Source organism: Urocitellus parryii, chromosome 2, assembly GCF_045843805.1.
Source record: "Urocitellus parryii isolate mUroPar1 chromosome 2, mUroPar1.hap1, whole genome shotgun sequence".
Classification (NCBI taxonomy): Eukaryota; Metazoa; Chordata; class Mammalia; order Rodentia; family Sciuridae; genus Urocitellus; species Urocitellus parryii.
Window position 1 is genome coordinate 44,514,377 of NC_135532.1, and position 72,089 is coordinate 44,586,465.

The window sequence follows — 72,089 nt, forward strand, 5'->3', positions numbered from 1 at the left end:
TTTATGAAAGAAAACATATAATACTTATCTTTCTGAGTGGTTTATTTGATTTAGCATGATGATCTCCAGTTCCACTCATTCCCCTGCAAATGACATAATTTCTTTCTTCTTTATGCATCAATAAAACTCCATTGTGTATATATGCCACATTTTCTTTTTTAAAATTCATCTGTTGATGGACACCTAGATTGATTCCATAACTTGGCTATTGTGAATCGTGTCATGATAGCTACAAATATGCAGGTATTAATTAAAGAATTAATTATTTCAGGTAGATACTGAAGAATGGTATAGCTGGACCACCTGATAGTTCTATTTTTAGTTTTTTGAGGAAACTTCATATACGTAACTTGGTCTTGATAGAAGCAGCTTTATTAGCAGAATAATCCAAAATTCATGTCTTTTTTTCAGGTGAAAAGTTTGTTTTGAACTGGGTAGAATTATTCAACCCTAGATGGCAGCAGGATGTAGTTGTTAAGTGTTTGAAACCTAGAGCCATTTGGGGACAAATCTTGGTTATAGTAACTTACTGGGTTGCAGGGACTCTACATATGACTTAAATTTCTGGACTTCAATTTCATTATCTATAAAATGGGGACAAATGATTGTTTTGTAAGATTTTTATGATAGATTCATAAGTGAATACATAAGAAGCATGTTATTAGTACCCAGAACCTAGTAATTGTCACAGTTAATGTCAGCTGTTACTATTTCAGTGTGTGCTCTTCTCTGAAGAAAGGGCACAGAACATTGTTGGTTATGTTACGAACTCCATCTCAAACTGGTTTCCCTTTGTTTGCTTTTTCTTTCTTTTCAGAACATGTTGGAAATTATAAGCAAACATGCAAGTGATGTATGTATATTTAGTTTCACATGCAACCTCGTTGTTATTTCCTGGCGTTCTTCCAAGATATCTTACAAGTTATCAATCTCGCCAGCACAGAGTGTGTTTTCTGACCACTTCCCCTTTGCAATTAAGGACTGTGACCACTCGCTTACGCACAGACTCAGACCAGCAGCCTTAACCCCAAAGGAGGTCAGAAACTCCCAGCTTTCCCTGCCGAGGGGGCTAGCTGAGAACCCGATACCATGTGTTTTAAAGCTGTGGCTAAGGCTGCGACCATAGGAACTGGGAACACCCACCAACACCCTGTCCCCCCAGCCCCACTTCCTTGGCTTCAACGCCATCAAGCATGGTTGCAGGACGTTTGTCAATGTTTTCAGTGGATTTCGGTTTCTGGTGTTTATTTTTGAATTGCTAAAGATTTGGAGAGAAGACAAGCAAATAGCCAAACAGACAGGCAAAAGAAACAGATGGCAAACACTCCTGGACAGACCAGCACTATGAACAGAAATGCTTAGGATGATCTGGGGTCATGGTGATCTCCAGGTCCAGAACCCTAGGATTGGATCAGTTGCTCTACACATAAAACCTGCCCCAGACACAGCCAGGAGGCTTTATTTGCATAGGAAACCGGCCAGTCTGGCTTCAAAGATAGTAGGTCACAGTTGGTGTGATGAGTTTTCCTGTTTACTGAGTACCTTCATGGAAGCATCTAGGTGGGGGCTGAAGGTGGTTGGGTAGAGGCATCTTTCCTTTTTCATTAAATCCAGTGCTGTGCCTCTGTGGTTGCTTGCTGCATTGATTCTTCCCAATGGAAAGTTTAGAGAGGCAAGGCAAACTTACAGATATTTCTCTTCTGAAGGTGTGGGAGGACTTAGGAGCAAGGCTGGCTGGGCTGATAACAGAAAGGGCAGACTGCATTGTGAGGTTCACAGGCTTTCCCAGCTGGGCAGGAAGACATCCCCTTCTGACTTCATGGGGATGCCTTCATACTATTTACACACACTCAACCACATGAACTAAAGTCCACATGGGTGGATGGAAGCTCTGTCCATGATATTTGCCACTGTCCGCCCAACATTCATCATAGTACCAGGTACAAATGGAACTCCTACTTCCAATTTGTTGAATGAGAAAATAACATCTATAAGTAGAGTCACTATATATCAATTGGGATGACCTTATTTAAAAATATAATATGTTGCATTGTCTTCATACATACATCTGTGTTTTCCAGAACAATTATGCTAGTTTTAGTCCTAATCAATACAGACATTGCATCTATTATCCCTTTTCTATCATTAAAGCAAGGACAGCAACTCTCCAAGACCTGGAGAGAACATACATATGAGGGAGCATGTGCAACCTGTGTGCAATTTCCTGGAACAAGGGACTCCAAAGGCTCTTTCATCCAGTTTGAAGAATCTTGTAGTTTGCAGGCTTTTCTATTCAAGACTGATTGTAATTCCTTGAGAGCTTGGAGTCTTATCTCTCCTTGGAGAGAAGCTTAAAAGTTTAAAGGAACTGAAGTGTTGAATCTGGTGAGGAGCAGGTTGAATGGTAAACTTAAAGATTATGAAAGACTATGCTCTTTTGGAGACCGTGTTGGCTGCAAGAGTATAAATTATAGCTTAACATAGGAATCAAGGGCCTTACTATTTTACCTTTCTATCTAGTAATTCTTCTGGGAAGAGAGTCTAAGAATCAAATATTAGCAAAATATCCATACCCCGTAAAGTGCATCACATCATTTTGAGAACCAAAAATTGGAAACAATTTGAATGTCCAGCAATAGTCAAAGGCTAAGTAAATTATGGGGAGCTGCTATTAAAGTGGTAAGCATGACATTTATTTGCGGTTGCTTTGATACCATGGTTAATTTTTGTCCCTAAAGAACAAACCACTGAATTTCTAAGTTGAAAATTTAAAAAAAGTGAAGTGTTTAATACTTACCTGTCCCTAGAACCCTTATTCTTCCTTCCTTCGACTTTAATTTCAAGGAGTTTTAATGATTAAGTGGTTCTAGAAATAGGATAAGGCTATTTGATGTGTAAATAATTTATTATTTAAAACCGAAAGCTTGGTGATTTATTTTTAGTGTCATCAAACAGCTGTGGATATTAAAATAAACATGATGATAAAAAATAGCACCAAACCTTTATCTATGAAGGTTTTGTTTATAAAAGGTAGTTACTGATATACATATGCTGAATTATTTACATTTATTTTCACCAGTGAGTGATTATGAATAATTGTTTTCTTCTGGATGTTTATCTTTTTATAGAGATATGTACTGAGTTTATATTGAATTAAATTTACATTAAGTATAATTTATGTTAAAATTATAAAAGCTAATTAAAATCATAGTGTGATAGAGCTGGGTCAGCTACAAAGAATTTAATTGATGGGAATTGTTTTTTTTAAATGCTTGAAGTGAGCTCCTTGGGTCAAATTAATGACACTTTCCTCCCAAGAGCTACCGGAAAAGAAGCTGGCGGGAATTTTCTCCCCGAAGGGTTAGTGGACCTGAGGAATGGGAAATTTTGGGCCACTGAATACCCTTTGTGTTCTAAATATCTTAAATTATGGAGTCAGAGGAAGGACAGTTTAGGGCTGCAGCAAGAAATGGGTCACCTTATTGCTTGGCCACAGTGTTTTTTCCTGGTACGTGCTTTGCCAGTGAAGTGGCTCAACTTCCTGTCCCTGGGCATTTGTAATAATGCCTTCTCTTAATAGCTGAACTGTGTTTCACCATCTCTCCTCACCCAAGGCCCCTCTCAGTATGCCCCGATTAGAGATCTAGTTCTGTCTGAGGTGATTTAGATCTCTGGTAGCTTTCCATGCATGATATAATACTAGACATCTAAATCATGCTGATGGATTATTTGACAGTTTTAGATAGTCACCGAAGCAAAATCTTTTTGTGCCTTGGTGTTTGTTCTGATCCCTATTCTTAATCCCCAAGGCTCAGTAGTCTCGGAGAGATAGATCCAGCCTAAGGCAGGCATTGGGATAGAGTAGAAGAGTGTTCTATGGTTGGAAGTAGCCTTTGGGGGTTCTCAAGATATGGTTAACTATAGGAGTAATAATATGGCAATCTAGACTAGCAAAAGGAATCAATCACATACTTGTGGATGAGCAATACAATAAAGACAACTTTTGAATAAAATTAAAGGCAATTTATCATTCAATTCACGAATAGTCTTTTTAAAAATTTTTTGTTGTAGTTGTAAATGGACAAAATGCCTTTATTTGTTTATTTTTATGTGATGCTGAGGATCAAACCCAGTGCCTCACACATGCTAGGCAAGTGCTCTGCCACTGAGCTACAGCCCTAACCCTTATTAATAGTTTTTTCAAAGACCTGACAAGAACAACTAGGGGGGGAGAAGTTTTTGTGAAGGCTTGTGCTTTCAGAGAACTCAGTCCATAGATGGCCGGCTCCTTTCTTTGGGTCCTGAGGTGAGTTAGAACATCATGGGGGAGGAGTGTGGTGGTGGAAAGCAGCGAAGAATATTTCACCAGGAAACAGAGAAAGAGAGAGAGAGTTCTCACCACGGATAACATGTAAACCTGAAAGTCACGCCCCAGTCACCCACCTCCTCCTGCCACACCCCACTTACCTACACTTTTCACTCAATTAATCCATTGAAGTGGATTAATGCATTGGTTAGATTAAGGTTCTCAAAATCCTATCACTTCATCTTTAAACTTTCCTATATTGTCTCACACTTGAGCTTTTGGGAGATACCTTGTATCCAAACCATAACAGGGGTGGTACACAGAAGAAAGTATTTTATAGAGCAGATATTTTATTCCCATAGACCAAATAATTCTTGGACCAGAAGCATCATTTTTTTTTTTTTCATAGCAACCTGCATTTTCCTGGAGCCAAGCTTGGAAGAATTGGCGAGGGCTCTGGGAACCACTCAGGGCTCCTCTGGCTTCTCTGGAGGAAAGTTGGATCCTGGGGCTCTAAAGACTAGTTTATTCTGGACAATAGGAGAGAAAGAGGCAAAGAGAGAGAGGTATCAACTAAATTTCTACATTTTGAATGAAATTGTCCATGGAGGAAAAATAGTACCAATCTGGGGGCAGGGAGTGCCCTGGGGTTTCTTCTCGCTCTGTGCTCAAGATAAGGAAGAAGGACACCAGGCAAAGGGATCCTCTCTCCACTGAGTACCACAGATCAGGTGCCTTAAACAACAGAAATTTATCTTCCCACAATGGAGACTAGAAGTCCAAGATCAAATTGTCATCAGGGCTCAGGGGAGAACCTGTTCCATGTTTTTTTCCATGCCTTGTCCATGGCTGTCTCCCTACGTCATCTTCCTGTCTTTATAACCTCTTCCCTCTGTATGTGTTTGTTTCTATATTTCTTCTTATAAGTACTGTTAGGTCAGATTAGGGTCCATCCAATGAACTCCATTTAAATTAATCTCCTCTATTATAACGCTTCTTCCAAATACAGTCACATTCTGAGGTATTTGGGGTTAGAAATTCAGCACACGAGTTTTGGGACAACACAATGAAGTACTGAATTTCAGCCTGCAACAAAACCTGTTTATTTATTTCTGACTATGGTAAACCCTGGCAAAGGAAGATTCCCTAAGCTTTAGTATTGATAGGTCTGGGCTCCTTACCTTTTTCACCAGTGGAGGAAGTGGTAGAGAAACACAGCCAGCAAAATTGACATGCAACAAAACAGTGAAAAGCAGGTCTTCTGTTTAGCAGCGGGTACTGAATGAACCACCTACTCATCCCAGCCTGGATGGGACCTGCTTTCCCAAATGAAGCTGTGAAAGAGAAAGCAAAGTCCTAAGGTGAAGCCAAACAGTCTGAAATTATGAAGATGGGCAGTTTGGCTGTGTGGTTGAGCCCATTAATTATAGTGTGTCCTGATCATGTTTATTTGTCTAAACTCTTCTTGGTGTTGCAAAACAACCCCCCTTGGACATAAAACACCAAAATGCAAGAGCTCACGGAGCTGCTGTCTTCTTCCCATCCTCTGTGGCTGCAGGTCTGTGGTGGGGAGGCTCATCCAGACTGACAGGAAGATCCGAATACAGGGAGATATGCTGTGTCACACTGGGGTAGGTGCCTGCAAGATGTGGGTTCAACTGGGTCACATGGAAAGACACCTCCGAGAACAGTTATGGGGTAAATGAATGGAGAGGTCCCCAAGATCATCTGCCACCTCCTCTATCATCTGTCAAAAGTTTTGCAGGTTAAACTGATGAATTGGGAGACAGGGGGATGGTGGGAAAGAAAGAGAAAGACTCTCAACTCATTTCCTAAATTACTTTTTCCCTACCCCAGACTGTGGTAAAGTAGAGCGGGGACCAGCTGGCTAGCTTTGTTTGTTTAAGTTGTTGACTAATCTCTGAGTTCATGTGCTGAGTTGGTTCATGAAGTTCCTGAACTTTTATTATCCTTGTACTTCTGGCACAGTGAAAATGAAATAAGAGACTGGTATTATGTTTAAAAGAAGCCTATGGTATACCTTTGGAGAAAGAAGTTCAAGGGATTAAAGAAAAATGTATACAATATTCATTGAAGGCTACTCGGTGCCAGCCTCTGTAATAGGCTCTAAGAAAAAATGAAATTTAATTTCCTCTGAGTTCTAATTTCCTCTTAGACTCTCTCCAGAATGGTTGAATCATTGATCTTCAATGTATCTGAAATGTAATACTTTGAATGCAAGATATTAATCAGCAGATGTTAATCAGAGATTTTAAAAAGCCAGTATAGATATGTCCTCTCCAACTTCAGGCCATGAATGGTGAGGAACTGGGGAAATTTAGCACTTTGGTTTTACTTGTCAAATGTCCAATATCCTCAGGCATATGTATCTAAAGGCTCTCATATTTAGCAGCACAGATATAGAGCACCTTGTCATTGCAGAATGTTCTACTGGATACAGATAATGAATAGCCAGACTGATAGGAAGATCTGAATAGGACCTCTTTTTGATTTTTTAAAAATTTTTTGTTGTTGATGGACCTTTATTTTACTCCTTTATTTGTATGTGGTGCTGAGAATCGAACCCAGTGCTTCACACACACAAAGCAAGTGCTCTACCATTGAGTCACAACCCCAGCTCCTGAATAGGACCTCTTAAGAATATTTTTCATACCACTATGGTAGCAAACACCTATAATCACAGCTAGTCTGAAGGCTGAGGCAGGTGGATCATGTTCAAGATCAGCCTGGGCAATTTAGCAAGACTCAGACTCAAAATAAAAAATAAAAAGTACTACAGATGTAACTCAGTGGTAGAGCACCTTGGGTTGAATCCCTGAATTTTTTTTCCATTTTAAAACGTTTTTCAAACTTCAGTCAATGACACCTTTGAAGGGCTATTAAGATGGGCAGTTTGTTTGTCTGGACTGGATACAACCTCACAGATTACCCAGATTAACTGCCCATCTGATGACTAACCCACTCTACACCATTTCCATGCAGCCTCTGTCCATGATGGGTTTTAATTCCAACAATAGACATTGCCTTTCAAGGCAGTTTGGTTTTTATCAGGGAACCCCTTATAGTCCCAAAAAGGTTGAAATAATTCAGTACAGAGTTCTGAGAAATGCTCGTTTTTTTAAAATATGAAGGAATTCCATAGTCTTACAAATAGATGAGTCACACGATTTCCATCAAAATCACATATAAAAAGAGTAAATGTTAAATGTGAATGCAAATGTCAAAAATAAAGTGAGGTTTTGCGGTCGTCTGCCCACTTGTCCTGAGGTTTCCTCTCATATGCTGATAAGAGTGAAAAAATAAGTTCTGATATGCTAACATAGCTGAACAGTTGGCTGATTATTAATATTGATCTATGTCTTTCTCAAAGATTTTACAATTTTTATTTCAAAAATAATTTATAATTGAAAAATGAATTTTCTAAAAACAAAAAATTAAACTTTTGTGTCTTGAGAATTCCGTTCAGTCATGATATAAACATCCTTATAGACTGTCTGTGCTAGAGAAAGTAAGTGTACTGATGTATTCCAAGGTCTGGCACTGTCAGTTTTATGCACTAGGTCTCAGCATTATCCAACTGTGACATACTGGCTTGTGACCCAGTCACCATTCTCTGTTTTCCTTACTTCCCTTGATAACTCTCCTGGCTCCTCCTCTGTTTCCCCTACCATTTCTAACTGCCGTTGGTACATAACCTTTACTACTGGGAGGTCCATCTCCTGGCTTCAACTGTTCTCTCTTCATACACACTGGTTTTATTTTCAAAGACAAGAAGCTGAATAACTCTTCTACTTAGACTTGTAATTACTCTCACTAAGTAAAGTGCATAGACTTTGTGATAGCGTCTTTCCTCAGTGTCGTCAGTACTGACTGATGTTAGCACAGGGGTGCACACTAGTTGTCCCAGCTATTTGAGAGGCTGAGGTGGGAGGATTCCTTGAGCCGAGGAGTTTAAGACCAGCCTGGGAAATAGGGAGACTCCACCTCCTTTAAAAAAAATCTGACTAAGGAGTTCATATATATTAACTTATATTAAACTCATAACAACCTCTTGAGTTTCATCCGACCACTGAAACGCACTGGCTGCATGAAAGAAAACATTGCATAGAGTCCACCCAGCCAACAGAGTCCAACATAGCCTGGATTTGATCACAGAACATGTGGCCTCAGTGTCCCCATTTTTAACCTCTTTGTTTTAGGGCAGATTTCCAAATTTTTCATTCTGTAGTAGAGCTTGAATATTCACATGCTTAAAACAATCCCTTTTTTTTTTCTATTCTCTCTTTTGCACAGGGACCTCCAGTACAGCCTGTGTGCTGTTTCATGAAAGGCAGTTGTAATTGCAGAAAGAATATAGGATCTGTAGTCAGCACTAAGAGGGCCTCTCCTCAGGCAACCAATGCAACTTATATGAACAAAGTTCCATTAGAATATCTCAATTTTGGTCTTTTCTTCTACCTTTCCCAGAAGGCTAACAGTGCCTTGTTTGCATGTGTGTACCTGATACCTGTTTGTTGTGATAATATCTGCCATACTGGTTATTTCTAAAATGTGTTTACTCAGAAATATCTCATGAGTATTTTGATATATGCATTGCAGCTTCAGTATTTTAAAATTCAGAAGGATCCACTTCATTCAACAACATTGATTTAAGTACCTACTATGTGTCCAGAATTTGCTAAGCATTGAAGGTACAAATAGTGAATAATATAGATTCCATATCTTAATGACTCTTATCCAAGTCTGCTGGGGAAGATGACTATATAAATAAAGTCACTGTTAGGAAGAAAGTGATAGGGTAAAGGTGAGGAAAGGACAAAGAGAGAGGGCTCTTGGGAAACTCTAGGGATTTGGGGAAAGCCAGAAGGAGGTAGAACCTGGGCAAAGACCAGGTTGAACAGGAAGTGATTCAGTCAACAGAAGGAGGAGACTTCATGGGATTCTCTCACCTGCAAATGTGAGGTGGAGCTCATCCAGGCTGCTCTTCTTCCTGGTTCTCATACAGGGACTGGCAGCAATCCGTGGGCCATCTTTGATTCCTTGTTGTTCCCCACCTTCCCATTGCCAGCCTGTCACCAAACCCAATGGGATTCTGTACCAGAGTGACTCTGAGATCCATCACAGCTCTCTACCCCTTTTGCCTACCATATGTTCCAAGCCCGATTTGGCAGTGACCTATAACTGACTCTCTACTCCAGGCTTGCTCTGTCCATCTTTTACCCTCCCCTGATCCATTCTCCACACTGCAGCCTAAGCATGTTCTAAGTTGCAAACCAAAACATGCTGTTTTCCTGAGGGGAAAGGGTACTTTCAATGACTCTCCATTGCTCTTTGAATAAAATGCAAATTTTTCTCATAAGAGACAAAGACTTTATATGACTTGATCCCTGCTTATTTTTCTGGTCATGTCTTCTCCTCTTCCTTCCTCACCCTCAGTTGAGTTATATTAAATTTTCAGTTCCTTAAAAACACCCTGTTTTGTTCCTTGTCCTTGATATGTGTGTTTTCCCACTTTGCTTGGGTAACTATTACTCATCCCACAAGTCTCATTTTAAATATGGCTTCCTCCAAGAAGTCTCTTCTGGACTCCCGAGTCTTTAGGTCTAGGTTAAGAATTTTTTCTCTCATGTGCTCCCAAGACACATCTCACTGATTATACTGTATGGTAAGTGGCTGTTTGCTTGTGTAACAGCATGTTAAAGTGGGAACCAAAGACTAGGTGGTAAAAGCTTCCATATTTCAGGGAGAGATGCTTGCACAGAAGGAAGCCAGAAGTGAAGTTAAAGATGTACATGATTGAACTTGAAGTAATCAGGAAATAACTTGAGAGGGGCTTTAAGGTAAGCGGTTGGAAGTTGGAATTTGTTGTGAAGTTCAAGGTGACAGAGTGGAATTCGTTCCATGTCTAAGAAGTCTAAAAGTACTTGGTTGTGGCTGGAGCTGCCTGTTTGGTGGCCGAGCTAAGATGAAGCTTCACACAACGAAAACAAACTATGTTTTCATTGACAACAGGGCTGAAATGTGTACCAGGGACATGATGTGGGCAGCCAGGGAGGGGACAGTCTGAGGGACTGGATCCAAGAAGGCTTCTTGTGAGGCAGGCTGTGTCCAGAAAGAAAAAAAAATGAGTTGTACTAGTAGTTTCAGAAATTGAGGAGTAGGGAAGGAATTGTAGGAGTTGGCCAGGGAGAGGGAGCTTTAGCCAGATGTTTCTAGAGGGAAAAGCTTCAAGGAAAGCATGAAAGTGCCCTTTTAAAGAGTTAACTCTGAACACTTCACCAAGCCCAGGGAGCCTTGGGTCAGATTATAACTTTATCAGTCAAGTAAAACCCCATTTGTATGAAGACTTGGATTAGGTATCAACATACTTTATATACAAAAGAGATACAAAAATTGTGGTATATTTGCATATTAAGAATTGTAATGCAAGAAAACAACAACAAAGTACATGTATAAAGGCATAAATTGGTGTGAACATACTTTTTATATTCAGAGATATGAAAAATTGTGGCCTATATGTGTAATAAGAATTATAATGCTTTCCACTGCTGTCGTGTGGAAAAAAAAAAGAATCCTGCACACAGAAAACATAATAAATGTTGGTTGTGCGAATAAAAAATAATTAAATTAAATTAAATTAAAAAAATAAAACCCCATTTGTTCTTTGTTATTCCTTACCCCAACCTGTCCAAAGCAGCCCCTCTCATCATCAAAACTTTTCTAAGACTGATAATTCTGAACTGTGGCAGGGAAGAACATTTAACTTTAAATGGAATAATGTTTTTATTATTAAACTGGATCCCTTTTTTGAATTATTGAACTGAATGTGTTTTCAAAATTAAAAGTGTTCAGAGCATTTCTTCAGTGTGAAAAAGAAATTATGAGACCTGCTTGAGATTTCCAGCCAAAGAAACAGAAAAATTAAGATTGTTGAGTAGTTCTAAGGTCTTGGTCTTTGGATTTTGGCAGTTTGATTAACATGCACCTAAGTGGGATCACTGTTTGTGGTGCTGACAATCAAACCCAGTGCCTCACATGTGCCAGGCCAGTGTGCTACCGCTGAGCCCCAGCCCCAGCCCACATCATGGATTATCTTAATAGGTCCTATGCCATCACAAGTCTTCAATTGAGAGGAGATAGTAGAGTGAAAGAGAGATGTCTGGACAGAAACTGAGGTCACAGATTGGAGCAATAAGCTTTGAAGAGGAAGGAGTTTGCAAGCAAAGGAATATAGATGGTTTATAGAACCTGGAAAAGGGAGCAGAAACTCCCCTCGGGACTCCAAAACAACAACAACAACAACAGCCCCAAAGAGCAGCCCTGCAGACACACTTTAGACTTCTAACCTCCAAAACTGTAAGATAATATATTTGTTTTCTTTTAATTCACTAAATTTGTGATCATTTGTTACAGCACCAACAAGAAGCTAATAGATACTCTGGTGCAAAGGGATAAGGAGAGAGGAAGGTGTTACCAGAGCCTAGACAAAGCTTTATCTGTAGAGGAGGAAAAGCCAGGTGTAGCCATGACTAAAATCTTAATGAGGCTAGGGTCTGGGATGGGAGAGAATCAGGACGTTGGTTTCTCTCTTCTTGTGCCTTTATCAGTAGATCACTACCCATGCCTCCCACTGGAGTTTGCTGGGTCACAGATCAGGAGAGCTCAGGTGATGCAGGCAATGAAGGTCAGCCTTCTAGGCACAGAGAAAAACAGAGGGCAGAGCATAAGTCAGTGAGGAGAGAGGAGCTGAGGAATGGAGAATAAAGAGAAAAGCAAGGTTCTTGAAATATGCCATCCTTGTCATTATAGTAATCCTTATTAAGATATCATATGGGAAAATTTGTATCATAATATATTTCTACCCATTTATTAGAGTTTGGGATATCATTGTATTTTTTTTTCTTTTTCTTCTTTAACCAGAAATTACTACTGTAGTATCAACAAAATAAAAAAAAAATAGATATACCCAGAAGTCATCATTTTGAATGGTGTGATCACATAATTGTTTCTAGAGTAACAAACACATCCCACAATCAGTTTTTTTGGAGGCCTTCACCAACTTCTAGTTGTCACAGAATTCTAAGCCTGGGTATCACTCTCATAAAATGTAATATGTAACCAAAAAGTTAGATAATATGATTTAAATATTATGTCACAAATGTTAAATTTGAAGATACTGAATCTAAATTGAAAGTATCTCACAGAAGCCTTTTCCATAAAGATGTGAATAGTAATGGTAAATGTATTATGGAAATATTGACAACGTGAATTTTCAGAATTAGAAGTTGGAAAAAAATTGCCAGGTGCTGTGGCAACGGCAATCCCAATGGCTCAAGAGGCTGAGGCAGGAGGATCACAAGTTCTAAGCCAGACTCAGCAACTAGGTGAGGTCCTAAGGAATTTAATGAGACCCTGCTTAAAAAATTGGCGATGTGGCCAATTCGTTAAGTGCCCCTGGGTTTAATACCCGGTACCAAAAGTTAAAGGACTATTATCTTTTCAATGAAGATAAGACTCAGAATCCAAGTTTATCCTGAACATCTTCAGAGGAAAGTAAAGTGGCAAGATATGGGAAGCTAAATCTGGATTTCTAGTAGGATATAATGATAGGAAAATCCTTGTAATCCAGCCCAAAACTCCACCTCTGAAGAAGAAAAGTTGCTCTTAAATCAACTGAATGGGTAGAAATATAGAAAGGGAAGATTGTAAAGTAATGACCAAATAGTTATGGAGCATTTTGTTTAAATTGACTATTAGAATATCATGAATGATGGACTTTTTATATCACCAGATTAAGACTACAAAAGATTTATTTACTCTTTTCTCTAAAGAAAGAATGATGGTTAATTTTATGTGTCAAGAGGGCTGGGCTGGGGGTACCCAGTATTTGACTAAACATTTTTTTCTGGGTGTGTCTGTGAGGGTATTTCTAGAAGACAGTAGCCTTTGAATTGGGGGAACAGAGAAAAGCAGAACCTCCCCAATGTGAGTAGACCTCATCCAACCGATTGAGGGCTTGGATATACCCAAAAGGTTGAGGAAGGGAAATTCATTCTCTGCTTGACTGTTTGAGCTGGGACATCTGTCTTCTCCTGTCCTTGGTGCTCCCAGTTCTCAGGCCTTCGGATGGGAATCTGTATACCTCTGTGGCTCTTAGACCTTCAAACTATATACCACTAGCTCTCGTAGGTCTCCAACCTGCAGACAGCAGATCATGGAATTTGTTAGCCTCCATAATCATGTGAGCCAAAGACTTATAATCTCTCTTTCTCTCTGTCTCCATGTATATTCGTGTTTGTATAAAATATTTGTTTACTCTTTATTGCAAAAATAGCATGCGTGCTCATTCAAATGATGCAAGGTAAAGATGGAATATCAAAGACTTATAAAACCGAGGAAACCTGTGGAAGTGGTGAGATGAATGGATTGTATAGAAGTAAGTCGACATTTGAAATGATAAAGTGTGATCTTTCATGAATGACTTCATCCTGTTAGCATTACCAAACCTTTCTGTGCTTTTGTCTTGATTTATGGTGTCATAATCCAACTAGCCACCCAAATCAAAAGTCTAAGTGTTAACTCTCCCACCTGCTACCTTTCTTGCCCACCCATCAAATTCTACCTACTTAAAAAAATTATAACCGCTAATATTATCAACTCTCTGCTAGGCACTATTCAAAGAACTTTATCTAAATCAACTGTTAGTTCTTACTATAACCCTATGATGTGGATAATGCTGACCCCATCTCTGTTATATCAGTGAGGGCTCAGAGAGTAAACTGTCCCTGATTGGGTAGATAAGGATAGTGGAACTACATTTCAAGCCTGAACAGACTGGGTTTAGTTGTTAGGTTTAACATTGCATTTGACTGTCTTTCCTCAGGCTGTGGGCCATTTAATAGGGTCCTTCCCTCTGTGTCTCAATTAATATCATCCCTTAGTAGAGGCCTACTCCTACGTCTAGCAGGACTACCTGCCTTCAGGAAATCACCTCTCAAATCCAACCTCAACTCAGCCCCCAGAATGATATATTTAAATTATCTATCCAATACAACTTTCATACTTAAAACTCAACAGCAGCTTCTTATTTCAACTTGTCTTTAGTTTTGGTGTTGCTAGAAATATTATGCTTGTTTATTTTGGTCACAGAAACTTTTCTTCATATGAAAGCTTAATAAGTAGCACAACATATAAAAGATGGAATTTGGCTGGCTCAGATTGAATCAGAGGTATAAATAGCAACCTTATTCTTGTGATAGTCCCATGGTTGAAGAAGGAATGGACTCTGATGAATTCCTTAGTGGAGAACTAAAAGTAGTGTAAGTGGTATATGAGACAGTTAGGCCACTAGTCTTGGCATCAGCTAGACAGGTGGGAAGTCATACTGGAGGCCTAAGGGGATGATTGACACAACTGATTGCTAAAGAAAGTGGTGCTACTCCAGCAGAGGCCCATTGCTTGGTGTTTCTTAACTCAAATGTCTTCCTTTCCCCTTTGCCCATTTCCTTTCTGAAAGATAGAAATTTCTTTCTTGCTTCAGATACCTAGATTTTAATGACTCCAAGAACTTTTTTGACTGTGTATTTACCATATGTACTAAAACAAGTCTGTACTATGCACAGCTTTTTATTAAACTATGTCTCCGTCTAATAGATCAATGGTTTTCCAAGTGTGGTCCTCACACCCTTAGGATCCTTGAGACCCATTCAGAGATCCCAAGATCAAAGCTATCTTTATAATATCAAGATCAGGATTAGTTTTATTTTTAAAACTATGTAGAGATTTGTACTGATGATAAAACACTGCAATCGTATCACAAATCAAACATAGCCGACATGAAAACTATCTTTATAATCACTGTGTTCATAACTGGTACATACTTCATGCTTCAAAATGAAAAGACCAGTTTCACCTAAGGATGTCCTTGGTGGAGCAGGGAAAATTATTTTTGTTATACTTTGACATTCAAATACACATTTAAACAATATTCTGTGGGGGCACAATAGGAAGTATGCATTAAAGCACTTCTGCCACATGATTGTGATGTGTCATGTGGAAACCCTTGTGATTGAGTTGCAAACTGAAAAAAAAAAAAGACAGATAAACTATGCTTTTTAGGTTTGGTTACTCAGAAGACACTATCAGGAAAATGAACATAATGAGGCTTTCAACTTAAGAAAGACAACTGACAAGATTGGTTGCCAGTAATACAATTCTAGCTTTCAAGGAAAAATAAGAACTTTTGGAAATTTTTACCTCTTGTGAACTTGGCTTCCCTATACTGAAAATTTTCTGATGAAGTCAGTGATGATATAAGTGGACTCAGATATCTGATTGTGTTTAATGTAACATATCAGCATTTAGAAGATCTGTGGAACTCAATGAATCAATATTTTCTGAGTGACCAATGCCTAAAGTTCAAAATCATCCCTGGATAAAAGATTAAATCAAAGAGGCAAGAGAAAACAATGGATACTGTTAGCACAGAGTAGGAAAATATCACTAATGATTTTAGATTTTATGGTGCAACTAATAGTTATTAAATGATACTGTTGAGTTTTGATGTAGTAGAAAAGACAATAATTATTCCTTTCTTTTCTAACTATGTATATTATGTGAGGCTATATTTTCATCATATACTTCAAGAAAAACAATGAATCACAATAGATTGAGTATAGAAGTAGATGGCTGAACAGTAGATTGAGTATAGAAGTAGATGGCTGAACAGTGTCCCCCTATTAAAGGGGTTTGCAAAACAGACAATGTGATCTTTTCACTAATGCTTTTTTGTTTTTCAAAATATAACTATTTTTCATAAAATATATTATACATTATGTCAAATAAAAAAATTCTGTTTGAACTTCTTTTTTTTAAATATTTATTTATTTTTTTAGTTCTTGGCGGACACAACATCTTTGTTTGTATGTGGTGCTGAGGATCAAACCCGGGCCGCATGCATGCCAGGAGAGCACACTACCGCTTGAGCCACATCCCCAGCCCCTGTTTGAATTTCTAAAATGGAAAATACTGATAGATACAACCATATTTTACAAGCTTTTAGGGATTGCCACTTTCTGAACATTTTAATTCTAAGACTAAAAAGTTGGAAAACTGCTGCAATCCGTAATTACATAAAATCTGAAAGTCACTCAAGTTCATGTTTTCTTAAGTTTTATAGCCTGGCATTAAAATTCTACAAAACTGGCATAAAAATATATGTATTCATTTCTCCTTATTATCTAGACAAGGGTATATTATACCTGTAAGTTTGCTGTATGCTTTCCTCCTTAAGTTAGGCTATTATTATATTTGGAGAGTGATATTATATATTGGCACTCGAACTTTGTCTTTTTCCCAGTCCAGCCATCTGATTGGAATGCTAGGAAATTTCATAAAATTTTAACTTGTTCATTCATTTTACCAAAACTCACAAAGCACTGGTTAATGCAGTAGTAGTACAAAGATAATGACCGCCTGTGTTAGGTATCTATTACTGTGACAAAATTCCTGAGGAAAATCAATTTAAAGGAGGAAAAGTTTATTTTGGCCCTGGTTTCAGTCCATGGTTGGTTGGTTCCATTGCTTTGGTGTCTGTGGTGAGGCAGAACATCATAGTAGACCCACATGGTGGAGTAAATCTGCTCGTGGGAGCTGGGAAGTGAAAAAAAAGAAAAAGAGAAGAGAATGGTGTCCAGATATTCCTGTCACAGGCTTATCCTCCCCCATGACCTACCTTCCTCTCACCAGGTTCCACCTCCTAAAGTTCTACCACATCCCCAATAGCGCCACACACTGGGCACAAAGTGTTAAACACATGAGCCTTCGGAAAACATGTAAGCTCTGTCTCAAAGAGCTTAGAGTCTAGTAGGTGAGACAGATAAATAAGTTAAAGAAGATAAAATAAGGCTTTAGAGATATGATAAACACATGTACATAGTGTAGTAAAGAATCATAGAAAAGTGATACTCAACCTAGGAAAAAGGGTATCAAGAAAAGCTTCTTAAAAGATAAAAGGCCTAACCGAATGCAATACTTTATTCTAATACTTTAGAATGGATTTCAAATGCTTTTCTCCAATTTTTCAGTCTTCACCATTCTCCATGTGCCTTGCCTCTCCTTTTCTGTATGCCTCCTGACCACTGATAATTATACTGATACTTAGACCATTTGTGTTGTACTGTCCATTCATGTCCAACAGGTCTCTGTCATTTAGGTTCTTCTTTTTTATCCAAATTGTGTTCCTTAAACCCTTGATGTGTGAAGAAAAAGTATTAAAAGATTTTTAGAATTCTGAACACTAAATCCTTTTTCCAAAAAAAATTACAATATACATTTGGACATTAATGCCACTGATAAGGTTTCTGTGGGAATGAGGACCTTTGGGAATTGGAATAGAGGCCATTGGTGTTATATTCTGGCAGAGAACCTGGATAGATTTTATGCACGTCTTGAGACTCGGTGTGAGGCTGAATTTAAAAGTGTTAGGGAATAGACAAATGAGGATAGTGAGAACACGAGGTTAAGAGAATAATTCTATAAAATGGGCCCACTGTGCTGACTCTCACATGCTTTCTTTTCCAAGAAGCGATTTACCTGCAGCCCTGCCTCTGTGGCCAGGATATGTCATATTCCTCAGCAAACTCCCTGTTCACTGCAGGAGAAATGCAGGCCCAAAATAATGCTGATAAGAGAAACCCAAGTTACTCTGAAGGAGACTTTTGTGACCAGATCCTGAAACTCTGGAAGATAAGGATATGCCGCAGGCCAGCTGCAGCAAAATAGCCGGGGGGTGACGAATAACTTCTGTAGATTGATGCAGCAGGAATAGGAGCCATTTATTGTAGGGCAACAGAGCTATTTATACATTTTGCACAGCTTATCTTAATTAGCATAAACTAGATACATCAATCAACCAATAAGGAATCTCCACACTTAATGGCTCACTTTTGTTACTTCTCAAACCACTCCCTCTGACATTTTGCCAGGCACCATCCAGACTTGTTTACGAACTCTAACATTTCTCTGGCAAAATACCAGGTGTTATTTTTGACTTATTTACAGACCTTAACAAGGATAGTTCCTCCTAACCATAAAATCTATAAGAATGTACAGTTAAGAATCCAACTAGAACTAGTTAGCCTGGGCCAATGTGATCTAGAGTTGTTGTGAGTGTGGGAACTTGAAAGTCTGATGTCACCTTGCTGTCAGTAAAAAGCCATGAGGTGGACCTGGGTGGGCCTCTAGAAACTTCTCTGGAACCCTCCCCCCCAATAAAACTGGAGTACAGGAGAGGCACATTGTGTCTCTCCTCTCTGACAGACACACTCTCTCTTGAAAGTATCCCTTTCTCCTTTCCTGTTACTCTGAGCAACATATCCGAAATCTTTCTGACTTGATCCCAAGAATTGGGGCTTGAAGAAAGGGTCTTCATGTTGCCTCAGTTTCTCAGAAGGCCCCAGCTTGGTAAGAGATGGACTAATTAATCTGGCAAAGAAAACTTCCAGGCAGTATGGCATTCAGTCAGTGACATGGCTGGCAGCTTTTAGCCAGGTTTTCTTTGAGAAACAGGAATAGAAATAGAGCCAAAGGATTTTAAAAAGCTGCAGTTTGGCCAAAAAAGTACATGTAAAGCTGGGGTAAGGAAATTGTGCTCTTTGAAGAGATTATAGTCCCTAAAGAGATGTTAAGCACTTTGCACAGAGTCAATGAGAAAGATGGTATGAGGGCATCTTAGGAATTTGTAAGATCACTGCAGGGTCCAATATATAGAAGGGAAAATTTTTTGAGAAGAGATCATGGGGCACCTTGCTTACATATCTCATATCCAAACCATAACATGGGGCCTAAAAAGTTGTTTCACTACGCTCAGTCATGCAGGCACTCAGAGACCTCAGCAGCTGTGATCACAGGGAGCCCAAGTATTGCACAACTCAGTTATGGCAGCAAGCCTTAGTGTCCTCTGTGTGGTGCTGGTTCTGCAGGACTTCAGGATGCTTGAGTTAAGGGGATGGAGGCTTCCATTGAGATTTCAAAGGAGGGTCTGGGAGGCCATGCAAAGTGCAGCAGGATTGGAGTCCTTGCCTGTTGATCCTGGGAGGGTGATATATGAAGCCTTGAAGGTCAAGCCAAAGCTGGAATGGAGATCCAAAGAATTAAGAGATGCCAGTAATATGGATGGTCTACTGAGAAAATTTGTTGGTTTCAGAGAGAAACAGGTGAAAAGAGAGGACATGTGGGCTACAAATAGCAAGGCCAAAGAATTGGGCCTGCCCAAGCCCTTTGGAGAGCACATTGCACAGTCATGTGTCATAGATATTGTGCACAGAATTACAGGACCTATTTGCCTGTCTGGGTTTTGGTCTTGCTTTGGCATAATCTCTTCTTTCTATGCCCCTAATCCTTGAAATAGGAATGTTTACACTGTACCACTTTATATTGAATATATGTCATTTGCTTTTGATTTTTACAGGGGTTCACAGCTGAGTGTTTGCCTTGAGTCTCAGCTCAAGGACTTAGACTTTTGGGTAATGCTGAAGTTGTTAAAAATACAGAACTCTTAGGGATGGACTAAATGCATTTTGCTTTGTGAGATGGAGAAGAACTTTTGGGGGCCAGGGAAGGAATGTTATGGTTTGGATATGAGATATGTCAGCTCTTGTTATGCAGAAATATTCAGAAATGAAATGATTAGGGTATGAGAGCTGTAACCTAATTAGTCCATTCTACTTTTAATGAACAGACGGGGTGACAACTGTAGGCAGGTGAGGTATAGTTAGAGGAGGTGGGTCACTAGGGTGTGGCCTGGAAGGGTGCATTTGCCCAGTGAACTGTTTCCCCTGCTCTGCCTCTGCTTCCTGACCCGCCATGAGCTGAGCAGCTTTCCTCCACTGGGCCCTTCCCCCATGATGTGCTGCCGCAACTTGGGCTCAGAGCAAGGGGGTTGTTCATTTTTCAGACTGAAACCTCTGAAACTCTGAGCCCCAAATAAACTTTTCCTTCTCCAGGTTGTTTTTATGGGATAATTTGTTCACAGAAACTAAAAATCTAACTAAAACAATATACAACGTTGTAACAGAGTCAGTACAGAAATGGATAGGAAGATCTACTAAGCCAAATAGTGAAGAGATTTGAAAAGATGTAAAACAGTGCCACTTTTTTCATTTTAAGTCTGGGTTTCTAAAAACAAAGTGACATTACATTAACATGTCAATATGTTAAAAATTTCTGTTTGGATTTCTAAAATATCAAATATTTGTAATCATAACTCACATAAATGAAAGCTCCTTGGGGTCTGCAGTAATTTTTAAAAATGTAAAGAGGTGCTGAGACCAAAAAGTTTGAAAATTGCTGACCTAGCAGAATTACTGATTGTGAACAACTGCTACTTTCACTTGACTAGCAGAGTAGCATCAATTCCTTTCCTTTCTCACATCTGCACATTAATTTTCCTTTGAAAACTATTTGTCCCCTCTTCTTAGCCCATGAGATCTGCATTGGGTTAACTTAATCTTCTGACTCATTTGTTTGATTCAGTCCTATATCCAACCATGCCTGAATGTAGACCAAACCCTACATTTTCAACTGTGTGAACTAACAAATTGTCACTTAAGTCTATAAGAATCCTGTCTTAGTATTCCAAGGTACAAGGAAATATAGCTTGAGTAATGTTAATCTAATCATCGTGTTGTTTATAGTTCAGTACTGACATATACTTTGAATCTTCAGTTATGTTCTGGGTCCTGGCATCTCTTAATACCTATCATTTCACTAGGCTTCAGCTTAATCACTTTATTAGCTTGAAAATAAATTAATCAGTTGATATATTTATATGTGAACAAATATTAACGAATCTATGCTAAATAAGACAGGCATATGCAATGAGTAAGACATATTTTAAAAGTAATTATAACAATACAGCCACCCCTTGCCTAAGATAGGCCCCTGGTCGCTTTCTCCCTGGGAGGCTGTTACTCTGGGATCAGTTGTAATTATCATCTTTATCTATGAGCCTTCTCTGACTCTCCAGAATATGTTTAGACCCCACTGTCATTAGTTGTCATTGTACTTGCACTTTGTCTTTGAAGCAATCACCAGGGTCTTGCTAATTATCTGTGTAATCATTTGTTCAGTATTTTTTTCTCATCAGGGGTCAAGCCTCATATTCTATCTTGATGACTGAGTTCCCAGGTTTCAGCTCAATGCTTGAACATAGTGGATTCTCACTAACATAACTATGGAGTGAATAGATGAATGCACAAGTGTCATGTAGGAGAAGTAAAGGGTGTTGGGGACCAAAAACCAAAGGGCACCACCCTGGGCTAGGGGAGCAGAGGAGGACTCCTGGAGAAGTCTCTCACTTGAATGAGAGAGGATGAGTGAGCAGGAGAGACATTAGATGGGGGGATGGAGAGTAGACCCCAACTGGGGGTAGCATTTGAAGCTGAGTCTTGATACAGTTTAGGAAGTGCTATTTATGGATTTTTAATCTCAAGACTTTAGACTTTCTACAGGCAATACTTAGAAGCTATTATGAATATGGAAATGATACATATTTTTGCTTTTTAAAAGGAAGTCCTTATCAGTGTGTACAGAACTGTTCAGGGCAAGCAAGAGTAAAGGTAGCAGGATCAGTGAGGAGATGTAACTAATTCAGGGAGAAATGGTGTGACTTGAACATGGAGATAAGCAAAGGCTTTGAGGGTTCCTTCACTCATTTTAATCCAACAAATATTTACTGTGTGCCTATAATATGAAGCAATATTCTAGGAAATGATGAATATTATAGAGGTGAATAATAAAAAGTCCTTGAACATTTGGGGTTGACACAATCATTAGGGAGTGGAATGTTGGCAAATGAATAAATAAATAGCTGAGAAAGACATTACCTTGGAAGAAGCAGTCAGTAGATTAACAGTATAGTTTCCAACCCAGCCTCTAGAAGACAGAGTACAATGGGATGACCTCTTCTGAATAATAATGGAAAATAATTGCCAAGCAATAGGAATGACATGTGAAGAACTCTTAGGGATGTAACATGTCCCCAAAATAAAGATACTTGGTCAAACACACCTGATATGAATCAGAAATTTGAAGGATCTTCTAGTAACCTGAGAATCAAGAGTGAAAGGAATGAAAAAACATGTACAAAAAATGTATAAAACATTGTTACATTAAAACTTGTTAAAAATGGAAGAGTATCATTACGGATTTAGTTGTTATAACAGATTGAAAAATATTTGATCTTAATAAAGACTTATAAGAAGAATGAAATACAGAATTGTTTTCCAAATAAGGAAGAAAAATAAAAGGAAGGAGGAGGAGAAGGAGGAAATAAACCTACTTCCCAAAGCTAATAAATGAAAAGTAGAAAGAAACCAAGATTGCGTGGAATAGAAGATTGATGTTAATTATTTCTCTGCTGGAGTTAATTTTTTTTTTAACTTTTCCTTTCAAACACACACATACACACACACACACACACATTAATGTTAGAGGCATTTAGATAAACATACACATAATCATTTCATTTGCATGGACACTTTTTAAAAAAATCAACTCAGTCTTTATTTTATTTAAAAAAAAATTTTAATTGTCAATGGACTTTTATTTTATTTCTATGCAGTGCTGAGAGTCTAACCCAGTGCCTTACACATGCCAGGCAAATGCCCTACCACTGAGCTACAACCCCAGCCCTCAGTCACTCTTCTTTAACAAACACTGAGCTCTAAATGTTCAATTTAGAAGAATTGTTTTAATAATTCAATGATGTGTTATTTGTGATAAATGTTGCATAATAAAAATACCCATTAGAGAACTAGGCAGAAAAAAAGATGCAAAACAAGTATCATTTTAAAAGTGGAAATATCCTAAGTTTTATAGGTGTTTAAATTGTCCAGCACCTCCCTCCTTCCCTTTGACGATGTATCAGGACAATTGTGAGCTAGGCTAATATTTTCATTTTTTTTCACCAAGCGGACCAACTTTTCTTTAACAGCGAAACTAACATTCAACCCTATTACCAGATTTGTATAACACTTCTTCCTGTTGCGTGAGCCCTCCTGGATTGCCTGCTTCTGGCTGTGCAGGGCACTCCTATGTTCTATTCTTTTTTTTTTTTTTTTTTACTTTTTTTTTTATTGTTGGTAGTTCAAAACATTACATCTATTTTGATATATTTCACAGTTTGATTCAAAAGGGTTATGAACTCCCATTTTTACCCCGTATACAGATTGCTGAATCACATCAGTTACATCAATTACATTTCCATTGATTTACATATTGCCTTTCTAGTGTCTGATGAATTCTGCTCTCTATCCTATTCTCTACTATCCCCCCTCCCCTCCCCTCCCCTCCCCTCTTCTCTCTCAACCCCCTCTACTGTAAAACATTTCTTCCACTTGTATTATTCTTTCCTTACCCCTCACTTCCTCTTGTATGTAATTTTGTATAACCCTGAGGATCACCATCCCTTTCCATGCAATTTCCCTTCTCTCTCCCTTTCCCTCCCCCCTCTCATCTCTATTAATGTTGATCTTCTTCTCCTGTTCTTCGTCCCTACTCTGTCCTTAGTTACTTCCCTTATATCAAAGAAGTCATTTGGCATTTGTTTTTTAAGGATTGGCTAGCTTCACTTAGCATAATCTGCTATGCTCTATGCTATGCTCTATTCTTTGCGTTTCTTTCTGTGTTGGTGTTTATAGGCTCGCTGCTACCGCATTCACACAACCTACCTCTCTCAAAGTTACTTTGAAGGTGCAGAAACAGTGTTTTGGGAAGGGAATTCTGGAATCTTTCCCCAAACTGGGAATCTATGTAGCTATATTTGGAACCACGTTAGAGCCTAAATAGTTAAGTTCCTTGAGGATGTTCCTTGCTGAATTTTTGGGAAGGATCCAAAAAGGGTCTTGGGAGATAATCAAATTAACCTTTTAAATCCTATGCAGGAAACCAAGGCCCAGAGATAAGAACTGCTCTAAGAAATATCCATGATGTGCCTCCCCTCCTTTACCCAAAGGACTCCTCTACATCTTCCCCACACCATATTTTGGATCTCCAGAAGGGCAGCTGAGGGTGGGCAAGGGAGTCAGTAACCCCTGGAACCACTCTTAGCCTCTTCTGTGGGCCCAGATGGGGAGGAGGCCTTCTAGTAAGAGAGTGAGGAAGAGAGGGAGGGCAAGAGGAAGGAAGGGGAGCCAGAGGTGGGAGTGGAAGAGGCAGCCTCGCCAGGGCTGATTGGCTCCGGAGGCCAGCCCTCTCCATGCTGTTTATAAGAGTTGGGGCTGCCCAGGGCGCCCTGCCGGTTCTCCGCGATCCAGGAGCCACCGCCGGGCTCCCAGAGTGCGCTCCACGTTGAGGTCCCGCTTGGCCCCGAGCCTGCTTCTAGGCTGCCTTTGGAGTTGGCGGTGGGCAGAAGAGAAAGGGAGGGAGCGGTAAAGGGAGGACAGCGCCCGAGAGAGCGGGCCGAGCGCCATGCGCCGTGCCAGCCGAGACTACACCAAGTACCTGCGCGGCTCCGAGGAGATGGGCAGCGGCGGCTCCGGCGCCCCGCACGAGGGCCCACTGCACGCCCCGTCGCCGCCCGCACCCGCTGCGTCGCACTCGCCTCCTGCGGCCTCACGCTCCATGTTCGTGGCTCTCTTGGGGCTGGGATTGGGCCAGGTGGTCTGCAGCGTCGCTCTGTTCCTTTACTTCAGAGCTCAGGTGAGTGACGCCTTCCCCAGGTGCGCGTGGTTGGCGCCGTCACCTTTTCCGTCCAGCAGTGGAGGGAAACTGAGTCCGGCGACCAGGCTCGGTTCCCCTGATCTTGCCACTTCAGGAGGGAAAAGTGACTCCAAGAGAGGGAGGGTGGCTAAAGACCGCGGGCGCACCTGCCCAATTCTCCTAATCCATACCCCTGTCCTGCAGCGCGCAGAGGCTGCACGTGTCGGGCCAGATGTTGGGTTTGAATCCCCCCCGGAAATAACATGGGCCGCTCACCTCTCCTGGAAGTCATTGCACACTTTCTCTCCCTTCCATTTCTCACTTGGAGTTAAGGATCAACTTGAGTCCACTTAAGGGGGGGAAATGAGCGCCTTCAGGTGGGCATTGACCTTTTCGCTTCCCGCCCACCACCCAGTTCCTGGGATTGGTTGCTTTGCAGGTATCCTCCGGCCCCAGTGCTGGAGGGCCGCGAGGTGCCCTCAGCCTTTGAAGTCCTGGGGGCGAAGCCCAGTGCATGAGATGGGCTGAATGACGGCGATGTTGGAGTAGCCTAGACAGGAGCTGTGCTGCTGCCTCGCTGTCCTGTGGGGCTCAGCTCTAAGGGGCGAAGGAAGAGGGACAGCCCCACGTGCCTGACAGTGAGGTGGGCGGAGGAAGGAAGCAAGGTATGTGTGCTGGCACAGCCTCGCTTCAATCTAGCGGCTAACCAACCTTCGAAAAGATGAAGAGGCTGTGCAGGAGGGCTTAGAACTGCAGGGAGATAGTAGAAAGGAAGGGGTAAATTTGTAATATTATGCTTTCTGGTGGTTTATGCTCTTGTGTTTTCTTGGAAATTGCAGTGCAGTTGGTTGGATTCATTCAAATATTCTTGTCTAGTGCTGTGAACTCTTTCTCAGAGGAAGTGGAGGGCTGACTGTGCATTTTTTTTTATGGGAAAAGAAAGTTGGGTTTGGACTTGATTGGTTTTCAGACTCAAAGGTGATTACTAAACCAAATTGAATGCATCAAAACAATGCATGGCTTGGATTGCATGGGTTTTTGACCTTGAACTCCCACTTTCATTCACAGGTTTTCTGATAAGCATTCATTATTCATTAGTATGCATTTTATAGCACCAGTGTAATTATGTATGAAAACAAAAATAGAAATGCTATGAACAATCCTTCAGAAAATTTGTAATTTCATGTTAATAAACATAATTTTTCCCTGGTGAGAACTTTTTTCTAAAACACAATTTTTGGAGTGGTTTGCTTGTGACATGGATTACACAAATCCATATGAAAGTGACAACTTTTTAAACTTCATTGGAATGCTTTGCAGTCAAGTATGAATGGTTTGGGGGCTGGGGTTGTGGCTCTGTGATAGAGTGCTTGACTAGCACATTGAAGCACTGGGTTCTATTCTCAGCACCACATAAAAATAAATAAATAAATAAAGGTAAAAACAAATGAATGGTTTATCCATTTTTCCCATCCTGAATTTTGTTAACAACCTTCATTTAATGCTTGTGTATTGAGAGCCTAAATTGTGCTATGGAATGTGACTTCAGAATCAATTATTTCAATACACAATGTCTATTTACTATATGCATGGTGCCATATACCAGAGGATATCTCCAATAATGATACTACCCTTCTCTTATCTTTTTTACCACCTTAGGGACATGGCATTTCCCCAGCTGAAATAGTGAAGCAAGTGTTCAACATAGAGCAGTGGGCAAGGGATGAATTCTAGGGACCATGATGGAAATTGGCTTGGTTCTGTAGAAAAGAGTGACCAGCTGAGTTCTTGTTCCAGTTGTTCAGCTTTCACAAAGGAATTCCAGTAATGGAGTGGGCTGAGAGATCTGTCCTGATGGTCACCTATCATCCTCTGGATAGCACAGGAATAACAGCAGAACATTCAAAAACCTTTCCCCAAAGCACAACTGTGAGTTAGTAAGCTTAGCTCTAAGTTTTTCTTTAGGAGACTTTAATGTCATCAGATTTCTGAGTACACTTTCCCTAACTGCCAAGAAGATTGGGTTTCTCTTAAGACTTATGAAAACATTTTAGTTATTATTCTGCACCCAATTCTGCACTACATTTTTAAAAGGTCATCTCCTTTTGTAAAGAACTGGTATTAGAAGTAAGGTGTTCATATGAATACACCATCAGCTCTCATAGCATTTTATTGAGTTTAGTGTCTACATTTGATTCCTAAAGAAATCCTAATCATTTAGGAAAAGGTTCTGAAATAGTGACAAATGAAATGCTTGGTGTCTGGAATTTATTTCAAAATAATTGATGGTGAGGGGAGGTAGCAAAGTAAATAGAATAAGATTGGCCATGTGTTGTAATTGTAGTAGCTGGGTTATGGGTAAATAGGGGTTGATCTACAGTTTTTTTCCCCACTTTTATTTATTTTGAAGGTCTTCTTTCACAGTTCTGGCTAAGAAACAAAATGTTGTCACTGACAACGTTTTTGCTTTTATTGGGTCCTTTGAATCAGAACTTGGTGCCAAATTACAAAAGTTTTTTGAAAGCTGTGGACCAAGTACTCGGGATTTCTGAATTCATCTGAAGAAAATGACATCATCTAGTATCAGGGAATATGTTTATAGACTGCAGTTAAAAATGATAAAGGAATCCAATTTTATTGTTTTAGTATAAAGGTAGGAGAAAGAAGTTATGCAAACTCTTAAGAAACAAACAAGTTTTTTTTAAAGCTTTAGATGCATTTAGAAAGATGCTCAGAGAAGTATAAAAATTAGCAACTTTGAAAATTTTTTTCCCATTCTCAGTTCATGTTTCAATAGTTAACAATGAATTTGTCCCTCTGACTGTTTTATATTGCTTATGCCTAGTTTATCTTGTTTTAAATATATGTACTAGATCCAATGTAGATTGGCTTTTCCCCTACCAACCTTGCCAAAGAGAAAATAGCATGTGGTTTGTGCTATATATTTAACACATAGTATTCATACTTTGGTTTACAAAGAAAATATCTTCTAAAATGTTGCTTGTAATATTTGTGCATTTTTTAAAACATTCACATAACAAATTCAAAGTTTAGAGTTTAGCTGTAAGATAAGTTTTTCAGAAAACTCAAGCTCCTTGGCCCTTTTAACTCCTCCCCTCAACTTCTCAAAATGCGCATACCAACCTCTTTGGCTGCTTTTTACCCAGGACAAACCTCCCCGATGAAAATCTGATGTGGAGATGTGCTAGTTGCCTGTTTGGGAAAAAAAAAAAAAAGATAACAAAGTAGCACAAATGTCAAGCATCCTGCCTCATTGAACCCAACAAATGATTAAGTTTCAAAGAAGTTTATATTTTAAAAAGTTTGTTTCACAGGTACCATTTCATCTGATAAGTGCATTTTAAAACTCCTTTTTAAAATCAGATATTCAAGATTTAGTGTTTTCAGACATGCCTAGGTTCAGTGACTTCATTTGTAACTCAGTTTGCTCAGATCTTTTGTGGAATTGTTGTGTTCTTCAGTTGAGTGTAATTTCCATGAAGATAGAGACTGCCTGTTTTGCTCACTTTTTGTTGTTGTTGTTGTTGTTGTTGTTGTTGTTGTACCTAGCATAGTACCTGGCATATTTAATTTACTCAAGGTGCTATCAGTGATTTGCATCACATTTGTTCATTTCTAATTTATAATGTGCATATAATCTAGTTACTAGCTAAAATAGTACAAGTTTTCAGTCATTCCAATCCTCTGTCTAGATTGTTGAGTGCCAAGAAATAGGGTATTGGGTAGGAGATACCTTCATTTAGTTGTTTAATGAGTGCTTGCTGTGTCTCTGTCATTAATCCTGCTCCCTGCTTTGCATTTCCTTCACATAGAAGTTGACCTGTGTATGTGCTTGGCCTCATATGCCCCAAACCTCTGTTCACCTCTTTCCTCCTGTACACTGGAAGGAGAAAGACATTTAGTTGTAGGTTAAAAATGATTTCTAACAAGTGATCCTTAAATAAACAAAATAAATGAGTATATCAAAATTAATTATGACATGCAATTAAGATTTCTTTGGGGAAAAACAATTGAGATTTTAAACATACTTGATTTGCAAACAATGGATCTGAACTACATTTTCCAAGTGCTTGGGGAAAAGATTCAACAACTGGACTCTATTTTAGAGATCTTGATGAAATTGGCCCAAGGTTGGGAATAAGATCTGGGCTCAGGCATTTTTCTTAAGAGATAAAGGAGAAGACCTTTGCATTCTATTTATTTGTATCAAATGATCAAACCATTATTAATGAGTCAGTATTTTCATACTAATTAGTGATACTGATTTTAAAACTAGTGTCCAGAGAAATTTAATGTCATTTTAAGAGCAGAAATCTATACGTTTGTGTACTTGACATTTTAAGACATCATTTCTCTAATTTTAATATAGGTAGTGTGCCCGAGTGGAGTCTAAGATTCTGAATTTCTGACAAGCTTCTGGTGATCCCCTGTTTCTGGGGCTGCTTGGACTCCACTTAGAGAGTACTGAGAATGCAGGGGACCACTGCTCCTGTTACACAGCTTAGTTTGTCATTAAGACTCAAGCTTAACCAATGGTAGGGTTCCCAGGCATTGCTCTATGAATGACACATTGTTCCTTCAGCTCCACACTTTTCTGGTGCTAAGCCAACTGAGGTCTTCGCATGATTCTGCTTTCTTTTCTGAGGTCTGAACTTGGTGACCCTTCATATTGGTTGCCCGAGCTTTCCTGATTTTGTAGGATACTTTTAGGCATAAGTGAGCAGTTTTAGTCAGCTTTTGTGTGTGTGTGTGTGTGTGTGTGTGTGTGTGTGTGTGTGTTGCTGTGACCAAAAGACCTGACAATAACAACTTTAGAGGAAGAAAAGTTTATTTTGGGCTCACAGATTCAGAGATCTCAGTCCATAGATGGCCAACTATTTTGCTCTGTTCTGGAGGGGAGGCATAACATCATGGCAGGAGGGCATGTCAGAGGGAAAAAGCTCAGCACATGACAATCAGGAAGCAGAGAGAGATTCTGCTCAACTAGAACACAATCTATGCCCCAAAATCATGCCCTCAGGGACCAATCTCCTTCAGCCACCTAGTTAATCTATTCACATGAATTAATGCACTGATTAGGTTAAAGCTCTCATAACCCAATTATTTCACCTCTGAAAGGTCTTGTATTGTCTCACACAGGAGCTTTTGGGGAACACCTCATATCTAAACCATAACATGAGCCTTAAAAAGAAAAAAATGATGTGATTGGGAGCTGTTCTTCTATAAACACTCACACATTCTGATTCACATTAATTATTCTAAAGAAAATAGGAGAAATAAACATAGTTTGCAAATAGTTTTGCTTTATGGTGGTACTTCTTGATTATAGATCATCCTTATATTTGCAAGACTGGAATAATAAAATTTGCCTTCGTGAGTGCATACTTTTAAAAGGCTGTCATTTCATTTTGGGGAATTTCAGATATAGATGGAATACTTTCCAGTTTATTTCTGATGGTGGTTAATAAACCTGTACATATTTTCATATACTTTTGAAAAACTAATTAAATCAGAGAAAGAGTGACTCCACTCAACCACTGGGCTACATCCCCAGCCATATTTTTTGTGTTTTCTTTAGAGACAGGGTCTCACTGAGTTGCTTAGAACCTTGCCATTGCTGAGACTGGCTTTGAACTTGCGATCCTTCCACCTCAGCCTCCCAAGTTACTGGGATTACAAGCATGCGCCACGGCACCTGACTGAAAGAGTGACTTAGTATTAATTCTGACTGAGCTTTGGTTAATGTAAACTTGTACAGTTCTTCCTTTTTTTTTTTTAAATTTTTTGGGGTCTAGTTTGTATCTACTAATAAGCAAATGCACATAAAGTACCTTGAATTTTTTAAAAGAAAGGACAAGTGAAACTATTATTATTAAAATATCTATGGCTGATTATCAGTTTTCTTTATTTAGCAGTTAAAACCACTGCAAAAGTTTACCTAAGCCCTTGCCAGAAACCACTGGAAGCTTGCCTGTCGGGAGCTGACAGGCAATGTATAGCAGTGCTTAAAGAAGTGCTGGTGCGACACTTCTCAGAGGAGGACATACAATCAATCAACAAGTACATGAAAAAATGCTCACCATCGCTAGCAGTCAGAGAAATGCAAATCAAAACTACCCTAAGATACCATCTCACTCCAGTAAGACTGGCAGCCATTCGGAAGTCAAACAACAATAAGTGCTGGAGAGGATGCGGGGAAAAGGGCACTCTTGTTCATTGCTGGTGGGACTGCAAATTGGTGCAGCCAATTTGGAAAGCAGTATAGAGATTTCTCGGAAAGCTGGGAATGGAACCACCATTTGACCCAGCTATTCCCCTTCTCGGTCTATTCCCTAAAGCCCTAACAAGAGCATGCTACAGGGACACTGCTACATCGATGTTCATAGCAGCTCAATTCACGATAGCAAGACTGTGGAACCAGCCTAGATGCCCTTCAATAGATGAATGGATAAAAAAAATGTGGCATTTATACACTATGGAGTATTACTCTGCATTAAAAAATGACAAAATTATAGAATTTGGAGGGAAATGGATGGCATTAGAGCAGATTATGCTAAGTGAAGCTAGTCAATCTTTAAAAAACAAATACCAAATGACTCCTTTGATATAAGGGGTGTAAACAAGGACAGGGTAGGGACGAAGAGCTTGAGAAGAATATGTACAGTAAACAGGGATGAGAGATGGGAGGGAAAGGGAGTGAGAAGGGAAATTGCATGGAAATGGAAGGCGATCCTCAGGGTTATACAAAATGTCATATAAGAGGTAAGGAGGGGTAAGTCAAGAGAATACAAATGGAAGACATGATTTACAGTAGAAGGGGTAGAGAGAGAAAAGGGGAGGGGAGGGGAGGGGAGGGGAGGGGGGATAGTAGAGAATAGGACAGACAGCAGAATACATCAGACACTAGAAAGGCAATATGTCAATCAATGGAAGGGTAACTGATGTGATACAGCAATTTGTATACGGGGTAAAAGCGGGAGTTCATAATCCACTTGAATCAAACCGTGTAATATGATGTATTAAGAACTATGTAATGTTATGAACGACCAATAAAAAAAAAAAAAAAAAAAAAAACAAAATTAAAAAAAAAAAAAAAAAAAAAAAAAAAAAAAAAAAGAAGTGCTGGTGCTAGATACCTGTTCTAACCAAATGATCAACTAATAAACCCAGAGAATAATGTAGGTGGTACAATCCCTTACATTACACAAATTTTAGCATTCCCTAGTATACACCTTGTTCCAAGGTGATGCTTATATAGCCCTCCCCACCCTAATGTGACACCAAATATATCCCACATATATTTCCAAACACCCTCTGATAGATGTACTACTCCAATTTGAGAAATACTGAAGAGAGTGTCAACTAAAAGAGGAATTATACTTACGGCTTCAGGTTTGGTTTGGAGTTATGAAATAGATTTCTCTCTCCCTTTGGATGATTAAAATATTCATTGATTAAGGCAAAAGACCAGGCAGGTATGGGGATTAGAGATGGTGCTAATTTCCCCTGATTTATGTATGCTTCAAAATCCCGTCTAGCCTGCTGCATATGTCTTAGAGACAAAACCTTTTTCTACCTCTACTGGTCACAGGTGATTTCCTTGATGCCCTCCCTCTGAGGACTTTCAGGTTATTAGTCTTGAGAAGCTCCCTGTGAATCACACATTTCTGATTATGAAAATCTACCACCCAACTTCACTTCGGTTGTGGATGATAGTTAGCTACTCATCAAAATGAATTAGAAGTCAATGTTTTCATCAACTGAAGGGTAATTATATTAACTGTTAATCATTGGGGACATAAAAACTCTTGCAAGAATGAACTTTTTTGTTCTCAAGTCACACTTTATTAAACAGCAGAATAATTAACAGTAACCCCTCCTAATGTCCTTACTTTCTCCCTGCTCAGATGGATCCAAATAGACTATCTGAAGATGGCACTCACTGCATTTATAGAATTTTGAGACTCCACGAAAATGCAGACTTGCAAGACACAACTTTGGAGAATGAAGACACAAAATTAATACCTGATTCGTGTAGGAGAATTAAACAGGCCTTTCAAGGAGCCGTGCAAAAGGTAAGTCCACACTGAGGTTAATAAGTTAAGGGCCCTTGCTGATTCTACAATTAGCAAATATTAAAAACTTGCCAAGTGCTATTGACTCTGTTCTTTTTATTTTAGTGATTTGTAAAAGAGTTAAAGAGAATGTTTTAAAGAGATTAGCAGAATTCTTTCAAAGTGGTAGTGGTTAATTATGGCATACAGAGACATTCATGCAAAATTCTTTTCTTTCCTTTCTATTTAAGAGGAGGGATTTAAATTTGTACTTGGAAAGAGCACAAAGGTGCCCTGTGGTTGCTAGTTTGAATTCCTGAAGATAGAAACCATTCCCCAGATTCACAGGATTTCCTGGTAGCTATTTCCTTTACATTAATTTTGAAATGGTAGGATCCCCTCTTCTATATCTGAGATCCGGGGCTCTGATGAAAAGCAATTGTAACTGGGCCTTTGTTGTCATGCATGTGAGGAGATAAGCATGCACAGCAGAAAATGATGTGGTGGTACAAATGGAAATTCTGTCTGTTTCTTCATTTTATGGGACTGATGGACAACAAGAGAGATGGGGACAGAGAAGACCAATGGTTTCTGTTACACCAACAGCTTCAATTGAGAAATACTATAATAGCTGCCTGTTTTATTTCCTAGAAAAAAACCACCTAAGAATTCTGTAGCTCAGAATTATTTTACCTACTGGTTCCACCAAAAACTGGGTAGAACCCAAATAGTGACTTCTATGTGAAAAACAACAACAATAACAACAAAAGAATGTGTATTGCTTTTCGGCACCACATCTGCATCCATCTATACATCCCAACTTCTATTTTGCAACTGCCTGGATTATTTCTTATCATCTCAGAGTAAATTCTGGAGTCCTCAAAACCTTTAAATCTAAATATAATTGTAGTTTATTTTTTAAAAATCCATATACAGCAATAGCATACTTTTATGAGTGTATCTATCAATCAGAGTAAAGGTAGGGAGATGAAGCTGTTTTTGGTAAAACTAACTAACAGAGGTAAATGTCTATAACCCACGTAGAGTTTAGGTTTGCTTTGGATTTTATCAAATTTAAGATACCACCTACTTTCAGCTTCTTCTTTATTTCATGCTAACTAAGAACGAAAAGATATTGATTAAAAAATTGAACACGATCATCATAGATTCTAGTTGTATCTTAATTTCAGGAATATTATACTGTAGAAAATGTGTATCTTAGAATAACATACATATTCTGATATGTATAAAAAGTATGTTGCTTATGAAAATTAGTTTTTCATTATAATTAGTAAGTGCTTAACTTTATGCAATAGATGTATAAAATCTGGTTTAATTTCATTGTTCTTTTTGTCTTACCTTATAATTTTTGAGCTACAGCAATAGCAATTCTGCTAATCTATTCATTTTCATTGTTATGTTTCATGTCATTAGTTTATTTTTTACTCTGTGAAGCTTCTCTCTCAAATACTGGGTGATCAATCTACAGACAGCTATATACATATACTAGGAATAATCTCTCTCTTTTTATCCAGGGGGAGTACAGGGGATTGACCTCAGGGGTACTCAATCACTGAGCCACATCCTCAGCCCTGTTTTGTATTATATTTAGAGACTTGGTCTCAACTGAGTTGCTTAGTGCCTCGCAGTTGGTGAGGCTGGCTCTGAACTAGAGATCCTCCTGTCTCAGTCTCGAGCCACTGGGATTACAGGTGTGGGCCACCATGCCGGGCAGGAATAATCTTTAATTGAAAGCTGAATACCTTATTCAAATGATTTTAGTTAGGTAAGTTATTGTGTCTTAATTTTCTGTTTATATCAACCCATATTTTATCTCCTAAAAACAAAGAGATAAACTTTTAATTTCCTTGATGCTCTTGTTCCTAAAAAAGTATCTTTTTAGTTTATTATGGAAGAAATAGTATTCAAGACCAGCCAACATAATTTTGGAAATAAATAATATTAAGAGTAGATACCATGAACATTTACTATAAGAATCCAAGAATGTATCTTAACAATAGGTCAAAGAAGAAAAATATGTTATTTCCTAGAGCCTGAGATGTGACTGAAAACATTTCGCATCTATTCCATTAGAAAATACAGTTAGATGGATTCTTGATGTTTCAGAAATATCTCAAACTGCAAGTTAGCTAAGGATGAAAATTAGGAGTATTTATCTTAAATCGAGGAACACAAGAAGGAGGCACACTGTCCCCACAATATTTAACATTGTTTCTGGAGGTGCTAGGAAATGCAATTATAACAAACAGTAAAATAAGAAAATAGAAGAGAGGAGAAGGCATATTTTGCATGTGGCATGATAATGTACTTAGGAAAATTCAAATGTAACTGAAAGGCTACAGGCAAAACAAAACAAATCTGTTTATAAGAATGAATAAGTAATAATCACTAGTTGTCCCATTTTCCAACAATAATTAGAAAATACGAATTAACAATTCCATAGGTAATTTGTAAAATAAATGCCCTAAAAATAAATGTAATAAGAAACGTACAAAGCCTATATAAATAAAACTAGAAAACTCTACAGAGACATTTAAAATAGAATTAGATAATATACAGACATAACTATGTATAGGCATAGTAATTATTGCAGTATATCTTGGGTAAAGGATAGCAGACAAATTCATAGAAAAGAACAAACACCTTCGAGTAGATCTTATTGTGTATCTGTATATGTGGGTGTTGGTGTGTATATAATTTAGTATATAATTGTATTTCATAAGTGGACATAGTTTAGATATTAAAAAGTGGGATTGGAACAATATGTTTACTTTTTAAAAAAAATTTTAGCCTTTCATCATGTCCTAAGGGAAGGCAAATCCAGACCATCTGATGGCTCTCTAACATTCTCTGTTGTTTATGGAATTTTCTTCCACTACCTGCCCCATCAGAACTTATCAATTTCCTTCAAGATTTCTGAGTGACTGCTTAGATAGTATAAAAAGCCAACTTGTACTTAAAGGTGTTTATAAGCAAAAAATGGCAGAATTTTTACTATTTTGGGAGGCTTTTGGAGTTATGTTTCAGTATTCCAAATGAGTAACATTAATTATGAGCGATTCAGCACCCAGAAAACCAGAAGGACAAAGATTTGGGGGCAGGCAAAATTAATCAACTTCTTTTGTTATTGTTTTAATTATAGTAATAGGTTATTAAGACTAACAGGATGAGTAGAACTTTATTTCATTTATTTCGCATTTGTTTTTGTTGTGCCATTGAATTTTAACTTTTTCACATAGATAATAATATACACAGCAATCCTTTTAAAAACTGCTATAATATACTAATGCATATTGGTGTAATGTGCAAATTATAATAAACCAATGTGTACTGGATATAAGATACCATTTCTTTTCCCTAGACCAGGGAAGAGATGAGTGCTATCCATATCTTATCATTAAAATCAACCAGCATCTGTTAAGTATACATGCTGTTCCAGGCAGGATGCCACACCTTTTCTTATATATATATCCAAGGTTTTACTTTTCTCTTATCCTAGCCAAATTAATTATATGTCAAATGAATTATCCTTTGATGAGGATTATTGGTTAATATGATATTCTGCACAACTTGCCAATATAATCAGATTTCTTATTTCTCTTCACACTGCTAAAAATAGGATGATGTATTAGGCATTTATTAGTAGGTTTGTAACTTACTCTTAGTTCTAACTTAGATATCAAGTGAACCCGTAAAGCAAAATTACATGTGTGGCTGCAATCATTATTGAGAGATCAACCAACCCATCCAGTGGTAACAAATACCAGACATAAGCACAATATCACATTATATGTGTGCAAAAAGTGGTGTTTACCCAGCCTGTCTTTGGTCAGACAAGTAATGCAGTTTTTTTCCTCTTTTTTTGTTTGTGGCTGGGTTTTCTTGGCTTTTCCCCCCCATTTAGCACAGAGCTCTGAGAGCCTCTCAGTGATCCAATTCTACCAACCACAGTTTATAAAGTCTGTCATAACAGTCTATGACAATAAAGAAAACACTGGTATAAATAATGGTGTCTGATTTGTAAAGCGATTCTTGTTTTCAGTTTTGGCAGCCTCCTTGGCCTCTGCTAGCCACGGAGGGGGTGGGGAGAGTGGTGAGCTCAGGCCTTAATGAGGACTGCCCTGCGTGGCAAGGAGGGCACTAGGCCCTCCTACCTCCTGGCCAGTCTCCGTGGAGAGCCATCTGTTTATGTGCTAACTATACATTCTGTGCCCTCCGGTGAGGCCCTGACTCTGCCTGACTTTAGTGTGCCAGGTTGTTGATTGCACATTGGCTTGTTTCTGAAAAACTCTCTGAACTTTAACAAAAATATTTGAAAGAATGATGTGAAGAAGATCAATATACAGGTGACACAAATCACCTTGCTCTCCAAAGTGAGAAGTCCAATGAATTCAAGATTATCTCCTAGGAGGTAGAGAGGAAGCATGAACACTTATCAGTATATTTATTATTTGGTATTAGCTTTTAAAAGATGGGTGTTAGATGGTGAATATTTTGTGATGTGCATAATATCCAGGAGTGTTTTTATTTAATATTTTAAGTGAATATCTATGTATATTTGGGAGCATTAAAATATTTTCCCCGGTTGGAGCTAAATCATTAGAAATGTTTGGTGACTATGGAACAAAACTTCAAGATCCATCAGGACACAGCTCTAGTCAGTTTGCACACATTTGGATACATTGTCCGTAATGTATTTTCAGGAGTGAACTTAAATAAGAACAGGTAAGTGATGGATGACTTATTGAACTTCAGAAAGGAATAGTTTTGAATGAATGAGGACTTCTACCAACTCATCAACTCATAAAGCCATTCAAGAATGTTATAAACCTGGTTCTTACCCGATGCTTCATCAGAGCTAAAACTGATAACTATGAATATCATAGGCCAAGGTAGTAATGCTTCATACAGTCATAAAACAGGTTAATTTATGTTAGATGCTGTATCCAGCTGGACTTGTTATTTGATCCACATTCTTCTCAGGTCTGCTCACCTCTCCTTGGCCTGCTCACAATGTAGAGGCAGGCCTACAGTGGGAACTAAAAACTTGACTCTGGCTTCTTATATAAGTAGGGTTCTATCAAGCTTTGTAACTGCACTCCAGAATATGAAAAGCCAATGATGATAATGACTACCAATCAGTCATCGCTTAGGCATTTCGCAGAGTGTAGGTCTCTGAACCACTAACAAATGACTTATTAGAGAATGACCAGGGAGCCATAGTTGTTGAACAAGTCATTCTTACCTCCAGTTCTTTCTTGACTCCTGGGGAGATCAGTGGTATAGATTTGGCCTCAACTCCTTCAGGATTCCAAATGTAAATGCACAGTATCCCCTGAAGAATCCAGAGGTAAGCCACCCAGGATTAGTAGGGATGCTTCTCCATCCTCAATATGTCCCGTCATTCTGTGTCCAAGTTTATATTTCCATTTGTTGTCATTTCTTCCTTTCTTTTTTTAATATTTTGATAGACACAATACCTTTGTTTTATTTATTTATTTTTATGTGGTACTGAGGATCAAACCCAGTGCCTCACACATGTGAGGCAGACACTCTACCACTGAGCCACAACCCCAGCCCCTCTTTCTTTCTTTTTGTATAACCTGTGGTTTTAATTTTTCTTTTTGATAACATTAATATGAAATTTAAAAAAAATATTTGTTCTAATTAGTTGTACATGATAGCAGAATGCATTTCAACTCATTGTACATAAGTGGAGCACAACTTTTCATTTCTCTGGTTGCATGCAATGCAACGTGACACCATTTGTGCAATCCTACACGTACAAAGGGTAATAATTTTTGTCTCATTCCACCATCCTTCACACCCCCATATTCCCCTCCTTTTACTCATTATCCTCCAGACAGGGAAGAGATTAAAGAAAAAGTCAGTGTGGTACCTAGGAGTTGAGACATTACTACTAATAGCATCCTATTGGCTGGAGGTTACTCTTAAGACCATACCTTGCTTCAGAGGAGGCTGGACAATGTTGTCTCTAGCAGATAGCTCATTTGTCCATAAACCTTGAGGAAGCAGATTGCCTCTAACTAATAGGGAAAAGGAGAGCATGGGTGTGAGGGAAGAATGAGGAGACTCTGACATTTACTAAACCCTGCATAGTTAGGAAAATGGACAAGCAAGAGTTAACTCTGAATACACAAGTCTATAAAAAGTTTCCATAGTCAACATTTCCTTTTCTTTCTCCCTCCTTCCCACCCTCCCTTCCTTTCCTCCTTCCTTCCTTTCTTTTTTAAACAGCCTTTATCTTTTTAAGGAAGTTTTATGGATATCCATTTAAATACATTTGTGATGTTGAATAAACCTAACGATTTTTGCTAGGTTTTGTGAATTCAAGAGCATTAATTTAAAACCAAAAAGTTCATAGATGAAGTGATTGTGTTTTCGCCATATATAGAGTGAATCCCTTAGAATTTCAGTCTTGATTATTATAAGAAGCCATTCCTAATTTTAAGCTCAAGTAAATAAGAAATCAATTAAAATTTAAATAGATTGAATCTGCTTGTAAAATCGTAATGCATAGACTTGTTTTATAGCCATTATTTCTCATTTGCTTTCTGGTTAACAAAAAGAAAGACAAGGGGAAAAATTAAACCCTATTCATTGTCTCTTTGCCTTTGCATATAAGTATACAAAATTTCTTGTGCCCAAGAAATTTTCTCATAAACCCACAAGGAAACTTGAGTTTTGGGGCATTGATGTTCCCAAATCAAGATGTTAGTCATGTAGTGGTTTTCCAATAGGATTTCATCTCTGTTTGCCATACAGTTTTGGGAACTGCAATTCAACCCCAATCATATTTTGCATTTATAAAAGCTGTCTTTATGGGAAATTTGAAGTCAGACCCACAGAGTTTTCCTATAAAACCAAGGCCATCTACTGCCTTTTGCCCAACAATAGGCTTTTGGCAGTGTGTTCAATCTCAGGGGAGACCCAGGGAAGAAGGCAGGAGTTAGGAGGTTTGCAAGAGGGAAATAACTGGTGCATGACATTGTCAGAGATGGGCTTATATTTGTGCTACATATACCCCAGGGAAGAAGAAAAGGATTCCAGGTAGACATCTTTAAAGAAACATAGAACTGAAAGGATGTGCATGAAAGGGGAGCATTTGTTATGTGGCCTGAGATCTTGGGCTGCTTCTAGAAGTAAATAGGACTGAGAGTCTTTCACAGATTGTATTGTTTTGCCAGGCAGGGCTCATCCCAGGAGAGGGAAAACCTCTGCAATCAGGGAAAAAGTGGTGTCCCAGAGCAATGCTTCTCTAGCTTGCTGAATCTTAAGATTTACTAGAGGTCCATATTACTAATGATGATGATATAAAAGGGCTCCTGAATCCATCACTGGAGATTCTGTTTTGGTGGGCTGGGCGTGTTCCTGTCACTTCTTCAAAGCATCCTAAGGAGAGGTGAGAGCCACTGGACAGACAAGCCATTTGTGAATAAAGTGTCTGCTGTGAACTTGAACCGAGGCTGCGTGGTGTGGGAAAGGTGGCCCTGGGCCTTGTAGAGAGCTGTCTGTATCTGAGGTGATCAGATGAATAATGTGGCTGGAACTTTTTGAAATCTAGAGTTCCATTCTGGGAAAGTTCCATTCTCGTGGAACATCCTGGGGTGCTACCCCAGCCTACAATCTTTGGCTTTTGAGAATGCTAGGGTTTAGGAGGTAGCAGTGACAATAGTGAAAATACTAATTATACCCTCAAAAGCTCATACTCATCAATGTTTTGGTGAATTGGAGCCCTTGTCCTCATGCCCACGATGCTGCTGCTTATCTGCTCCCCCCTTCCATGGTGAAGGACATAAGTCAGTAATGTCATCTCCATCACTCAGACCAGGAGCCAAAAGGTGGTCTTATGCTTTTACTAGCTAACTTCCCCTTCCCCATCCTGTGAATTCTATCTCCTTACACAGCATTCATGTTCTTCTCTCTACTCTGTTTATGTAAATATAGGCCATTATCATTTCTTGCCTAGATCATTGCAAATAACCTCTCTGTCCATGTCCTCATTGTCTTATCCACCCTCTCCAAGGCCGAGTGACTTCTAAAATGCATCTGAACATATCACTTACTTTCCTGGTTAAAATACCCTTCAGGGGATCCCTGTGGTCAGGATAAAAATCTGAGCTGCTGAGCAAGTACCATGAGTCCTCTGTATTCTGAAAACCTTCATTAACATCTGCTGCCCCAATCTCATTACCTTGATTGCTCCATCTCATCAGCCACACCTCAACTTGTACCCACTGCCCCCCACCCCCATACTAAAGTGCTTGACCTTCCCTCACCTGGCTGCATTCTTTTACCTCTCCACAGCAAGGATAAAGAGAGTATATGTCCCCCGACCACAGTATTCTAATGACCTACTGGAGGCTGATCTCTTGGAGCCATCACCAAACTTTGTTGAATGGATGTATGAATGAATTAGGAGCCTGGAGCCTGATCTTTAAATTCCATTCCAGCCCTCCCACCCCCAATATTTTCTTCTCCTCCTCCTCCTCCTCTTCCTCTTCCTCCTCCTCCTCCTCCTCCTTCTTTTTTTGGTACCAGAGATTGAACCCAGGGCCCTTCTTGTGTGTTCATCTCTCTTCCTGTCTCTCAACTTAGGCATTATGTTCCAAAGGAGGCGCCCACTGATACCTGCCCACCTGCCTGTGGTTTAGTAGCTCTTCACTAATCATGTGAGCTGGGATTCCAAGGACAGGGACCATGTAATGTTTCATTTCTGTCCCCAGTGGCAGGTATAAAGTAGATGCCTAATGAAAGTTTAACAAATTTAATAAATGAATAACCTATGCCCACCCCTGCTGTAGGTATAATTGGGTATCTAATTGGTTACTGTTATCATAAGCTAGGCACATTGTAAATCATAAGATTCATGGAGGGCTGGAGGTCACTCCCAAGTACAATGTTGTCCTACTTCTTTGAAAGGGGAGCTTCCTCCCTCCTTGTGGCTTCTACATATTAGGGACCTTGAGGCTGGGCCTTCCCTTCCTGGCCTCATCTGTCTCTAATGGGTGGCCCAGCTTTTTCTGCACCCCTTTGACTTTGCTTCCTAGCGGTGAGAAACACTTTTTGGGGGAAAGTGTGCTAGAATAAGCCTTTTTTTTTTTTTTTCCAAAGGAGATGAAGCTTTGCAAGTGTAGAAAGCACTGCCAAGGTAAGGGTGGCATTATTATTTTTTCGATTGGCAAAGGAAAGCAGAGGCATGGTAAACAGCACAGTTAGCCCAAGATGCCACATGGCAGTAACTCTGCCAAACCCCTTGATTAAACTTTTTTAACAAGTAGCATGGTGTCAGACATTTTAAAATTGGGCTCTTTATGAAGACTAATATTGCTGTCATACAGCTCCTTTATGAATGCCCAAGGGGACCTTTAACTGCAGCAGAAGCTTCCTCATTTAAACCATGAAGGTTAAACAATAAAAACTAATTTTCTATTCCCAGCATACCCATCACACTGCCAGGAAAAGCATCGCTCTGCTTTATGAAAACAACGCCACAATATTCCTCAGCCCCTCCGTGGATAGGGTTCATTAGCCATTTGTGAAGACATGTCTTTTCTACTTTTCAGACTTCTCTTGGCAGAAATGATGCCCTGGTGACTGTATTTGGGCTCGGGGAGGAGCTCAACCCATATCTTTTTTTTTTTTTTTTTTTTTTGTTGTTTTTTAAAGAGAGAGTGAGAGAGGGAGAGAGAGAGAGAGAATTTTTTTAATATTTATTTTTTAGTTCTTGGCAGACACAACATCTTTGTTGGTATGTGGTGCTGAGGATCGAACCCGGGCCGCACGCATGCCAGGCAAGCGCGCTACCGCTTGAGCCACATCCCCAGCCCTCAACCCATATCTTGGTCAAGTTCTTCACTGAGAATTTTCATAGACAGCTGTAAGATGGTGGTGGCTGATGAGGTAGGAGGTGGAGAGATTAAGAGCAAGGGTGTGTAGAATCTGTGTTGAGAGACTGGCATTGGGAGAATTTTTTTTTTTTTTATAGGCGGTAGTTTTATATTGAAAAGTAAAGATTTCTAGGGATCAATAAAAGTTAGAAATTTAGGTTGGATATGTTTTTTACCTTCAGGATTAGTGGGATCTACACCCCATCTAGCTTCCCCCCTCCCCTATTCTTCCTGGGCTGCGGGAGCCCTCACCCACCTCACTCCCTGACCCTTTCCTCCATGCTCCGGGCTCCCCACTTCCAGATATCTTGTGGGCTGTGCTCTAAGGAAATGGGTTAGAAGCGCAGTTTGCAATCTGCTTGTATTTAGGCAGCTCACTACTCAATGGATTCTCTTCTTAAAGTTCTTTGCTTCAGGATGTTTTTGAACTGTCTCCACAGACTTCGTAAGGACCTGGGGAGTCACCTGCTCCTTCCAGGTCGTATATCATATCCCCCCTTCTCCCAGGCCCTATGGATTAAGAGGTCAGTATGAATTTTAGGGGGAGGGAGGAAAGCTGAGAGAGAGATTCCAAATCTTGTCTCTCATGTTGCTGTCCCTCATGTGGTGGCTGCTTTTTCTATGCTTTGAAACTAAGAACACGTGGAGATGGCAGCTCTGTGATTAAGGAAGAGCTGGTGATGTCAGCTGTGTGAGGTCTGCGTGAGCCAGGAGCCAGGGGTCTTGCAGTAGAGCTGTCAGTAGTTCCAAGAGGCTGGAACCCATGGAGTTCCAGAGAGCCCTTGAGGCTGGTGGTGCAGGGGAGGACTAGCAGGAGGGCCTGGAGTCTAACCAGGCTAAAGGAAAAGCTGCTGCGTTCTCTACATGCACAACACTCTTCACACTAAATGTTTGAGGTTTTTCTCACCTTAAGTGGTTTCTACTTCTCTAGACAATAACTGCTGCTTCTCCTCTTTCTTCTCTTTCTCCAACTCCTTCTCCTTTTTCTTCTTCTTTTTGGAAATGGGATTTGAACCCAGGAGCACTTAACCAGTGAGCTATAACCCCTGCCCTTTTTATTTTGAGGCAGGGTCTCACTAAATTGCTGAGGGCCTTGCCAAGTTGCTGAGACTGACCTCAAATTTGTGATCCTCCCGCCTCAGCCTCCACAGTTGCTAGGATTACAGGCCTAGACCACCCCAACTGAGACTAGCTGTTACCTGTGCTTCTGACCAACCAGTTACAAATGCATGTGTGTGCGGGGAGGGGGTTTTTCAGGTGACCCCTTTCTCAGGGGCAGTAGTTTGCTTGAACAGTTTACAGATTTCAGGGAAGCACTTTAGTTACTATTACCAATGTAGTATAAAGAACACAATTCTATTACATAGTATTTTGGTGGAGGGTATGTTAGGTAGGCATGATTGGTTAAATCTTTGACTATTTGTGATTGAACTCAATCTCCAGCCCCTCTCCCTCCCTGAAGGTCAGAGGGTGGAGCTAAAGCTCTAATCCTCTAGTCTTCTGTTTGGTTTCTCTAATAGTCACCTCATTAGCATAAATTCAGATCTAGTTGGAATGTATCATATCCTCCCTCCTCCCAGGCCCTATGGGAGGGCCTGGGAGGAGGAAGGATATGATATATTATAAACAACAAAAAGATGCTTTCATCATTCCTACCTGTCAGGAAATTACAATAATTTTAGGAGTTCTGTGCCAGGAATCTGAGATGAAGACCAATGATGTTATTTCTTTTTATATCACAATATCACATAGGCTCAGTCATTCAGAGCTTCATAAGCCCTAGTGAGGGATGTGGACTTATTCCTGAAGTGTGCAAGCTGTTCCTGGAGGATTTTAAGAAGAGAAGGGACTTGCTTCTACCTGTACTTTAGGATGTTCATTCTAGTAGCAATGGATCAGTCTGAGGAGGGCAGGAGACAGGGCAAAGAGGTAGGAGGCTGTTATTAAAATTCGAGAAGGGATGAAAGCCTGAAGCTTGAAAGTGGTGATAGCTGGAGAGGAGGGGGTGAATTGCTGAGCTACTTACCAGGTGGAAGACTGCAGGACTCCCCTGCAGGAATAGGAAACTGGCTATTCATTTTCAGAAACAACCCATGTGTGGTATTCATGTGTTAACTCACTGATGAATGCACTGTTCTTGTAACTAGGTTGGAGAAGAATTACATGAAAGGTATCATTAAGATATTAAAATGAAAGCATTACATATGTTAACAAGTGTATGAACCCTGCATTATATCTGGCAAACGGGGTGTTAAATCCTTGTTCAACCAGCCAGATGTCCCTGCAGCTGCTACTGGTATTGCAGAGGGAAGCAGCCACCTGAGACCCCAGCTATGGACTGGAACCAGTGGTTTCCAAAGCATCTGGCTGTACAAATTGCTTCTTCTGTGCTCTGATTGACAGGTACCACACGGAACACAGAGTTTACATCACATTGCACAGGTGGATTTTTAGTCCAGATAAACCCAACCTCCAGTAACTTGACCTTTTCAGGGGATCTTTGCAGCTGGGGATGTCTCCAGTTGGAACTTAAATCTGTTTATATTATTTCATAGGATGCAAAAAATGCAGTCAAACAAACTTAAGACCAATTTAATAACATTCACTCCTGGATTGAAATGTTGCCAAATTCTTGTTTGGGGGAGTTATTCAGATGAGTTTGGAAAGCAGGCTTAGAGTTTGTTGTAAATGTTTACATTACCTGGAGCAAAATTCCCATAACTACTCCAAGGACTTAAAAGTACTCATAAGTGTTTATATTTATTCTTATAGAGTGCAGACTCCCCAAAGGGGTCTTGACTTAATTAAGATGGAGCCAGCTTTGGGATGTCTCCTTCCTCCCTGTGTTTGGCAAGAGATGCTAACAATGTGTTAAAAGATGTTCAAGGTTCTGAAGAGAGCCGGGTCCTAACAGACTGGAGTAAATTTTGCTATCACACTCATGGGAATTGTGTTTCTTGGATGTTGAGTTCAAGAAGAGTTGAAGAGAGGCAGCACTAGAGACCACAGTTACACAATCACATTGATCTGTTGTGTACTTTGTTTCCTGGAGGAGAAATTGTGAAATCTCAACATTTTTTTTCTATGAGTTAAGTGAAAGTTGAGGTTTGAAAGAAAAAAAAAATATATATATATCGGTTGTTTTCCTGTCTGTTCAAATATACTTTGACAGCAAAGATGAAAAGTTATGCAGTTTAAATAGAAAAACATCACAATGAAAAGATTTTTTTAAACATCCAGAAACTTCCTCTTTATTGTTTTAAAAACCGGTGTTGTCCCAGGCCTGTCAATTTTGGACATTGTCCACTAGGTGGCAGTGTGTCAGAGGGTTTCTTTAATCCTTGAATTGGCAGCTGATTTCTCTGGTTGCCTGCAGTAGTTGAGTTTTCCTTTTTTTTTTTTTTTTGGTCCTATTTTGAAGGGTTAAAGGAAACGATCATAAATAACTAAGACCAAATTATGCTTATTTAATAATGAATCAATTTTCTGAAAAGGCTACTTTTTACAGTGACCACAAATAAATTCATTCATTCATGGGACTTTCTTAGTAACTTATTGTAGGTAATGATCCTAGTCATCGTGGATAGTTTATAGTAATCAAGAGCCAATTCTTTTTGCTTTTTGAATGTAGCAGATAATAACTCTGCCGAATTCAGAGAAAGCTGATAGCTGAGCTTTGGGGAGGCGGGCGGTGCAGAACAAACATTAAGTTCTCTTGAAGATAACTCAATAGTGGCTTGAAGCCAAAAGAAGGCTGGGAGTGCCCTTTGCCCAGCTTGCTCACACTGAAAGCTGTTCCTGCAGAGCTTCTTCTCAGGCTATTTTCTGGGAGATGTGTCAAAGCCACCTGAACTTCTTTATGCAAATCTGTGGGCATTCTGTTAGTGTAGGTAATGTGATTGCATTAGATGTTTATCCAGAGATTTAACTGGTTTTATTAATTTATAGCTGGCTTAAAGTAAGATAAAACGCATATATGTTTTTTTTAAAGATCTCTTTCATCTGAATAATTTGTTCAGAAAAAAAAAGGAGTTAGGATGCTCTTTGTAGTGTTTTCCCCAAATTAGATTATTAGAACTTTGTGAATTCAAAGAAACCAGAAGCAATGTCTGAATAAGATTTAGGAATAAAGAACTCTACATATTTAAAAACACTCTCATTAACTTGAGATATATAGGACTAATGAGGATGAAAATCAGTATAAATGTGAAGCTTAGAAAATAAATGAAATTATTAGTTGAGGTGAAGTTTGGGTACATTTCATGGGAGGGTTTCTATAATATTAAAAAACAAAAATATTGGGGGACATTTGAGAAAGATCTATACTTGGAATACATGTAGCAAAGTATCTGATCCTTGAAGAGGTGACCAAGTAGGGTGGCTCTGTTCTGTGGAACGGACTTGACACTGTCGTGTTAGCAGATGCCCTGCCCCTTATTCATAGGGCCTGCAGGCCTTAGTTTGGGGGATTTGTCAGTTTAGCCCAGAACATATTTGACCAGTTTTGAGTCAGTTGCATTCTGAAGCCTCTTAAAAGTCTGGGATCGTGTTTCCTGAGGTTTGGGCTCCTTTTGTCATTCTCCAGTGATAGGGAACAGATTCAAGTGGTGGGAACATAAGGTTAAGGGAATAATTCTATAATCTGGGCCCACTGTGATGACCCACACATGCTTTCTTTCTTTCTTTCTTTCTTTCTTTCTTTCTTTCTTTCTTTCTTTCTTTCTTTCTTTCTTTCTTTCTTTCTTTCTTTCTTTCTTCTTTCTTTCTTTCTTTCTTTCTTTCTTTCTTTCTTTCTTTCTTTCTTTCTTTCTTTCTTTCTTTCTCTTTTAAAAGGCAATTTATCTGCATTGCTGCCTGGCTTAAGTCCACAGGACATATTACATTTCTCTGTGATCGACCTGTTATCTGCAATGTTGCAAAGGCCTGAAATGTTGATAAGAAGAACGCAAGTTACAGTGAAGAGGGTGACTGTTGTGACCCTTTCATAGACTAGATCTCAGAACTCAGGGAGATAAGGATAATTCCCTCTAGCCACAAAATCTGTAAGAACAGGTTCCAATTAGAACTGGTTAACCTAGGCCAAAGTGACCCAGAGTTGTTGTGGGCTGTAGAGACTCAGAAGTCTGATGTCATCCTTCTCCTGTTAGTCAAAAGTCAAAAAGTGAACCTGAGTGGGACTCTCTAGAAACCTCCCTGGGACCCCCAATAAAACTGGAGGGCAGGAGGGTCATGTCATCCTTTTCTCCAAGAGGACCCGCTCTCTCCTTTGAGAGTGCCCACTTTCCCCTTTCTTATCCCGTCTAATAAACTCATGCCCGTTACTCTGAGCAACTTGTCTGAAATCTTCCTGGCATGATTGCAAGAATCAGCGTTTGAAGAAGGGGCCTCTGAGGCTGCCTCAGTTTTGTGGCAGGCCTCTGCCCTGTAACACCCGGGAACCCAGAAGCCAGATGCCCAGTCAAGGTGTGCCTCCTCCTCAGAGTTAACTACTGCAGAGAAACAACCATGCTCTGAGGATTCTTGGGGCTCTCAAGAGCATTCGTTATGATGCCTTCTAAAGGGGCATGGGTGTAGCTCTGGAAGACAGAGGTTCAAGCCCCAGTTTTATTAGATGAGACCTTACTCTCTCTCTAGAAAAATGAGGTTAATAATAGGTATCCAGGCTCTGATTCTCATAAGAGTAAAATGTGATCCTGCAAGGAAACAGTTGGTTAGCTACAAATGTAAGAAGTTATTTAACTTTCAGTACATGGAATAGAAAAATAATTTGTGAGATTATAATAAACCTTTGAATAAACAGAGGTGTCACCAAACAGCTCTTCATGGGAACACTCAATTAGCAATAATGTTTCCTAACACCTGCTGCATATTAGAATCACCTGGGAGCATTTTTTAAAAAAAATATCAAGTAGACTGGCTGTGGACGGGGCCAAGGCAACCCAAAAGCTTCCCTTAAAGTACAACCAGGTTCCTCACTGGAATTCCCATGTTAACTTTATTTTATTTTATTTTTGTTACAGTGCTCAACCACCAAACACCCTAAAAGTGTTCTCTTAGAGGATGCTATATCATGCTTGTACATAAATAACAATGATTTTAGAACTCAAAAATGTGGGGTGGTGATACACATATTGGGGCTACAATTTTTGTAACTCAAAGTTGTAGAAATATTACAAGCCCCCCCCTTTCTTTTTTTCTTTTTAATTGAAAATTTCCTTTAGAATTTCTAAGAGAAATTGCAGTTCTCGGATCCCTGAGAGATATAACATAAGAGCAGCATTACCTTTTGAGTCTCTAGAGATTTCATTCATCCTGGGGCATGAAGCTTTTTTTTTTTTTTTTTTTTTCTTTACAAGCAGTCATTGAAAGTGCTTCTGAGAGGTGCTATTTATTGAATTTTCTTGTAACTAAATGGGTCTGTGGCAGCTCTGACCTAGAAGTCACTGATTACATGGCCGAGAAGTGTTTGTTCCGAGGTGAGAATGAACAAACTAATCCCTGCCTGTTTAATCAGTGGCTTGAATCTTCTGCTGCTTCTGCCCAAGTCTCAAGCTTCATGATAACCTCCCCATTTGCTCATCTGTGAATGTTTGGGGATGTGAAAGGGATTGTCATACTCAAAAGATGTCCCAGGCCAACAGCACCAGCTCACCTGTTAAAAATGCAAATTCTCAGGTCCCACCTCCCATCTGGATCAGAAACTCTGGGCTGGCCCTGCAATCTGTCTTCCATCATCCTCCCTGAGGTGGTCATTCACACTCAAGTTTGAAAACCACTGAGCAGGGACAAAGGATCTTTCCTTGTTTGTCTAGATAATAAGGGTGTTTGCAGAGAAAAATCACGAAACTGGCATTTGCAGGCATATGCCATACTTAGCTCTGCTTCGTTCGGCACTCCTTCCTTTCTCCTCTGATGGTGAGGCAGATCAGTGCTAGAGGGAAAATGAGAGGGTAGCTTTAAGTCTCCAAGGTTCCTATTCCAATCTTTTAAGAGCTAGTAATCAGGTAAAAAGAAGCTTTATGTATTTATGAATGTGTAATGATATACACAATGGATAAGGATACAATCCTGTATATATAAATGTATAGTGTGATACAATGTATACATATGAGAGAACACATAAAGATACATTTATATATTGCATAAATTCATGCAGAATGAAGATATACTATATCTATGTAAATGTATAAAAATATACACAATGTATAAATATACACGGTGTTCACGGTGTATTTAAATGTGTGAAAATATTCAATGTGTGTGTGTGTGTGTGTTTAAAATCATGATCTCCATTGTGAATGCTGAGGAGCTCAAACCAGGAAATTCCAAACACTGGGGGACTATGGGGAATCCAAAGATCTTGAGAAGGGACTTGGGAGGCTGGAGGTGAACAGCAGAAAGAAGCCAACTGTATTGTTCAATTCAAAAGGATTGGCCTATAGAATGCCCGCAAATGGCTTCTCCAGGGCTGTGCAGTGTCCTGAGTCTAGGGCAGGGCAGAAGATGACTTTAGATAAACCCTAGGATTCATTTCACAAAGTTACCACACAATGATTTTAGGACTTTCAAGTAGGTAAGCGAAGACAGCTGAGTTGTGTCCTCCAGTGGTCATTAAAAACAGAATAGGTTTCTCCTGTCTCTGGGAGGGGAAGGTCCTGAAGGTACAGAAAAGAATAAATGTTATCTCCATTACACTTCCAGGTTATAACAATGGAAGCTGTATTATTGTATCTATTGGAATCCATCTGTCTACATTTATCTGTTTGCCTATCTGTCTAATCTATTCAAAGCCCTCCTACCCAGACACTCAAAAAACTGAAGCTCTATATGGTCTGTCCTTTAAACATCATGGCTGGGGCTAGCATGAATGGTTATCCTTAGTAACAGAAGTTAGGAATCTCTCTAGCATTTCTAGTATCTGTATATCTGAATTTACTGGGCACTCAGCTAAGTGCCTACTTGCATTATCTCATTTAATCTTCTTAACCACCTGATGATAGAAGGGCTGTTAATATCCTAGTTTATGAAGGATTTGAACCGTGTGAAAGCCTGGGCTCTCATCCACTCCACCTTATTAGGTCCCATGATGGCACATTTAATGCTAGCTAATGTCTGGCTTCAGGTGGGCATATGTTACCTATTGGTGCCTTCATTCTGAGGGCTCAAATTGAGATGTGCAATTACCTAAACTCTTTATGCACTCGTGTTTGTTCGTTTTCTGGCTTATGCTTCTAGACCTCTATTTGGAGCAATATTTAGAGTTAATTATTGGTACTCTAAAAGCTCTTAGACTTCCATATAGTACTTTAAATACACTGTGACTTTAAAATAAAAAAATTAACCACTGGGAGCCAGGCATCATTCTCTTTCCTGTGGGCTGAGCTTCAGCATTGTAACAGGAATTCACTAATGAAACAGACATAAATAGAGCCTCCCTGAGGATTTAAGAGGGTCATATATTCCCTGTAATTGTGACGTTCCTAGTTAACTTCATCTCCATTTGTGTACCTGCTACAAGTTTTTAATTATGCTCAATTATTTTGTGTTTTATAATTTATATTGTCTTCTATTTCCTCCCTATTGTCCAAAGGGTTTTGTTGAATGGTGTGCATGGTTGACTTTTTAAGCACAATGACATCCAATTCTTTAGGGGTGAACCTTCTTTGATAGCTAATGAGATAATCCAGAAATTTCACTGTCTGCACTTCTGGCATCTTTTGAAGGAAAAGAGGGTTCATTGATCACATGTCTAACACTCCTGAATTGTCCTACTGCTTTACAGAAAGAATAAGCTTATAAATGAAACTCTTTTTCCTTTTTCTTTCAGGAGTTACAACATATTGTTGGGTCACAGCACATCCGAGCAGAGAAAGGTAATCATGAATCTGTGATTATTTGAGATCCCATAGGGTCACTAGCCTTGGGTTAATGTGCTTTCTCTCATCTCCAGCTATGATGGAAGGTTCCTGGTTTGATCTGGCCAAAAGGGGCAAGCCTGAAACTCAACCTTTTGCTCATCTCACTATTAATGCCACCAACATCCCATCAGGTAAGTTTTAATTATATCTATTTTAATTATAAAACTATCTCGAGAATCACTTACCATTCCATTCACACAATCGAAAATATTATTAGCCTGTTACTGAAATTTTCAAGAGCGGGAAAAAAAAATCATTAGTCTTCAGTTGATCCATGTCTTGGAAATGGACATTATAATTTCCCAGAACGACCAGAGGATGAGGACTAGTGAAGTCTCCTACTTCTTCCCTTGTAGAAGCAGGAGAGGAGGATTCCTTGACCTTTAAGTGGCAGCTGCCATATGTTCACACCTGGTCCAAGTGACCCCAAAGCAAACATGGTGTGGCAGAACCACTGTGTCCTGTGCTGCTGCCAGTACCCAGGTCTTCCCTCTGTGCCATCAGAGACAGCCTTGGCCACCTGGTATCTATAGGCAGGGCCTTTGGGGCCAGCCATATGGGATTCCAAATCCCCACAGCAGGAGAGAAGAGGATCTGCTTTTATGTGTGTGTGTGTGGGGGGGGGGCGGTCAATGACTGACCCTGCTGCCTATGTTAACAGAGTTTTCATTCAAGAAAAGTCCTAAGCCAGGGATTCTAAGGTATTGAGTGAGATCATCACCAAGGGCTGTCATTCTGAGACTTGTGAGAGAGGTCTGGCCATGCAAGACCTCTGGCTTTCTCCCCTCTGGCCTCGACTTCCAGCTAAGAGAGAATCTCTGAGTATCACCACACCCCAGGGTTCCTGCTCTTCCTAATCCCCACAGCCAGCACTTCTCATTCTGGAGCAGCAGACTTCATTTTCAGATCATCAGACTATACCTGTTTATTTCAAATGACTGCGGGTTGAGATCACATCATTGGGAAGGACAATCCCTTGATGTACTCATCTGTTTTTACCCACACTAAAGGTAACAAAGCCCCATTGCTGACCTCTGAGGTGCATGAGTTCCTCCAGGTAGTTAACTACTTAGCCATTTGCTGTAGAGACCCACAGAGGAGCTCAACAGCATGGTCTTTAATAAGAGACACTAGTCCTCTGGAAAATGAGACATTCTCCCCCTTCTTCAGAGACCAGTCATTTCCTCTGGGTAGGGTTTAGCTCAGTGGCCCGGAGACCTGATTACCCTTTGAAAGTGAGGAAACCCAGAGCTTTGTGCTTGTAGCTACCTTAATGCCCTGGGCATTCCATCATCCTACCCACTGCTCACTCACCTTGGGCTAGGTAAGGATCAAAAGGTGACAAGAAGCATTAGATAGAGTGATAATTGAACACCATTGTTAATTATTATGATGCCACTTATTGAACACGTATTGAATATGTCTGATCCACTTATGGATCAGACGTTTGGGTCTGTGTTCATTATCTGTAGTCCTTGCTCTAATGTTGAGGCACAGTGACTGTGATTCAGAATTTGCAGAGAGGGAAACAGAGGTTTATATAGTTTGTCATTTGCTCAAAGTCACAGAGGTAGAAGGATTAGAAGTTGAATTCCACTCAGTTAATCCCTAAATCTATGTTTTTTATGCTATACATTATCCTATAAGCAGACTACATAGTACTTGTAGCAAGTTGGCTTTGTCCCAGGAAAATAAAGCCCTTAAGTTCTCTTTTCCTTTAAGAATTAGATTAGTGGAGTATCTCATGACAGGGACTCTAAAATCTGACTGCCACTGGCCTGCTTACTGGACCCATGACCATGCACAATTTACTAGACTCTGCCTTGGCTTTGCCATGTCTAAAATGGGCATAGATATTGCTTGCTTCATGGGGTAGCTGTGAAGATTGTGGCATATGGAAAGCATTCCATGATTGGGATTTGTTATTTTATTTGAGATTATTTAAATAATTATAACTATTCCACTTGGTTGTACAAATGACTTAAGGCAAGTTTTATTTTTTTTAATTAAGTTTTTAAAAGTACCAGATTTTAGTAAGTGATTTTGAAGCCATTATCATAGCATGGACCATGGAGGGCTATTTCTTGATTGGAGACATTAGAAAGTAAGAAACTAACACTTGGGTTTTTAGAGGATTTTCTATTCTATCTATTCCTGTCCCAGATATTTGCTCCATAAACAAATTTTGTCTCTTTGTCTGTGTGTCCTTTATGATGGAGCTACACTAATTTTCCCTGAGTGGAAAACTATTTTGCACATTAGCAAAGGCAATCAAATTAATACTTATGTATCAGCCGTATGTGCTATGAATGTACCCTACATTTATCTTTTCAGTTCATTTAAATGGCATATAATAAATATTACATTAGACTGTGTGCCAAAGTCGGTTTGGCAATAGCAAGCATGTTTTAGTTACAAAGCTCTTTCTCTCTGAGGCACCTAGAATCAAACTATTGCCAAAATAACAAGAAAGAACTCCTGGTTATTTTCTGACAGTTATTGGGTTTGTGACTAAGGGAAATGTGTCAGTATATGCTTCTGCATAAGAAAATAGAATTTGTTGCTCTGGTGGGCCAACATCCCCTTAAGTTCATTGATCTCCCGGTGTTGGCCAAAGCAAGATGGTTTAATTTTGCATTTTAATGGCTTTGTTTCACATTTATTTACACATATGAAATTAGGATCTGCCTTACAAGATCTGTGCATTTTCAAAGCTTCTTGCATAAGACGCATTGGGAAGTATTTTGCGGGGTCAGAATATGCAGCTTTCTTTAGGGTGCTCAGGCTAACTATTTGCAGAAGTCTGGACCATAGCATAGGGCTGAAGAAGCTGGGGAGCCTGGGTTAGGAGGCCACCAGCACACCTCATGGGTGTTGGAAACCCAGGGTGATATGGAGTCCCTCCAATCAAATCACAGCATATTTTTTCTCATGTTTTTCCCCACTGTTGTCTACATGTGAGCTCTCTTTTCTTAATATCTAGCTTCCCTGACTTTCTTCTGTTGATGCTGTGAACACTCAAACACTTTTCCTCACCAATATACTCCCTTTTCTCAGTCCAGATTTGACTCAAATCCTCCCTGTTGTCTAGCCCTTCTGTCTCTCATTGAGCTCAGTTTTCCCAATCATTGTGAATTGCTGCAGCTTTTGCTTGGAAATTTTTTGTCACTGAATGTCAACCTTGTGCTTTGCAACAGCAAAAATGAAAATGTTGTGTTTTGTATGCTCATTTTTAATTTTCTCTATGATTAGTTGTGTCATGATGGTGTAAGACTTGATATAATTCTTAATTATGGACAGAATGAATGTCTATAGAAAGCACAACACTGTTATTTCATGACAGATCAACAGAATGAATCTGTGAATACATGAGTCAGTGGATGGATAAAAACAGAGATGTTTCATAGAAAAGAACAATGTATTCTACTTGAATTCCCTAATCATAAGAGTGGTATAATGTTAAAGTTCTTATTTCAGATTTCTTTCTTGCCTTCTCTGGCCATATCCCACTCTAACATGAACTAATCCCTTCCATTGAATGGATAGACTTCATGTCACTATTCTGCTTCTCTCTGTTAAGAGATATAAGATAATTAATTGAAGGATTGAATGCAGCACACAAGTAGGAGGTAGTATGGGATAATTTGAGGAGGGAAACTTTTTTTTTTTGTCCTGGGGAGTGAATCCAGCGGGGCTTAATCACATAGCCACATCCCCAGCTCCCTCCCTTTTGTATTTTATTTAGAGACAGGGTCTCACTGAGTTACCTAGGACCTTGCTGAGTCACTGAGGCTAGCTTTGAACTTGAGATCCTCCTGCCTCAGCTTCCCAAGCTTTGGGGATCATAAGCATGAGCCACCATACCTGGCTTGAGGTGGGAAACAGCTTTCATTAACTCTGTCCATGAATTAGGCAGCTATTTACCAGCCTGGAGGAATTGTTTCACTAGTGTTTATGACAATGTGGTGAATACGGTCCTATTGTCTCATGTTGACTCCCTTGGGACTGTAGGATGATGTGTACATTTGGAGTAAACTATGAAATAAGACCTCCTCTGTAAAAAGAAGGGAGCTTGCTGTGGATAACCCTTGAAGCCGCAGTGACTGTGGTGGCCCCTCTGTGGATAGCTGCAGAGCTCTGGAAGGCTTCTGTTTCTGCATCGGGGAATTGGAATCACTGGGTTCTTGGTCTTCTAATGATGGGTTGCCCCACTGTAGACTGGCCAAGTCACATTTTCCCCCTCTATTTGTCCTACTTCCTGCTTGGCCTTTGGAATAGTCTGCTTTTGAGGTTCCAGGCTCTACCCCCGAGACAGTAGAATGTTCTCCAACTTGTGACTCTCTTGGGGAAGGTGCATGAGATGTTCAGTGTTCTCCAGGACTCAGGCAAGTCTGGGAATGTACCTTGAGTGGGTGTCTTAGTCTACAGGGATCTCCTAGAATCCACCTAACCAGAGGATCCACTAAGACCCTAGGCCAATTTCTTTACCTCACTGTCTCAAGACCTGACTTAAGTTGTTGGGCAGTCATAACAAATAGCCAGGAACTCAGAACTGCAGAAACTAATCCCAACCTATCTGAGACTCAGCTCTGTTTTGACTTTTGATGTCAGAGAGATGATGACCTTCAGTTAGCCTAAGTATGTACAAAATTCCCTGAAGAAAAAAAAAATCTTTCTAGACTTTCTATAGTGTTTCTACTTAGTGTTTCATTAGTTATCATCTTTTCCAGTAGAATAATAAGTATCCAAATAAATATAAATCTTTGATTAATTAATTACATCATAGAGGTATTACCAATTTTTAAAGCCAGTAAAAATACATTAGAGACTTATAATATGAAAAAAAAAAGTACTGGACTTGCTCCTGATTTAGAATATTCTTTGGAAATTCTTCACTGCTCTGGTAAAAGCATGAGGATTGTTGTCACCTCATTCCAGGAGTGAGGAGGAACTAAAGGAACATTTGGTCACAGGGGAGAAATTTTACTATACTTTGGTCACAATGGATTATGAAGTGTTTTTTTTTTTTTTTTTTCCAGCTGCTCTGAGAATAGCTTTTTAGTGTGTGAGCCTGAGAGACATATGGGCTTTTAGAGGTGGGGAAAATAAATGGTGATAAGAATAGATTTTAGGAGTTTGGCCATTTGCTCAAAGTTACTGTGACCCAGATTTTCATCTCCTACATATCCTTCTCCATAGAATCAAAGAAAAGGCAGAAACATGTGAGGTAGGAGGATTCTCCTTCTCTGCTAGCTTCTTGCTTTGCTGTGGTGGTTGGCTTTCTAATCCTTTTTCGTCAATCTGGAATGACCTGTCTGCTCTTGTCTGTGGAGCTGAATCCTATTCCTCTTTTTAAGTTCCCAGGCTCAGTTAGCAACAACACAAAGTCAGTTTTGATCCCTCTAGGTGGAAATAATCTCTCTCCCCTTTGAATTCCCATAGCAATTATCTGTACCTCTCCCTTCAGTTCTAACACCTTGCCTCTTGTCTGAGCCCATTTTATACTTAACTCTAATGTACTGCAGCTTCCTTGAGGCAGGAAAAGTGAGATTTTTGGCCTTTGTACCCTTTAATGTGCCTACCAAAGAGCACTAAATACATCTGAATGTATTTCTCCCTGTATAGAAAAATAAATTCCAAGAAGTTATTCTCCCCTAGGAACAATGACAGTTAAGCTGTTTTCTGCTCTGACTTCATGGAATTGTGAGACTGTCTTTCTCATTCCAGGAGTGGATTGTAAATCAGGCATCTCTCTCTCCACAGGTTCCCACAAAGTGAGTCTGTCCTCTTGGTACCATGACCGGGGTTGGGCCAAGATCTCCAATATGACTTTGAACAATGGAAAACTAGTGGTTAACCAAGATGGCTTCTATTACCTGTATGCCAACATTTGCTTTCGACATCATGAAACCTCGGGAGATCTAGCAACCGAGTATCTTCAGCTGATGGTCTATGTCACTAAAACCAGCATCAAAATCCCAAGTTCTCACACCCTGATGAAAGGAGGGAGCACCAAATACTGGTCAGGGAATTCAGAGTTCCATTTTTATTCCATAAATGTTGGAGGATTTTTTAAGCTACGGTCTGGTGAAGAAATAAGCATTGAAGTGTCCAACCCTTCCCTATTGGATCCAGATCAAGATGCAACGTACTTTGGGGCTTTTAAAGTTCGAGATATAGATTGAGACCTATTCTGTGGAGCATTATCACATATTTCGTAGATATTTGGAAACTTCTCTTAAACAAGCCAAGAAATATGTATATAGGTGTGTAAGACTACTAAGAGGCATGGCCCGCAATGGTACAAACTCATTATCCATGCTCTCAACCCTGTAGACAATATGCATATGTACAGCCAATGGGTGAGCTTGGACATATGGTGGCGTGTTACACAATGGTTTTACAATTTTGTAATGAATTCCTAGAATTAAACCAGATTAGAGCAAGTATGGTTGCTCTTTGGGCTCCAAGAGGGGTGAGCTCTCTGGATCAAACCCATGATTTATGGGCCACTGTGCACCTCGAGTGAAGAGGGTATCATCTCATTGTAAACAGATGATCTTCTGAAGGGTTAAGTTCTTTTGAATTGTTACATCATGCTGGAACCTGCAAACAATACTTTTTCTAGTGAGGAGAGAAAATATATGTATTTTTATATAATATCTAAAGTTATATTTCAGATGTAATGTTTTCTGTGCAAAGTGTTGTAAATTATATTTGTGCTATAGTATTTGATTCGAAATATTTAAAAAATGTCTCACTGTTGACATATTTAATGTTTTAAATGTACAGACATATTTAACTGGTGCACTTTGTAAATCCCTTGGGGACAACTTGCAGCTAAGGGGGAAAAATACTGTTTCCTGATATCAAATGTAGTATATTTCTTCATTCTTTTTAACTTAATAGATTTTTTTCAGACTTGTCAAACCTGTGTAAAAAAAAATTAAAATGGATGCCTTGAATAACAAGCGGTATGTTGGCTACCAGGTGCCTTTCAAATTTAGAAGCTAATTGACTTTAGAAAGCTGACATTGCCAAAAAGGATACATAATAGGCTACTGAAATCTGTCAAGAGTATTTATATAATTATTGAACAGGTGTCTTTTTCTACAAACGCTGCAAATTGTAAATTTTTTTTTTAAATAGAAAAGCTACTAGTGGTTTATCAGCGAAGAATAACCCGAGTTTTAAGTTAGTGGGAATTATTTTATACTGTACAATAAAAACATTGCCTTTGAAAGTTCATTTTTTTGGTACAAAAATAAATTTATATGAAACCTGCCTTGTGATTTTGTATTTCTCTTTTATGTCTGTCTTGCTCTGTGATCCTGTTCTCTCCAATATGATAATGTGGCTCCTATCTTTTTCTGAAGGTTACTGGGAGAAATGCAGATTTAATTAAAAACTAGGAACAGATTCAATTAAATTAATGAACCTTGGAATTTGAAAATTAATTTGCAAGGGATTTGTATGCAAGGATGTAGCCAGATAGAAAACAGTGTTCTTCACTCATAAAGGAAAAGTTTATGTTATGTTTACATCAGGAGAAAAATACAGTGTTTTGTACAAGTTCATAATGTCCTGGAAAAATAACTGTTTGGCCTGGAGGAAAATCTAAATGTTTTCTACCTTCACACAGTAAAGATCAGTGGCCTGGACACTTGTCCTCATGGAAATGTATGTAGGTGGACTACCTAAACCAGGGTGGCTACTCATATGAGAGAGAGAAGAGAAAATGATTCCCTTGGGAAGGCACAATGTTTCTTGATGATTATGACAGAATAGAAGCTGAGAAGGTAGAGCAGATACTGCAAAATAGAAATTGCAAATTTTAAATAGTAGAGCCATAATGGTGGGACTCACTGATTGGCCAAAATACTCCTATTACTTTAAGACTGTCAGTAAATTTGAGGTAGATGGGTACAAAATATGTCTGCTGTGTTGCATACCCCAATCGCTGCTTCCTGGCTTCAGAAAAAAAATAATTTTGATGAGCTACAATCACAGTTTCTCCACTTTCCATTGGCAGAATTTTCTTATGGCCTCATTATCTAAGTAGCTCTTCTATCCATTTATCATTTCCAAAGATGTATAACATCCATCCATTTGTTTATTTGTCTCATTTATTGAACACCAACTATATGCTAGTTGTAGTATCAGGCACTGTGGTCACCTTGGCACTCTCCCAGCCTCTGAGTTTCCATTCCAGTGGGTGCCAGCCTAGGAAGGCATGGTAAGCTGCATGGTGTGGGCTGCATGGAAGCTCTTAAATCCAATCTTGGGAATTGGAAGGTCTGAAAATAAAAGCAGGTTGGATAGGAAGTGGGATAAAAAGCTTCAAAAGTGGATATGGAATATCCATTAGCTTGTTTTTTTAAAAACTTAGAGGCAACCAACTTGCAATCTCTCAAGGATGAACTAAACCCAAGGTCCAGGAATAGAAAGCACCCAGGATATTCTGGGCACTAGCCAAATGGCTAGCAAGGCAGATGGTCTGCAACACCAAAGGAGAGACTGGAGAGTAGACCTTGTGAATTCAGCCAGACTTTATTATACATTATCACCGGGTAGGTCAGGGTTTTAGAGCTTTGCTGGAATAATGACTAATGAAATATTGGTGTGAATTACCCTGTGCCTGGAAGGAGGCAGCTACAGCAATTGGATATGGCAGAAGGTATGGAAAAGACTTCTCTTTTCTATCACGTTCATGTCAGGCTCTGAGCAATAGGGTCTCAAATGCAGGAAGAAATACCCTGATTTTCCCACTCTGTGGCCACTTCTCATTTCTGCTCTTTCTTTTCATTTATTCCTTTTTTCCACATTTACTCTTCTGTGTGTGTTTCAATCCTCCCCACCTCCATTATGCTTGGCTCTTGATTGGAGGACCAATTAGTCTCTCTGGTAGCCTTTAGGGTATAAAGAGGCTGCTGCATCTGATTGAGATGGAACTAGATCAAGTCATCACTCAGCCACAGCTAAGTAAATATATTGAGTTGTGACAAAATCATGCCAGGAAACCAACAAATACCGGCTGCAATGGCGAACTGAATTGTTGCTCATTTTATCTCCTCCATTTCAATCTTAATGCATGTCAAATAAGAAAGAAGAAAAGCAGGCCAAATTCAAAGCCATCTGTCTTCTTGAATCAGTTTTTTTATGACTGCACCAGACCCTGCACTGTTGCCTCTTTCCAAAACTCTATGTAAGCAGCAATTCTTGTATAGTGTCCTTGCTTTCCCTCTTTCCTTCTGTCTCCTTTATCTCCATGAGGCCATCTGGAAAATGACCATTTCCGCAATGACTTTGGTGGGAAGCTGAGGGTCTCAGACCTCATCTTTTTGTGTGTGTGTATTTTATTGGCTTGGCTTGGGAGAGTGGCACCAGGCTATACTTGTACATTTGTGGTCACAGCATTGACTCAACTTGCAAACCTACCATGCCTGTGGAGCCAGCAGAGGCAGGCCACACAAGTCCTCGCTTTCACTTTGGCTTTATTAATTGATTCTCCAGCTTCCTTGCAATGAAATTGAAATATGTTTCCCAGTAGCTGCATTTATAAATGCTAATTAGTTATTGATTCACATTATGATGATTTAGCCTTGTGTCACTTTTTATAATAAAATGTATACAGTGAGTGTTGGGTTTTATCTATAAAACAGAAAACTACCCTTTTGATTAATAATATTTTTATGATACTTCTACATTTTTGTAATTTAAAAATTATAGTTTTTAATCATTACCCTCCCCCCTCTTTTTATGTTGACACATTTTCTTTGCAGAGGCTTGCTGCTATTGCATCTTATGTGTATTCTGGATAGTTGTAGGGAAAATCTCTATGATATTATCAGATATGGACAAAGCCAGGAGTGCTGATGTCTAAGGACAGGAAATGGATGCCCCAGCTCAAGCAAAGAATGTGAGTAAGCTCTTCTTATACATTTTTATACTATATATTTTATACTATTTAGATCTTTCAGTGAGTTGGATGATGCCCACCTACGTTGGTAAGGGTGAGTCAAATGCTAATTTCTTCTGGAAACACCTTCATAAGGCATGTCCGTAAATGATATTTTATCAACTATCTGGGCATCCTTTAGCCCAGTCAAGTTGATCATCATGCTGCACTGGGATATCTGAGTCAGTTATGAAGTAGCTTATTTAAGTTTAGAAGGAAAATATCCTAAATAAATAGATGAAAGGAGAAAAGTTTACATGCAACTCCATGAGAAACACAAATAATACATAAGACTTATTGAAAATATCTAAATGAGATATTAAATCATGAAACAGGGATAGGAGTTTAGATGAGTTTATCTGAAGTTCAGGGACACATCTTGAATAGCAGGGGTGAAAAACCCCTAAAGAACATCCGATATGTACAAGGGACAGGTGCAGCACCTTCAATTCCTCTATCTTCTGCATCACCAACACAGGTGATTCACAATACAAAATGCAAGTCCCATCTAAGTTCAGACCCAGGTCAATAGTACAGGAGTGGTAGGGAGTGCCTGGCCCATGGGAATGAGATGGGAGTGCATCTCAGGGGTGAGGCTCAATGTCTATTCAGGCCTGAGGGCATTAACGTGGATATGATTTTAGTATGTGAGCAACAGCTCAAAAACAGGGATTCAGTTGTGGAAGGAGACTGCCAACATCCTCAGAAATGAACCAGAACTTCAGGTGACTAGGGTTACAGGTGGTGAACTCTGCCAGGACACCAGGGAGCCCTGGGTGTAAGAGGAAACCCCAGATGCTCATGATCCTTGGCTGAATGGTCCAGATAGGCAGACAGGCTCCCCTGTGGGGCAGATTCTGGAAGCTTCATTGCAATCCTGTCCTTGAAACTGAAAAGCTTTTACACTCCATATTAATTTGCTATGGGTGCCATAACAAATTACCACAAAATTGGTGGCTTGAAACAACAGAAATGTGTCCTCTCCATCCTGGAGTCGGGAGTCTGGAATCAAGGCATTGGCAGGGCCGTGCTTTCTCTGGAGGCTCTGGAGCACAGCCCTTTGCCTCCTGCAGGCTCCAGTGGCTCTCAGAGTTCTTGGTAGCTGTGTCACTCCAATGTCTGCTTCTATCTTACCTGCCCTTCTTCACTTCTCCTGGTGCCTTTTCTGCTTTTATTTCTTATAAGGGCACTTGTCATTGGATACAGTGTCCCCCTGGTCATCCCGGATGATCTCTTAAGATTCTGAATTATATCTGCAAAGACCTTTTTCTAAACGAGATTATGTTCACAAGTTCTGGGGTTTAAGACCCAGAGATCCTTTTGCGGGTATCTCCGGGCTGTGCACTATACTTTCCAAGGGATATTGTCTAAGCCCCACTGTTGTTGGGCCAGTCATCTTGCTATCCAATCTTTGGGGCCATAGCTTCTAGGGAGGGGCAGGTAACCTAGGAGGAAGAGATGGATATTGGGAGAACAATGAATAAGTAAAATCCAGAATGATGCAAATTCCTAGATCTGCAAATTTCTAAAAGTGTGAACACATGGAGACAATCCCAGAGGGAGTAGATAAACATGAGTATGTTGTTGTGTTAGGGAGGTGGAATTATGAATGTTTTCTACATTTCAAAATTTTCCTACTGTTGCTACGTTGCCATTGATTTCAATAATAAAGCACATTGAAACTGATCTTTTTAATGAATAAAAGAAATTGCAGCTTATGGCACTGAATGAATGTAGGCTCTGGGCAGTGGGCCTGTGTGCTTTTGAAATGGAATGCCCTAGAGGCTTGGGAAAAGCACAAGAGCTGGAAGAATGAGGCGCCAGCTTTTCAGAGTGGGGAGATGTGACTTCTCCCTGTGAGCTGCCTTTTGCTGTTCACAGCCTTTGCCTTAGATTGCAACCTGCAGGAACCTGGTTTAGCATCCAATATCTGCCAATCCCTTCTAACCCTTGACTTCTCACAGTTCTTCTGGATTTTAGAAAACAAGATGAAGATTGCATACATTATATACGCAAGTTTGTATATTTTATATACACAAGGATCATATGCAATGCAGTTTCAAAGGTATGCATATTTATTTAGTATGCTGTTTTCCTGCATACCTAAACAAAGCCTAGAGTCTCAGAGTTAATTTTTAAAAAATGACTTGATAACTTGTTTTCTGCCATTAACAAGAGAGTATGCAGAGATAAATTAATTGAAATGTTCCCTGAGCACTTAAAGTGCTTAGGTAAAGATGGTATCCTTGCAACATGGCTGTTTAACCAGGTATGTGTGTTTTTAATGAATTGTTGAAAGGAATTCGAAGTCAGGTATATTTGTGTATGTGTGTGTGTGTGCGTGCGTGTGTGTACATGTGCAGAATAATAAGAAAGGATTCCTTTTAAAGTAGAAACATTGACCTCTCAAAACTAAGGATTCCTATAAAAGCCTGAGACAATGTCCCTGAGAAGCCCAGACCTGCAGGCTGCTATCTGCAATGTATCAATGGCCTGAGAAAATGGTAAAGATTTGGGCCCAACAGGACTACAAAATTTAAAAAAAAAATTAATCAGAAAAACCTGGTTAAAGGGAATGTATCAGGGTTTTCCAGAGAGGCAGACTCAAAGGATTTATCTATCTATCTGGGAGGGGATTTATTAAAGGAATTGGTTCATGCCATTGTGGAAAGAGAGAAGTCCCAGACCAGTTATTTGCAAACTGGAGACCCTGGGTTGCCAATAGGGTAGCTCAGTCTGAGTCTGAAGACCTGAGAACCTGGCAGACTATGAGTTTAAGTCCTTTAATCCAAAGATTGAAGACTCTGGAGCTCTGATGTGCAAGGGCAGGAGAAAAAGAATGTATCTCAGCTCCAAGAAAGAGATCAGTCTGCCTTTCCTGTTTTTGTTCCATCTTGGTGCCCAGCCAATTGGGTCATGCCCTTCCATATTGAGGGCAGATCTTCTCTGCTTAGTCCACTCAGACTCACATACAAATCTCCCCCTGGAAATATGCTTACAGACACACCCCAAGATAATGCCTTACCAGTTCCCTAGGTAGGTAATCCTTAATCCAGTCAAATTGACACCTAAAATTAACCATCACAGGGAAGGAATAAAACATGATTTAGAAAACCTTTTTTATTTGGGACTTACAATAAAATCCCTTGGAATTAATTCTCTGTTACTATTAATGTCTATAGCCTTTACATTATTAAATCAAGCAATTTTTTGGACACAATCTTAACAAGGGACTTAGGTAGGTTTTTGTTGTCATTGACATCCCTGAAAGGAAAGACTCATTCAATGTTCTGGGACTATCAGCCTGTGGGTCCTGAACCACATGGAGCAGACCAGCTTAATCTACTTTAAATGAATATTTAAGAATATCTGTCCAAGATGTATTTAGGAGAGAGGAAAACAATGTATATGAAAGGGCAGAGAAAAAGTTGCTGGTAACAGAATTAAGCCTCCTTTTGGCTGTCATGAGCAGTTCAGGTCTGGTCCAAACTTGCATATCACAGTCAGTAAAAGGATTCCTGAAGTTCATCAGAATCCCTCTGCATAGTTGACTAGTTCCATTTTGTTTACAGGAAATGCTCTGAGAGATCAGAATATGGTTTCCCAAAATATGGGGGATTGTTAAGTTGAAGGCAGTTGCAAAGAAGAAGATGCAGGAAAGGTTTTGTCTTGTTACTTCTGTGAAAATTTACTGTGTTTTTGTTGTTGTTGTTGTTTTGTTTTTTTGTTTTTGTAGTGGAAGATGCTATGTTAACTGGAATTCAAAGTTGTCTTTTCAGAGCTACTTGTTCTCAAGGTGTGTATATATACTTGTGTATATAAAATATACAAGTTAATGAGCTTCTGTTTGTTTTTCTCTTGTTAATGATTTTTTTTTATACAGAGATTCATTCCAACTAAGAACCTATGGAGATTATTGTTTCTCCCTTATGGTTCCTGTCAGGAGCTTGATCCCTATGGGTGCCTCTCAGGGCCAAAAATGAATTCCTTCCCAGCATATGGAGAAGGACATATATTTTCTCCATCTCCAACTTCTTACATTTTGAGTTCCTGGCCCGCCTCTCTGGGCCACTCAATTTGGCCCTATTAAAGGTAGCAAAGTTGTCCTATGTCTTAATGAATATGAATAATCAAAGGTCAGCAATCATAATTGATGGGCCCTGATTGAGGTCTTGTTCAAATGCAGAAACCAAACGTGGAGGCATGAAAATGGGAACGAAAGTCAAAAAGGAATGGAGGTGAACCCAGATGGAAGTTGGATAGGGAAAGTTAAAACTCAAAGGCCATAGTCTTGTTACTATTTTCAATGTCTGCTTTACATAGATTTTGAAAATGATTTTGGTCCTGTTTTCAATGCCTGTTTAACATGGATTTTGCTCCATGTCCTACGCAGAACTATAAAGTCTCCTAAGCTAGCACACCAAAATGGGGTTTTCTGCTATCAGTTCCCCTCCCACATAACTTGAGTTCTCCCTTCTCGCTTAAATAAATCCTACTGCATTTACTTTTCCTTTCTGTGTTTGCCTGTGGATTTTGTTCTCCAAAATGTGTGCAACAAGAACCCAGAAGGAAATTGGCAAAGCAGGGAATCTAGTCTCATCTCAAAATTCTGGTTTCATTCACAGGTACACACACATACAACAAGAGGACCCCACAATTTCTCTTCTTATTACTAGAAAGGATTTATGCAATGTGGGAGACCAACCTTGCCCTTGACTGAATCACACTCCCTGGCTGGGTGCTGAGGCGCCCAATCACAGAAATGTGGCAGAGCTTTCCCCACCCTTCTTGGGTTCGAGGGTCGGTGTCTCCTGCATGGGTGTGTCTTGCTGCAGCCCCATGGGTGAAGCTGTGCTCACCTGTTCCTTTGTAATATAACCCCTTGCCCTATTTAGGATAGAATCTTCCATGGAAGTGCCTTGTGTGTGTCCCCTTCTCTTACTGTGCCCTTGGGTGTGGCCTACCCAGGTGTCAGTCAACCTGCTGACAGTGGACATCATGAAGATAGACTCAGCCCCCTGAAACCTGACCCCTTACCTCATTTGAATGGCTTCTCCTCAATAAAAGGGGTCAGCGCATGCTCTCACTCTCTCGCTTCCTGAGGACCCTTAAGGTCAGAGAAGCCGTCACAGCAGCGACCCCAAAGAAAAAGGTATTTGTGTCTCTTGTGTGGTTATTTTGCATAGCCCAGTCAGCTCAGTTTAACTGGAGTGACCCCTGAGCCTTTTAGTCGCAAGAACTGAAACCCAGCAATGCAATGTATTTTCACTTGCCTGGATCAATGATTAAGGCATAACTGGGCTTTTTCTTCCCATTTTGGAGATCAGTGCCAGCATGTGTCCGTGGTTAAACATTGGGGATTGTGGAGAAGAAAGATATGTCACTCCTAGGTACTGAGCATTCCACTAGGGCTCTTCTCAGACATAAAGTTTCTTAGTTCTCACTATATTTCTTGCAGCAACTATTATTAAACCATTTTACAGACTCAAAAAATATAAGAGACATCTGAAATGTGTGTGGAAGTGTGAATATAAGACAATAGTGTTTCCTCCTGCAATCCTGCTATCACAGACAAAGTGATTGGTCTAGTTCTTTCTGTCTGAAATGTCTTCCCACTTCTTACCTGACCAGGTTCTTACCATTCTAATGTTTGTGTTAGCTAATCATACAATCTAAGGCATGTCTTATCTCTACCACCTTAAAGTTGTTTCCTGAGTCTTCCTCTTGCTTTCAAGAGGAGTAGGAACTGCTTTAGTACTGTGAGAGTCTGTTCTCTGTACTTCTTTTGTGTTCCCAAGATGCTGAGTTCCAAATAAGAAGAACACAGTATAAGCTCCTTGAATGCATAATTGGTGAATTCACCCATATCCGGTGTCTACCATGAGTAACCACAGCTCATCTTTTGTTGTGTGACACCTTGGAATTCTCATCCAAATTTCTTACTGGGACTAAATAAAATTGGGTAAATAGTGGAGGTAAGGCTGTAGACAAGGGGGCCTTTTTTTGTATTGAGAACTTTCTCAGGTGTAGTGCCTTACCTGCAATCTCATGACAGGGAAGTATGACAAGTGGAAAGAGGATTCATTTTGTTGGGAGATCAGAAATCTAGTCCTATCTTTTCCTAACTTTGTATAAGACACTTAATCTTTCTGTAACTTCATTTCTTTTTTTCATAAAATTGAAATAATGGCCACATCACCTACCTTTTGAGTTGTGGAGGGTTCAAGTAAAATAATAAATGTGCAAATATGTCATAAAGAACACAATGTAATGGGAATTGAAGCCTGCCTCCATTTGTGAAGCTACTCAGACTGTTACAGAGCTGAGGCCTTCCAGGAAATTGAGGTAGCCTGAAAAACCCCCTTCAAACCTTAATTCTTGCTCTTAAGTCACTCAGAGTAACAGGAATGAGATTATCAAAGGAATAAGAAAAGAGTGAAGAGAGTGAAGAGAGCAGTTCATCTCAGAGAAGAGAGGGATAATGTGTCTCTCTAACACTTCAGTTTTATTGGGGAATCCCAGGGAAGTTTCCAGAGAATCCCACCCAGGGCCACCTCTTGAATTTTGACTGATAGCAAGATGACATTCTGACGTTCAAGTCCCCATTGCCATGGCAACTCTGGATCACCTTGACCCATGCTGACAGATTCTAATTGGATTCTTAATCATTTTTTTTTTTCAGATTTTATGTTTAGGAGGAATTATCCTTATTTTCTAGAATCTGGTCACAAAACTCTCTTCCTTCAAAGTAACTTGGGTTCCTCTTATCAACATTATTTCCTGCCTGCTTTTTCTTGCAGATAACAGCTAGTTTTCTGAGGGATGTGACATATCCTATCCACTGAAGTCAGGCAGGATTTCAGACAAATTGCTTCTTGCAAAGAAAGCATGTGGGGGTCAGCACAGTGGGCCCATTTTATAGAATTATTCTTTTAACCCTGTGTTCCCACCATTCACATCTGTCTGTCCCCTAATAAGACAAGCTACATGGTGTGACTTGATGGACCTCTGGCAGCTTTCCTGAGCTGCTTTCCTGCACCTGCTCATTCTTCATCTTTGTCCCCCTCCGTTGAGAGCCAGCAATCATTTCTGAGGATTTGGTGCCACTTCCTGGACCAGCAATCATTTTCAGGGAAGACTTAATGAGTCAGAGTGATCAATTCTTTCCCTGGCTTCTCCAGTGACCCAAATATTCAAATTGGACTGTTGGACAAAGAATATGCAATCTCAAATAGGAAAAATAAGTTCAAGAGATTTACTGATAGTATGATGACTATAGTGAATGACCAAAAATTTTATTCTCGAAAAATGCTAAGACAGTAGATGCTAAGTTTTGTCACCACACACAAAACAATGATAACTATGTGAGTTGATGCATTTGTTAATTAGCCACATTTAACCACCCCGAGGTGAACCTATAGTTCAAAACATCATGATGTATAGGACAAATGCATGCAATTTTGCCAGTTAATTAAGAAACTACAAAATAAAATTAATTCTACTTGGATTTGACATTTCAATTTTTTTTTCTCCTGTTGAGCTTTGGATTCACCTTCTTGAGAATTATTTTATCTCTTTCATCGTTTCCATTACTAAAGTAGAAGAGAAGGGGAAAGGCGGAAGGGAAGTACTCATGAATCACTGTTGCAATGGATCATCTTCTCCCTCCTGCAGCAAAGTGAAAATGTCCTCCAAGCATCAGTGAATTAGTCTCAGAGCCAAATCCATCTTTCTCCTTTCTGCTGAGCTTGTCTATACTCTGTTCTCTGCCTGGTAGAACTGACTGGTGTGTGGGAGCCTCATGGTGAAAGTGAGAATAGTCCAAAAAGATGGGGGCCTATATAATCCTCCTTTCTCATAAAAAAGACATCTTCAAAGACCATCTACATCCTTTCTTTTATGCTATACTTTTCCTATCCTGGAGTGTCTAATATTTAATAAGTACTCAATAAACACTGAACAAAATTAAAACTTTTAAAAAAAATTTAAAGAAAACATTTCTAGAGAATCTCCCAGTGATCTGCACTATGGTAGAAAAGAAAATTCCCCAGTGAAAGAAATGGTTCACTATGGAGTAGCATTTTGGACAGCAAGGATTGGTAAGAGTAGATAGATATGGTGTGTGTGTGTGTGTGTGTGTAAGTGTGTGTGTGTGTGTGTGTGTGTGTGTGTGTGTGTGTGTGTGTCCATAGGTATTTGGAAGGTATTGCTTAGGATGATTTTATCTGTAGGTATTAGATAAAACTCAAAGTGACTTCAAACATGAGAAAATTAGCAAGTTGGTTTTCTCACATAATAAAAAGTCCTGCAGAAACTCTGGTTACTGGTGAAGTATGTCAGGGCACCAGATCTGAATTTTTGTCTCTGCTCTGTTTTTATTCATGTGTTGGCTTCACCTTCATGATGGTAGCAAAATGATCATAGCCATTTCATCCATCAAAACCAGATATGATGGTTTCAGAGGAATAAAGGGACCATCCCTTCTCAGTCCTTTCTAAGAAGCAAGGAAACCCCACCCTCAGGCATCACATGGGTCACCTTCTAGGGATTGGCTATGGTTTAGTTCAAAGGTTCATTCTTAAATTCTTAGTGCAAGGAATCAAACTTCTGGAGTTCAAAATACAGGACAAGATGCAACATCTTAAATTCCCTATTTCTAGGAAAAGATCTCAATATTGATGACCAATTTGGATTTCAAAGGTACCATATCCTGCATTTGGATATCCTTAAACACTTCTTACCAAACCACTGAGAGCATTGTGTAAGGACTAGATATTTAAATTTTCCAGCAGACACAGGCTATAGACACCTACCTGTCCATCAAAAGTTTGTGCTTCTTTCTGGGAAGTGGTTGCCTTGCCAGGGATTCCATTTTCTAAGGCTCATGTCATGGAGCCACATGACAAGTTCTTACCAGTGGAATATGAGTAAAAGTAAAATGTCACCAGCAGCCAAGACAAGAGGGTTAAGAAACGTTCTTTCCTTTCTATGTAGGCTGGAAGTTGCAGATTTTGATGGTCTAAGGAACACCTGGCAAACAAGATAGGAGGACTCTGGACTTCTCAGTCTTCATGTAGAGAAAAGCCAGTTCCTTGTCAGTAAAACCTGCCAAATAAGTGAGAAATAAACTTCTATTGTATTAAGCCACGGATAATTGGGGATTTCTTTGTTATCATAGCTAATATTGTCCTACTAATGCACCATGTTTCAAAGCAAAAGCACTCAGGGTTGAGCCTTTTTAAAGTCTTTTTCATAAAGATCCCAACTTCTAATGTTACTTCTCTATACTGGGTTTTGCACACCTCAGCATGAGTGTCTTCTTAGTTGAGTCTTTATAAGTGAAACACTCCCACACATTATCAGAAAACACCAACCTCTCATCCTAGCAACATGCTTACAAGCAGCACATATCCTTAATTTTGACACATGCCAGGCAGTCCTGAGTCTCTGGTCTTGCAAATCCTTTAATCAAATTTAGAGTTGTTGGTGGAGGCATGGATATGAGCACAAAGTTCTTTGTATTGTGAGTTCTACAGAGAGGTCCAGAGTATGGGACACCAAGTCCAATTCCCTTCAAGATCTCTTCAAAGGGGGAATTGTAGGCGACCCCCTGAAGTCTACCAGTTTTTCAGTGAGTAACTACTAAATAACATACACATGCACACATACACACATATCAACCACACACCCTCCAAAGACAAACATAAGGAACATATAGAATAAGTTCAATATGAAGAGCAGAAACACATTACCAACTGTCTGGATGACTAGCAAGACTCTCTCATCATAGAATAGGAAACATTCTTGCCTTTAGAACTGTTGACATATATCCTGTTTTGCAGAAGAGAGTTAACTCCTCTTCTTCATGTCCTTCTTATTCCAAAGAGTTATTTTGGATCTGCTGTGAACAACAAATTGGCTTATTGCTGATTTGAAATACTCAACAATGACTTTCTTAGCTAATGAGAAGAACCTGTGGAAGCTTTGACACGTAGAAGACTGAATTCTCATGGGGGGGGGGAGCTTTCACTCCCCTAATGACTGGAGCTCTGGCTGATTTTACAGTTCCAACAAGAGACACAGGCTTTAAACTGAGACAGATCAACTCTTCTATGAGCAGGCATCTCTTTTCCTCTTGTTATTTTCTTACTCTGTGCACAGGCAGGACTCACGTAAACC

General features: G+C 39.5%; 1 protein-coding gene across 2 annotated transcripts; it reads left to right on the forward strand.

The window, feature by feature from the left end:
* The first annotated feature begins 24,796 nt into the window (after positions 1-24,796).
* On the forward strand, positions 24,797-58,137 carry Tnfsf11 (TNF superfamily member 11). Of its 2 annotated transcripts, none has more exons than XM_026380028.2 (5): positions 24,797-25,027; positions 32,956-33,123; positions 51,862-51,907; positions 51,985-52,083; positions 57,716-58,137. In XM_026380028.2, exons 1-5 carry the CDS (start codon positions 24,797-24,799, stop codon positions 58,135-58,137), a joined length of 966 nt encoding a protein of 321 aa, XP_026235813.1. The 2 variants fall into 2 exon arrangements, with proteins under 2 accessions (XP_026235813.1, XP_026235814.1); XM_026380029.1 differs by having other exon boundaries at positions 51,862-51,889; positions 51,967-52,083.
* The last annotated feature ends 13,952 nt before the right edge of the window (positions 58,138-72,089 follow it).

Bases quoted from the DNA above. Each gene is read 5' to 3' on its own strand.
- Tnfsf11 (XM_026380028.2), top strand. From the start codon at position 24,797: ATGCGCCGTGCCAGCCGAGACTACACCAAGTACCTGCGCGGCTCCGAG. The intron at 25,028-32,955 runs GTGAGTGACGCC...CTCCCTGCTCAG, and splicing joins TCCTTTACTTCAGAGCTCAG to ATGGATCCAAATAGACTATC. The intron at 33,124-51,861 runs GTAAGTCCACAC...TTTTTCTTTCAG, and splicing joins TTCAAGGAGCCGTGCAAAAG to GAGTTACAACATATTGTTGG.